General features: G+C 45.2%; 3 protein-coding genes across 4 annotated transcripts; 1 reads left to right on the top strand and 2 right to left on the bottom strand.

Moving 5' to 3' along the window:
* Positions 1-3,543: 3,543 nt before the first annotated feature.
* On the top strand, positions 3,544-14,942 carry GHRH (growth hormone releasing hormone). The gene is made up of 6 exons (XM_040438620.1): positions 3,544-3,641; positions 5,643-5,723; positions 10,959-11,078; positions 11,172-11,276; positions 11,349-11,432; positions 14,767-14,942. Coding segments are annotated over exons 1-6 (435 nt in total). The 5' UTR covers positions 3,544-3,639; the 3' UTR covers positions 14,810-14,942.
* A 5,273-nt stretch (positions 14,943-20,215) lies between these two features.
* On the bottom strand, positions 20,216-57,083 carry RPN2 (ribophorin II). Of its 2 annotated transcripts, XM_040435044.1 has the most exons (18): positions 56,929-57,083; positions 49,753-49,946; positions 48,276-48,371; positions 47,748-47,923; positions 32,390-32,465; positions 31,707-31,841; positions 31,451-31,627; positions 29,379-29,497; positions 28,556-28,661; positions 27,969-28,060; positions 27,778-27,892; positions 26,257-26,451; positions 26,085-26,171; positions 25,494-25,589; positions 24,731-24,806; positions 24,521-24,650; positions 24,140-24,209; positions 20,216-20,667 (listed from the first exon to the last, which is right to left on the bottom strand). In XM_040435044.1, the coding sequence occupies exons 1-17, from the start codon at positions 56,936-56,938 to the stop codon at positions 24,158-24,160; spliced, it is 1,932 nt and encodes a 643-aa protein (XP_040290978.1). In that variant the 5' UTR covers positions 56,939-57,083; the 3' UTR covers positions 20,216-20,667; positions 24,140-24,157. The 2 variants fall into 2 exon arrangements, with proteins under 2 accessions (XP_040290978.1, XP_040290979.1); XM_040435045.1 differs by lacking the exon at positions 24,140-24,209 and having other exon boundaries at positions 20,628-20,667.
* A 12,028-nt stretch (positions 57,084-69,111) lies between these two features.
* Positions 69,112-69,615, bottom strand: LOC121005722 (splicing factor 3A subunit 2-like). Its single transcript, XM_040438489.1, has one exon. It carries the CDS (start codon positions 69,613-69,615, stop codon positions 69,112-69,114), a length of 504 nt encoding a protein of 167 aa, XP_040294423.1.
* Positions 69,616-72,089: the final 2,474 nt, after the last annotated feature.

The raw sequence follows: 72,089 nt of genomic DNA, 5'->3' as shown, positions 1-72,089 counted from the left end.
TATTAAAGGAACATCATAATTCGGCACTTGCTGGGCACCCGGGTAGTAAAGCAACCTTGGAACTATTGTCTCGTCGTTTTTGGTGGCCAAGGTTGCGTCAGGATGTATTGGATTTTGTGTCTTCTTGTTCTACCTGTGCGCGCGCAAAAGTTTCACATACACGTCCTGCAGGGTCTCTATTACCACTCGTCATTCCCAATAGACCGTGGACACATCTGTCAATGGATTTTATCACTGACTTACCTTTGTCTGCGGGTAAAACAGTTATTTTGGTAGTAGTGGACAGGTTTAGCAAAATGGTACACTTCATTGCGTTACCCGCACTACCTAATGCTAAGACTCTTGCTCAGGTATTCGTCAGTGAAATCGTGAAGCTTCACGGGGTCCCCTCCGATGTTGTTTCGGATCGGGGTACCCAGTTTATTTCTAAATTTTGGAAAGCTTTTTGTTCTCGTTTGGGGGTACACTTGTCCTTTTCCTCTGCTTTCCATCCTCAGTCGAATGGACAGACTGAGCGTACCAACCAAAACCTTGAGACATATCTAAGATGTTTTGTGTCTGAAAACCAAGAGTTGTGGTCATCATTTTTACCGTTAGCTGAGTTTGCCATAAATAATCGTCGTCAGGAATCCACTGGCAAGTCACCATTTCTTGGTGCATATGGTTTTCATCCCCAATTCTGTACTTTCAAAGAGGGGGGGTCTTCTGGGGTTCCCGAAGAGGAACGGTTTTCGTCATCTCTTTCATCGGTATGGCAGAAGGTGCAAGCTAACTTGAAAAATATGGGAGGTAAATACAAATGCATGGCTGATAAGAGACGGTCGCCAGGTCCGGACCTAGGAGTGAATGACTATGTGTGGTTGTCTACTAGGAATATTAAATTGAAGGTTCCCTCTTGGAAACTGGGTCCTAGGTTTATTGGCCCTTACAAAATTGTAGCCATCATCAACCCCGTGGCTTTTCGCCTGGAGTTACCTCAGACTTTTAAAATTCATAATGTTTTTCATAAGTCGTTACTCAAAAAATATGTTCCACCTCTAGAACCATCACCGCTGCCACCCCCTCCTGTTGTCGTGGATGGTAACCTAGAATTTCAGATATCCAAAATTGTTAATTCTCGTCGGGTCCGCCGCTCTCTTCAATATCTGGTGCATTGGAGAGGTTACGGTCCCGAGGAAAGAATGTGGGTTCCTGCGTCTGAGGTAAACGCCGACAGGTTAGTTCGGGTTTTTCATGCCTCTCATCCTGGGAGACCTGGTCCTGAGTGTCCGGAGGCCCCTCGTAGAGAGGGGGGTACTGTCACGAGGGTGTCGAGGACCACGCCTGACTCCGTTATACCCGGGGTCAGGAAGTCGCAGCGGTTGGCTGCACGCTCTATTTAAGATAGGGCTGTTTTCCTTATGGTAGCTTTCTGGGTTTGCTTAGCAAACCCTTTTGGCTCACTCAGGGATCCGTAGCTCCTTCTCCTCAGCTGTTCCTTGTCCAGCACTCCCAGACCTCCTTATATTTCTCTCTCACACTTCTCTGGTTGCCAGAGATAGAGCTTCCTGCCTGGACATCTATTCTGACCTTCTGGAGCTGTGTTGCTGCGTTCGCTGGTAGTTGGTCCAGTACGCTACCCTCCAGATCCCTGTTGGACCTTTTTGGTTTATTGTGGTCGCCCACCTGGGTGTATGTGTTTGTATGTTTTGTCTGTCCTCTCCCTGGTGTTTCCCTCTTAGTGATAGTGGTGTGGACTAGCGATCCCACCGGCCTGTTCACTATCCAGGGCTCATATTAGGGAAAGCCAGGGTTTAGGCACGCGATCGCCGCACGGGTGAGGAACCCGTCTAGGGACGTCAGGGCAGTCAGGTGCCAGCCGCAAGGTGAGTTAGGGGTCACCACCTTTCCCTCTCCCTTGGGCAGGGCTTTCCCTGTTTTCCTCCCTGTGCGTGTCGTCGGTCGTTACAATTTCTCAATAAAAAGAAATTTATTTAAAAAAAAGCCCCACAGAACCTTCAGTAGTAATGATATGCCACAGTTCCCCCAGTAGTGATAAAGCTCCTCAAAGTGCCCCCAGTAGCAATAAGTACTCTCCATAAGGCCCCCTGTAGAGGACCCAGATGTGCTGTAGCCTTCATTTCATCAAGACCAACAGTATTTTGTCTGGTTGCATAAATGATGCAAACTACATACAAGTGTTACAGCACGGGCTCAACCCGCCTCCCACTACCATCCTACGGGTGGGCCTGGCCGCCCGTTCAACCCTGTCCTTCCATAGGCTGAAGCCTCTTTGCTGGCAAAGTCGCTACTCCTCTGCCCATAGGACACATATGCTCTCTCTGGCTCTTTCAGGGCCAGTGTGTTCCCTAATGTTCACCAGCAAGTTGCTGGCACACCTGAGGTAATTCAGGCACCTTTCTCACTGGAAGGGTGCCTGAACAACAGGTTCCTTAGTTCCTGCTCAGGTGGTTCATTCAACTGTTGTCTGCCAGTGTAACGTCCACTGCCTTTTTACCCATATTGACTCATCGCTGCCCTAACTGACCCGTGACTGTTACTGTATTGCCTCTTTGTAGCGTAACCAGACCTGTGTTTGTTTACCGGTATTGATACTACGCTGCCTGCCCTGACCCCGGACTCATTCCCTTATTCCTAGTACTCCATCAGCCCTGACCTTGGCCTTTCTCTGACTACTATTCTGCCTCACCCTTTGGTACCCCGCATAGGTGTCTCTGACTCCCATGGGTAAATTGTTACCCATCTAGAGACTACTCCAGGAGGTAACAGCCTGGTGGTTCCCCTGCAGAGAAGTCCAGATCCCTGTATAGGGGTTAAAAGGTGAATACCAGGGTACTGCCAGGATAACACCTTTACGATTAGTCCTAAGCCAAATCTGTTGGTTAACACAGTGATCCTAAACCCACTGTCCATAACAACAAACGTTTTATCACTTGTCGATCGTAGGGAATGTATACACAGGGCAGTGGATGGAAATAAATGTTCGTATTCATATGTACGATCTTCCAGGTGATTATCGCCCCATGTAAAAGGCAATTTTTCTGTTGACTGACTATTTTTTAATAGATGGTGATGATGTATGCATTGTATGACACCAACTTTTTCTATGGCATTATACAATAGCTGAAGCATTCAAAAATGAATGTGTTGCATTTACTGTAATGCTGGGTATGTCTTCGCATCACTCTGCCGTGGAGAAATGTGAGTGCTCAGACTGTATAGTCATTGTACTTAGAGTCTTTTACAATGACAACTCTATACGTACTTTATAGAAGAAAGTAAAAGGAGTATTTTTTTTTACCCTGATGGTGAATGTAGCGTATGAGATAATGATGATGAGATTCTGTTGGTGGGTATTGATCACAAAGAGCTGTTTCATCACCTTTCACTGTCACATCTCATGTGACCGAGGTTTGTGCAAGTGGATAATAACTCTATAGACGTCACCCCCCCTCTGTGTTTGATCTCCCTCTTCCAAGCACCCCATTCTCCTCCTACCGGGGGGACTCCAGGTATATAAGAATGTGGTTTTAACTTGGATACATTCAAGCACATCTGCTGCCACATATTTCTGGTGCAGTGAATAACTAAGCAGCCTAAGTACCCGGAGAAGAAGAGAGAAAATCACCGCGACTGAGAATGTAAGTAACTAGAACACTTCAGATGTATCTGTCACTTATACGAAATCCTAATTCTTGCATGATTGTGCCTTTTGGGGAACACGACAAATAGAATTGTGGAATCTGATTTAGAGTAATATTTGTAGCTACGTCCTTGGCATAGAAAACCTCACCTGGTCTCTGATAATGTAGATTATATTATGACAATCCATGATTTTTCTCAGATATAAAATGTATGGGACGAATGGGGAATGTCTGAATGTAGAAGGCTTGGTTCAACTGTGAATATCTGAACTGTAATGGAAAATTAGGCATTACAAATTAGTACTTTTTTTTTGTATTAACTGTACTAATAAAGCACAACTAATACTAAAGAGAAGCATCAGTGAGTCAGAACCATATAGCTTATGGTCCTGTAAGACATTCAAATATTCTTAATGTTCTGTTTGGCTTTAAAAACAAATCTGTCTACAATTACCACCTACAAATCAGATCACCATTTAAAGGGAACCTATCAAATTGGACTGCTGGCAGCATGTTATAGAGGAGCTGAGCAGATTTGTGAGATCATTTTCAGTATAACTTGTATTTTATTCATTAAATTTCCTGTTCTTTGTATGCTTAGGAGTCCAGTGGGCGGTCCTAATCAGTGATTGACAGCTATCACTCAATGCACATTCATACAAGGAAAGCTGTCAATCATAGAGTGACTCCACCCACTGGACTCCTAAGCACAGAATAAGAAGAGATGTTCTGTTCTCACAAAAAATTATATCACACTGCTTAGCTCCTCCGGTTCTATAACATGATGCTGGCCGATTGAATGGTCTTTTCAAGGTGACAGGTTCCCTTTAAGTGGGGCAGGGTGCATTCACATCACCGTTTAGCTTTCCGTTCAGAAGAAGAGGATCCTGTAAAAAAAAAACGGATCCTGTTGCATCAGTTGTCACCTGTTTGAGCCATTTCAGTCTGAGATCCGTTTTTTTAGACTGGAAAAAGTCCTGCATGCAGTATTTTTTATTTCTGTTTTTTTACAGGATCCTGTTTTTTTTTTTTTTCTCTCTCTCTCTTCTTCTGATGGATCAGAAGAACGGAAAGCTAAACGGTGACGTGAATGCACCCTTATATGTCACTGAGAGATATCAGATTATATCAAGGGTGAGGATTTATTAACTTATTGTAAAATGGATGGCTCTGTGCTGCTTTTCTGAACTCCATGCCTTAAAGATGTAAAATTAGAGATTTCCATATTTCCAGAACTGTTGCCTAAAGTTCCCTAGAGGTCTAATGAAGCTGTATAGCTCCCAAAGACATTGCGACCACATATGTACCTGTTGAGTTACACCTAAATAGAGGTTGTCCCAACTGGGCATTTATGGCATATTGATGGGACTTGCCATAAATGTCCGACAGGTACAAGTCCCACCTTCAAGAACCGTGAATGGAGAGCAATCCGTGCGTGGCTGACTTTGGAAGTCCCATAGTAGTGAATGGAGAAGATGCCACACAAGCACAGCATGCTCTGCCTTCACAGCGAAGCCCCGTTCTTGAACTTGGAGTGGGTCCCTTTCAGACATTTATGGCCTATCCTATCTATTTGACATACATGTCCACATAGGACTGACCCTTTTCGAGGAGCACATTATATTGCTATTAATGCCTGAAGGATGCACTTTTGTAAACTAATGATTTCAGGTTTCTTCTAGGCATACCATGCAGAGGGAACGAGCGAATGCACAAGGCATTAAATGCAGGTTTCCGTGTAGAGCTCGCATTCGTGGTTACAGATGAAATCTTTATGAATAATGGCAACGGAGGGGTTAACAACAGTGGTATTCGTAAGACCTCCATCAAGTTCTGCTGGCTACAGAACCTCGCTTTAGCTCTCGTTCCAAGAACACGCGTCTTGTTGATATCGCTCACAGAATATTAGTCACTATAGATAGGAGCTTTTGCAATTATTTCGTAATTATTCCAACAATCTCTTTGAGAATCTCCCACACATCTGCTTTTGTTTCTCAGGGTGATGCACAGATTCCTGTATCTTGTGTTGCTGCAATTTGGGTTGTATGTTCACTGCTATTTGATGCATCCAAACTACAGGTAGGTAATTACCTGTCACTGGGTAGTAATATCACCGGCGTGACTTTCTCTAAATGGATATTCTTCCTTCTCAATCCTAAACGTGAATTAAAGCTGGCTTAGATGCTTCATTGTCCATGGTGTGGTAGGATCAAACCCTACGCATCTGCTTAACTGCTCATTTGGTGCCAGGAGGCATACTCTGGGCATTAAGAGAGATTACATATTGGCCCAAATCAGAGTAATAGGCTTAAAAATTCTATTTGATGCCCTCCTGCCTTATCTAAATATCCTGACCAAGGTACACCCTCTGTGCCACCCAGGACACATACCTCGTCATCCCCGTATCAGTTCACTACCTGGTACGCAAAGAGCATTTCCTTCTGAAATAAAATGGTCTGAAAACCGACAATGGCGACATTACAGTGAGAACTTACTAAGCGGTAGAGCAATATATGTATATACTGTTCTCTCCCCACCCTTAGGGCTCATGCACACAACTGTGTGCTGCCAGGCAGACAAACAGCCGGTCCGCAATATACGGGCCATGGACGTTTTTGCACCGCATCATGGCTGCGGACCCATTCACTTGAATGGTTCTGCAATCCGGAGGCACGGAACCCAACAGAAGCACCACGGAGTGCTCCTGTGGGGTTTCTCTCTGTGCTTCCACAACGCAAAAAAAGTAGTGCATGCACGGACGGATCACGGACCCATTCAAGTCGGGCAACGGCCGTGTTAGACAAAATTTTTAAAATTTTGCAGGTTATGGGTACTAGATTTCTGGAGGTGGGATGTCAATCCAGGGATTTACTCTGCTAGATTTGGATTCGGGAAGGATTATTATTTTTTTCTGTTAATATTGGGAAATTCTGGAGTTTTTTTTTGCCTTCCTCTAGATCAAAATTGTAGGATTATAGCAGAGGCGTAAGTAGAATTTATAGGGCCCCATAGCAATATAAGATGGGCTGCCATCTTGTGTCAGGAAATTAAAACAGCAGCATGGCAGCAAAATTTAAAGGGGTTGTCTCATCTGAGACATTGATTGCATACTGCTAGGATATGTCACCAATGCCAGAGGGGTGCAGGTCTATTTATAGAATGGTACCCTGGAAGTGAGCAGGGAGAAGCCACACATGCGCAGCCACCCTCCATTCATTTCTATGGGAATACCGAAAATAGCGGAGAGCGGTGCGCCCTCTTTCACTTTTGGGGGCCCATTTAGGAGATAAGTACGGGTTCCAGAGGTGGGACCCGCACCTATTTACAGAATGAGACCCCCCCAAGTGAATGGAGAGCAGCAGCACATGCGCGGCCACCCTCCATTCATTTCTGTGGGACTGATGAAAGTAGCCAAGAGCAGTGCGCTGTCCTTCACTGTCGGGGGCCCACTCTGGAGATAAGTGCGGGTTCCAGAAGTGGGACTTGCACCTATCTGACCTCGGTGGCATATCCTAGCGATATGCCACCAATGTCTCAGATGATGCAACTTCTTTAATGGTTTTTCTGGAAGTGGGATGGTATATTTATCTGGACAGGGTATATGACTATCTATCTGGATACTGTATGGCTAATTATTTGGGGGTTATATGGCAATATTCATCTGTCAGCATTTCATATTGCCCTTCTTCGAGTGCAGAGTGTCCAGGTCCCTAGCTGACCCACTCACTAGCTACAAAGTGCTAGAGGGGACATTTGTGCTCTATGGACTGGTTGTCACCTCTGGAATTTTAGCCTCTGTAACATTGTTCTTTGAGGACACGGCCCTTGATTATTAGCATTAGTATCTGCGATAGTGATTTGTATTCTTGGAAGGATAGTCCTTACCCTAGGCACTGTCCTGCCAGAAACTCTGATTAGGTGGTTATCCATGTGCAGTAATGTTTTAAAGTGTTTTTTATATTTGTATAAGGTGAACAGACCCCCTGCTGGGACATTTTTCTTGTTTCTATCATTTATGATGATAATTACCACCAGGATAACCTAGTCATGAACCACCAGCCTCAAAAAAATCATGAACACATCTATCTTTTTTTCCTAGACACAGGAAAAAAGTCGCCTATTTTTACGGACTGTCCAGAAATTTCTGGACGGTTGGCAACCTTGCTGCATACTGTCATTAGAGAGCAGATGAGTTATCTAGATGGCCATTGCTCTAAGGCTACTTTCACACCTGCGTTCAGGTGTCCGCTCGTGAGCTCCGTTTGAAGGGGCTCACAAGCGGCCCTGAACGCAGCCGTCCGGCCCTAATGCATTCTCAGTTGAGGCGGATCCGTCCAGACTTATAATGGAAGTCAATGGGGACGGATCCGCTTGAAGATGACACCATATGGCTCAATCTTCAAGCGGATCCGTCCCCCATTGACTTTCAATGTAAAGTCTGGACGGATCCGCTCAGGCTACTTTCAGACTTAGAAAATTTTCTAAGTTATAATGCAGACGGATCCGTTCTGAACGGATGCAAACGTCTGCATTATAGGAGCGGATCCGTCTGATGAAACATCAGACGGACCCGCTCCGAACGCTAGTGTGAAAGTAGCCTAAGTCAAGTTTAAAGTAATTAATTGTTTGACTAATACCATATGTTTACTTTATTTGCTTTTTTCTTGCTTATTTTATTTATTTTTTTGCAAAAAGTAAGGCTCTGTTCACCCGTTATGTGAATATGTGTGGCATATGCACTAGGAAATCTCCCGGCACATATGTCAAATGTATTGATAGGGCACTATGTTAAAAGGGTGTCTTCCAGTCCGTAGGTATTGAACAGACAGCAGGTATATAAAACATAGTAGGGGCTCATTCAGACGACCGTAGTGTTTCGCGGACCACAAATTGCTGATCCGCAAAACATGGACACCGGCCTGTGTGCGTTCCGCAATTTGCAGACCACACATGGCCGCCACTGTGATAGGAATTGCCTATTCTTGTCCACAATTGCGGACAAGAGTAGGACATGCTTTATCTTTTTTGTGGGGCGGAACGGAACTATTTTATTATATTATAACCATTTATTATAACTTTTTTAGCAACATAAAACAATGCTGCTAAAAAAAAAGAGCAAAGGATAGAGATATTGGACCATCTACCCCGTGAATTGCATCAGAATGACAATTATGTCAGGAGCGACAGGTTAAAGGTGGAATTAACTCTCTGAATTTTGCCTTTGATGGCTCTGTGAGCTAAGTGCATCCTCACCACGCAAGTCACAGTGTCCTCTCCTGGTCCATCTGTTCTGGCCATTGTTCCTTTCATCATCTGCACTGATCTGCAGAAAGGGCAATCAAATATTATTATGTGAAACTATGGACTGTCCCCATCATTGAATCCAACAGCATATGCTTCAATCATATGAAATATAGATGTGCCTCACCCAGGGCAATGAGTGTATCAGCAGTACTCTGACATGGTATTCCACTTGGTTCGGACATTAATATATATATATTTTGCATTTTCAGTACTTAATTCTTTTTTTTTTTTTTTACCATCATATGGATCCAGGAATTGTATTACTCTGTATACCTTTAAATCCGTGACCACTATCCGAGTCTCTGTATTTTTACATAAATTCAATTCATTTAATAGAGAATGGTGTAAATAGCAAATTTCTAAATCACTTTATCTGCCTGCATCCACCTGGAAAACACTGTAAAGTCATGGCCACTAGGGGTCTCACTTCCATCTAATTTGTCAGACAAGATCCGGAGCCTGATAAAAGAATTGCTTCTACACTGCTTTTGAAGATTATAGGGGCGTCCTATGTGTCTGTAAGGCCCCTTTCACACGAGCGAGTTTTCCGCGCAGGTGCAATGCGTGATGCGAACGTATTGCGCCCGCACTGAATCCGGACCCATTCATTTCAATGGGTCTGTGTACATGAGCATTGGTTTTCACGCATCACTTCTGCGTTGCGTGAAAATCACAGCATGTTCTATATTCTGCGTTTGTCACACAACTCTGGCCCCATAGAAGTGAGTGGGGCTGCGTGAAAATCGCATCCGCAAGCAAGTGTGGATGCGATGCGTTTTTCATGGATGGTTGCTAAGAGATGTTGTTTGTATACTTTCAGTTTTTTATCACGCGGGTGCAAAACGCATTAAATCTCACCCGCGCAATAAAAACTGAACAACTGAACGCGATCGCATGCAAAACTGAATGAACTTGCTTGCGAAATCGCGCATTTTTCACTGAACGCATTCGCAACGCATCCGGACCTAATCCGCTCACGCTCGTCTGCAAGGGGCCTAAGTCTGATTTCCCCCTCCTTAATCTGCTCTGTGAGATCTGGAGCTGAAATCAAAGATAATGGGAAGTAAGAGAAAGGACGTCAATGCACTAACTATTGAGAGATTCTCCACAGAAGGGCGATGCCCCCTGCTTGTGAGAGAAATGCATCTAGCTGTTCCGCTGAAGAGGGGAATAATTAGGGCTAATTAGGGCTCGTTCACACGACCGTGCCATTTTTTGCGGTCCGCAAATTGCGGATCCGCAAAAAACGGTTGCCACCTGTGTGCCTTCCGAAATTTGCGGAACTGAACAGGAGGCCCATTATAAAAATGCCTATTCTTGTCCGCAAAATGGACAAGAATAGGACAGGACTCATAATTTTTTGCGGGGCCACGGAATGGAGCAACGGATGCGGACAGCACACAGAGTGCTGTCCGCATCTTTTGCGGACCCATTGAAATTAATGGTTCCATATACGGACCGTATGCGGAACGCAGACAACGGTCTGTATACGGAACGCAAAATACGTTCATGTGAACGAGCCCTTAGGCTGAGAATATATGAGATATTTCTAATTGGGATAAATTATTGATATTTTTATTGATATATGGTTTGACAACCATTTGGGGAACGTGTTGCTTTGGTGTTCATACTCTGACATGTTAGGAATCAGGACCCCCGTCAGGTGTCCTTTTATCTCCACTATAAAGAATACTGTGGTACTACTGAGCAAATGTGTCACGTAATAAACAGAACATTGCTAGGGGCAGTTATACGTGGACGCTCAGGTTTTCTATAACTTCCATTGCAAAATGCTTAGGGTGGAAGTAGAGGTGTGTCCTAGCTTCTGTATTCACCCGTGTATATTGGGATGGAAACATACAACTCCCATCATGTCCATAGTGGCTGTTTAGAGTACAAGCTTGGTATTATAATTTATCCAAATGCCCCCCACCCCCTTAATGAAGGTTTCTACTGACATAACCTTAGTATTCACAATTACACAATACACCTTTTATGTCCGCTCTGCAGTTATGACCAGACGTCGAAACCCAGCAGAAATGTAAATCTTCCAGTGCTGGAGAGACGCCCCATACAAGACTGGTCACTCGACGAGGCCCAGGGATTTGTTCGAGGTCTTTCAGAGAACAGGTGAATTAAACCATACAGTATAAGGGATGGGGGCACCATATCTCGCCTGTATCATTCATGCATCATGTTTACAGTTTGGCGTCTTTCCTGTAGGATGGAGAGACACGTAGATGCCATATTCACCAACACTTACAGAAAATTCCTGGGACAAATTTCAGCGAGGCGATACCTGCAAAACATGATGGGGAAGCGACTAGGGTAAGTGGAATAGGAGGCTGCGGATTAACTGTTCAATGGCAAGAGTTTCTAAGACCTTCTCTCCCCATACAGACGAGATGACTTCCTTTACCCAAGTAATGGTCAGCTCGGTGAGAGGCCTCTGAGAGACACACTTGAATCACTGCTGATGAACCTGTAAGTACATACTACAATATCATATTCATTAGGACCTGTCACTTCCTCACTGAAGTGGAACTAGCTGCAACCACATCATAGCTGACTCCTTTGAATTGTTAGGTGGAAGGTCTCCATTGCTCAATGCCAATGGCACTTCACCTCAGTCATTGAGGGCTGGGGACCACCCACCTGACATGCACCCAGTTGTACTTCTTTGAGGACACTATTGGTCCTCTCTAAAAGAAAAAAACTGATTTATCGATTAACTAGGAAACAGTAACTTAAATGGGGTTTTATGGTTCTTTGCACATACAAAGTAAAAGTGGGCGATCGCACATAGACAGGACCATAGATGAAGGCACAAAGGTCCTACAAGTAGGCCGCATACCTTTATGTGTCACGCTGAGGGCACAACAACCTAGCAGGCGGTAAATATGGTTAAAGAGTGCAGCTCACGATGTGCACAACTGTAAGCCGTCGACAGTAGGAGTAGAAAGGGACTTCAGCAAAACCTCCAGATTCAGGGGATATGAAACTTCAATACTTTATTGGTACATAAGCTACACATTTCAGGGCCGTATTGGTCGCTTTGCCATGCGGACCCCAGTAAGCATCAGAACAGGAGTAGCGGATGTTGGGAGTAGATATTCTGCCAACAGAGTTAAGGGGCCCCCTTGATACTGATGCTAATCTGTGCTGCTGGGGGAAGGGGGGAGTGCTGGACAGAATCCGTCTCCTCCTCCTTCTGGTAGCTGTTAATATAGTCACTTCTTACTACCCCTGCATAGGTCTTTTATTATTATTATTATTATTTTATGCACTTGTATAGCACTACTATATTTCGCAGCGCTTTACAGACATTAGCATCCCACTGTCCCCAATGGGGCTCACAATCTAAGGTCAAACACGGGGAGAACATACAAACTCCATGCAGATGTTGCCCTTGGTCGGATTTGAACCTAGGACCCCAGCGCTACCCTTTTCAGCTATAATGCTAAGCTACAATATAGACTCAGCCACTTTCCTAAGGGTCCATTCACACATCCGCAATTCTGTTCCGCATTTTGCAGAACTGAATTGTGGACCCATTTATTTCTATGGGGCCACACTATGTGCTGTCCGGATCCGCACTTCCATTCCCGGAAAAAAATAGAACCTGTCCTATTCTTTCCTGCAATTATTATGTGCTGGCGAAGTGCAGTCTGCAAAATGCGGAATGCACATTGCCGGTGTCACATACGGATGTGTGAATGGACCCTAACAAACAGGGCAGAAAGCCATTTCTGTTAGGGTGCCTTCACACACTGCGGATTTGGTTGCAGAATTTTCCATGACTGAAAATCAGTTTCATTCACTTGAATGGGGCTTGCAGAAATCTATGTGCTTGCCGACCCATTCAAATGAATGGAACCGATTTTTTAGTAGCGTACAATTCAGCAACAATATCCACACCGTGTGAATGCATCCTTAGCTTGCTCTGCAATGAACTATGCAAAACCTGGTTGTGGAGAGAGTGGCTGACCATGCCTGACCAGCAGCACGTAGCTCAGGAGATGGACATGCATGTTCTTATATATTTTGACCAGCAGGTGGTGCGATGCTATGTGAATATCACAGTTCTTCAATGCATTATCGCATTATTTTTTTTAAAGCATGTAAATGGCAAATATTGTTTATTTTATATGATCCACACAATAAATAGGTTTACAGTCATATGCTAGAATTCTTCTGTGGATAATATATAAATAGTATCTTTCCCTTACGTCCTAACCAGCAGCACAAGTGGGGGAGTTATCCCCTGTGAAACTGGTAGGACAGGTGGAATTTTTATTGATTAAAATTGCTACCAAGACAATTAAACAATTAACCCACCCCCTATAAGGCTACGTCTATATGACGACAATAAGTCGCGCGACAGATAGGGCACAACTACACTGCAACATTTGTAGCGCAACATTTTGTTGCACTAATGTCGCGCGACAATTTTTATAATGGCAGTCTATGGTGTCGCACTGCAACATGCAAATGCTGCGACTGCGACGCAACAGTCGCAGAAAAATCCATCTCGAATGGATTTTCTGCGACTGTTGCGTTGCAGTCGCAGCATGTTGCAGTGCGACACCATACACTGCCATTATAAAAATTGTCGCGCGACAAATGTCGTCGTGTAGACGTAGCCTAAAGGGACGCCCGCCCTTAAACCAGTGCTTTTAAAAAATAAAAAAAATGTATATCTGTCCTGTGGATTGAGGACAGGTTCAGGTGCTGCCTGTTACCTTTTTGATTAATTTGCTGGCAAGTTCTTGGTCCTTGTGGCCGTTTTTTTTCCCTAGGTTCTGCTGGGTTGTGGCCTCTGCCGCAGTTATATTATAGGGGTCTGTTGGCACCTCTATATCGCGGCGATATCCCCCTGCATGAGCCCTCTCCGCCCTCACAGGGCGTCACCTGAGATCGGGTGAGTAAGCCCCCAGCAACCCACGTTGGAGTGGAGGCTCGGCCTGTATTCGGCCTCGGTCCCGGCTGCCGCGCATGCGCGCCATACCCGAATGTGAGTCAGATGACGACTTCCGGGTCAGCGGCGCACGTATATTTGGCGCCTATTTTAGCTGCGCTTCGGCCCCTGGTGTGCCTAATTTGTATTTTTGCCCCACATTTACACATATAATCAGGAGGGGGGGGGGGCCTTCTGTTATTTTTATAAATAAATAAAGTAGTGACAGTGGGTCACTTCTGGCGGGGGGAGCTACACTAGGAGGAAGGTCTGCTAGCTATAAAAGCTCAGCAGACGCCAGACTCTCCCTCTCTGCCTGCAGTGACTCTATTCTAAACTACTTTCCAAGTTGTTTTTTCAGATGGCGTCTCCCAATGGTGCTGTACACAGCAATTTTATGAAGCATTACCGCCTAGATTCTAGGCGCTCTGAGGGAGTGGCATTTGGACGTACCATTCTCAGTGCCGCCCTCTCATAAAAAAAAAAAAAGGGAGGGACCCTCCCATTTTGTCTGACTCTCCTTGCTAGGTCCCCACTGCTGTGTGCTGCTGGTTAGGACGTAAGGGAAGCGTTCATTTTAACGTAAATGTGTTTTCCCTTATTCCTAACAGCAGCACACAGATTTCCCACCCTATTTTTGTTTGTTTACTTGCTGATAAAGCACTGGTTTAAAGGCGGGCGTCCCTTTATAGGGGGTGGGTTAATTGTTTAATTGTCTTGGTAGCAATTTTAATCAATAAAAATTCCACCTGTCCTACCAGTTTCACAGGGTATAACTCCCCCACTCGTGCTGCTGTTAGGACTAAGGGAAAACAAATTTACGTTAAAATTAACGCATCACACATATTATCATATCAACAGAAAAAACTCTGAATCGAGGTCCCATCAGCCTCAGCCATTATAGTGGTCCGTGCAGATTGTATTTTCAACGTAAGGCTCCTTTAAGAAGATACGTTGGTCATTACCGTGGTGGAATCCAATATAATGCTTGTCTGAAGCAAGTGTTACGTTTCCTGTGCAGCTCTCACCCTTCACTTTTTTCCACTGGGGTTTGTTTCACGTGTAAAATAATTTCTTTGTTAAATAAAAATAAAAACTTTATGAAGACGTCTTTTTTTCCTTTTATGGTTAAAATGAAATATGTAATTAGCTGAAATCATGTCTTTAAAGGAACACTAGGTAAAATGACAGAGGTCCGAAGGATGTCCTGCATCTCTCCTGCGAGGCCTGTACTCAGCGTAAAGCCTCATTCACACATCAGTGTTTTGGTCAGTGTTTGTGAGCCAAAACCAGGATTGGAGCCTCCACAGAGATAAAGTATAAGGGAAAGATCTGCACCTGTTCTGTGTTTAGAGCCGCACCTGGTTTTGGCCCAGAATGACTGATGGAAAACACTGACGTGTGAATGAGGCATAACACAATAACACATCGTATTTGTGTTCTCAGGAATATCCCTTTAAAGGGGTTGACCGGTTTCAAGAGAAAGTTGGACTACTCTGGTGACTGACCTGTAATAAATAAGACAGATTGGCTGCAGTGGTGACGTCATGTCAACAAACTGTGACTTCTGCAGCCAATCACTGGCCTCAGTGGTGCACTGAACAGGCCAGTGATTGGCTGTAGCATGGTCACATGTTGTCAATACAAAGTGAAAACAGAATGTTCAAAATCTTTGCTAATTAGGATGAATGTACTTTTTAATGCACATACAGATTAATGTAATGGAACATAGAGCCAGTGACATAAGTTATATGATCCCATAGTAATGATGGATCTGCGACTACAAACAGGAGGCTCCTGAATAGTTTTATGTATTTTAACTGTATTAGGCTGTTGTCCCTTTGCCCTAATTTACATAAACATGATTTATGTCTGTGTGCCGAGTCTATGGACACCTATGACATGGAAAATTATTTTTACATGTTAATGGTTACCTTGAGTGAAAAAGTTGCAGTCTGACTTTTCATGTGTCCGCCCATAATGGATGTATTACGCCCTATATGACTCCACCCTGCAGACTGACTTGCATGTGCTTTCCCTAACAGCAACAGCCTGTGTAAGGCTACTTTCACAATCCGTCATGGATCTGCAAAAACGGATCCGTTACAAGAATACAACCGCATGCATCCGTCAACGGATCTGTTTGTATTATCTGTAACATAGCCAAGACGGATCCGTCATGAATTCCATTGAAAGTCAATGTGAGACGGATCTGTTTTCTATTGTGTCAAAGAAAACGGATCTGTCCCCATTGACTACACTTGACGAAACTGAGCCAAACGGTCAGGACGGATCCGTTTGTATTATCTTTAACATAGCCAAAACGGATCAGTCTTGAACACCATTGAAAGTCAATGGAGGACTGATCCGTTTTCTATTGTGCCAGTGAAAACGGATCCGTCCTGGCACACAATGTAAGTCAACGGGGACGGATCCGTTTTCACTGGCACAATAGAAAACGGATCAGTCCTCCATTGACTTTCAATGGTGTTCAAGACTGATCCGTTTTGGCTATGTTAAAGATAATACAAACGGATCCGTCCTGACCGTTTGGCTCAGTTTCGTCAAGTGGACAGCAAAACGCTGCAAGCAGGGTTTTGGTGTCCACCTCCAGAGCAGAATGGAGACTGAACGGAGGCAAACTGCTGCATTCTGAGCAAACATCTGGAGCACCGGAGGTTGCTGATTCCTGATCTAATGTATTGGTCAGGTCCAGCAGCAACACCAGCTAAGTACATACTCTGCAGAAGCAAAAATGGTAGGAAACTGGAGATTTACAATCTGTGTAAAGGTGTCAAGTATGGGATCATACCTGATCCTTCATAAAAAAAACAAAAAGCAAACTGCCAATGACGAACTACCAAATTATTTGTCTTGCACAGAACACGCTGGCTTGTAGTATAATAGACTAGCAGTTTTCTTAAGAATTTCAGTTCTGTCCAGAAGGGAGTATATACAGTAGTTGTCAATGCTGCTTTTTGTATATACACTCACCTAAAGAATTATTAGGAACACCATACTAATACGGTGTTGGACCCCCTTTTGCCTTCAGAACTGCCTTAATTCTACGTGGAATTGATTCAACAAGGTGCTGATAGCATTCTTTAGAAATGTTGGCCCATATTGATAGGATAGCATCTTGCAGTTGATGGAGATTTGAGGGATGCACATCCAGGGCACGAAGCTCCCGTTCCACCACATCCCAAAGATGCTCTATTGGGTTGAGATCTGGTGACTGTGGGGGCCATTTTAGTACAGTGAACTCATTGTCATGTTCAAGAAACCAATTTGAAATAATTCGAGCTTTGTGACATGGTGCATTATCCTGCTGGAAGTAGCCATCAGAGGATGGGTACATGGTGGTCATGAAGGGATGGACATGGTCAGAAACAATGCTCAGGTAGCCCGTGGCATTTAAACGATGCCCAATTGACACTAAGAGGCCTAAAGTGTGCCCAGAAAACTTACCCCACACCATTACACCACCACCACCAGCCTGAACAGTGGTAACAAGGCATGATGGATACATGTTCTCATTCTGTTTACGCCAAATTCGGACTCTACCATTTGAATGTCTCAACAGAAATCGAGACTCATCAGACCAGGCAACATTTTTCCAGTCTTCAACAGTCCAATTTTGGTGAGCTCGTGCAAATTGTAGCCTCTTTTTCCTATTTGTAGTGTCGATGAGTGGTACCTGGTGGGTTCTTCTGCTGTTGTAGCCCATCCGCCTCAAGGTTGTGCGTGTTGTGGCTTCACAAATGCTTTGCTGCATACCTCGGTTGTAACAAGTGGTTATTTCAGTCAACGTTGCTCTTCTATCAGCTTGAATCAGTCGGCCCATTCTCCTCTGACCTCTAGCATCCACAAGGCATTTTTGCCCATAGGACTGCCGCATACTGGATGTTTTTCCCTTTTCACACCGTTCTTTGTAAACCCTAGAAATGGTTGTGCGTGAAAATCCCAGTAACTGAGCAGATTGTGAAATACTCAGACCGGCCCGTCTGGCACCAACAACCATGCCACGCTCAAAATTGCTTAAATCACCTTTCTTTCCCATTCTGACATTCAGTTTGGAGTTCAGGAGATTGTCTTGACCAGGACCACACCCCTAAATGCATTGAAGCATCTGCCATGTGATTGGTTGACTAGATAATTGCATTAATGAGAAATAGAACAGGTGTTCCTAATAATTCTTTAGGTGAGTGTATGTATCCCCCAACCAGTGGCTTCTTGCCACAATGGACTGAGTGCTCATGGGTCAAACCCTAAGCCATAAAGCCTATTAGGACATTTCCCCTGCCCTGTCCACATGCAGTTGACCGCCAGGGGTTACAGTAATTTTAGGCGAGAATCAGGCCGTTTTGGAGCCAAACACAGGAGTGGATCCAAAAGTAAGGAAGAGCAGCATCAAAAATGGCATTTGTGATTCCAGTTCTGTCAACAGCTCTACCTAAAACTAAAAGACCCCTTTCTCTGGCACTTGCCTCCTTTTATTAGGGTTAGAGATCAGCGAGCAGTGTAAATTCTCCCGGACTGCATTTTGCCAATTTTTCTATTTTTGAGCCATATTCACTACATATCAGGTTATAGAGGCCGAACAAAAAACACGCATGGCAGATTCAGATCTATAATATAAGACTTTACAGGCAACCAGTTCTCCATGATTCTTTCAACGAGTCAGGGATAACAGGCATTTGGTACCATATCCGGCAAAGCAGAAGCAAATTTGGCACAAGCACAATATTAGGAAATATATTTGCGGAACTTGAATAGCTCTATATGTGAGTTTCCCCTGAAGACGCCGAATCGCTCGGCGAAACATGTAGGGAAGCAGGCTTCAGATTTTAGGCAGGAAGGCTATGTAGGGATTTGCAATTGATGTATGTGAGCACTCAGTGTGCGGCTTAAACCCTTTGGGGGTGACATTAGTTGAAGAAGTGAATCACATCTCAGTATTAAAGACTGTATCCCGTTCATAACCTACTCCTGATAGTTTTAATCGTTTGATCCCAAGATTTACATGTTTATTTTAGTAATTATAATAAAGATTAGTTTTAATGTACTGACTGTGAGGTTGCAACAACACGCTAAGGTCCTAGAGACCACCTGATTATTATTTTTCTCTTCTTAATGAATAGCGTGGCAACCTCCTGTGGGATCCATTTGTTTGTTAATAGTAGCTATAATTCCAACAGAACAGCCAACATTTGTGATTCATTCCTTCTGTAAATCATCTTGCATTCTTTAATGTTTCATTCATAAATGTGCCATGACGTTTAGTCCACCTTCAAGATATCAGGCAATCCCGGATTCATCTAATTTTAACTTACAATGAATTCTAGTATCCTAGATTTTCTACATTAAGGGGTTGTGTCACGTCAGCAAATAGCATTTATCACTTAGAGAAAGTTGCTACAAGTCACTTACTAATGTATTGTGATTGTCCATATTGCCTCCTTTGCTGGCTGGATTCTTTTTTTCCATCACATTATACACTTCTTGTTTCCATGGTTACGACCACCCTGTAATCCATCAGCGGTGGTCGTGATTGCACACTATAGAAAAAAGCACCAGCCTTTGCGAGTTCCCACAGTCCAGGCCGCCAAAGAGGCTCGTATTTTTTCCTATAGTGTGCAAGCACGGCCACCACTGATGGATTACAGGGTGGTCATAACCATGGAAACCAGCAGTGTATAATGTGATGAAAAATGAATCCAGACAGCAAAGGAGACAATATGGACAATTACAATACATTAGTAAGTGCCTTGTATTAACTTTCTCTACATGATAAATGCAACTTGCTGAAGTGACAACCCCTTTAAAGGGGTATTCCCATCTTGTAGTTTCCATTGCAAGATGGGACCCCAGTCCCAGGTGGCCAGACTTATGGAAATAGCCAAGCATAAGCGAGCCACTTGGGGCTGGCATTTAGTTCCATCTAAACCCTTTTAAGACAGCGAACATGTTCAACACTAATTCTTGTTACAAGCATTCAAAGCACACGTCTGAGATAATAGCTCCCAGCCCTTAATAATATTCTAGAAAATGTGTAGTTACTGTAATTTTAGACAATTCTCACAGTTCAGCACCATCTCTGCTCCCAGTTCTGAATTGGCATTGTGACAGCTGAAGACAACGTAAGTAAGAATGGATGATTATTAATCTAAAATCAGACTTTCATGAATATGTCAAGAAAAAAAAAAAAAAAAAAAAAAAAAAAAAAAAATCGCTGAAGAATTTTCACTAATTATTTCTTAAAGGATCCATATGTCTTTTTATTTTTTTAAGAAAATACACAACACCCAGGACCCATTCACCTTCCATTTATTATCAACAGGGAAAGAAAATTTCAGAAGTCCCTTTTTATCTTCTCCCAATTTCATTCTTCACACTGCCCCCCTCCCAAATAACATGGTGCCAATCCCCAGGCAGCCCAACTTGGCTGTCTGTAGATGTGTGAAGATGCCCGGGCAACTGACTTGCCACCCGCTGGTTCACAGCCTGCTTCTGGCACAATGATGTCAGCGTACACAATGTCTGGAATGGATTTCACAGTGGTTTCAAGGAAGAGGGGACAAGGGCAGCGGAGGGACTGTAACAATCAGTGCAGCGGAAACATTTGGGGCACATTAAAATAAAAAAAATATAATAAAATAAAAAATAATGGACTGCAATTTTGAACGTGTACAAATGAACTGACGCTGGCATCATGAGGTTTCTTTTTTTATTTCAAATCTGTTCTTACTTCATTTTTCTACCCTGTAGAAAAAAAAGAGAATAAATGTTACATATCAATATCTGGTCACATTTCCTGATTGTCAGCCATAAATAGGAGAAACGTGTCACGCCCAGCAAGACATAGCTACTCACAACAGACAACCTATGATCCTCATCAGAAGTCCACACCTTTCTGCTTTATGAGAAAAGTCTGAGATTCAAGAGTCCAAAGGAAACAGGTTGCCTAATTGGGAGCTCCTGGTTGTCAAGCTCATTATTTCTCCTTACATTACAGATGGAATCTGAAACAAATCCTGGCCCCGTATGGCTACTAGAAATGAGCGAGAGCGAATTTTAAATTTTGAAATTCGTTTGTTTGGTGGTAAAAGCAGAATTGCGTTATGGATTCCGTTACCATGGACCATAAGGCAATTCTATGACGGAATTCCGTCATAATAGAAATCTATGGCCTGCATAACGGAAACGGGACGGATCCGTTATGCAGCCTATAGACTTCTATTATGACGGAATGAATAATGGAATGCCTCTAAAGGCATTCCGTCATAGCATTGCGCTATGGTCCGTGGTAATGGAATTCATAACGCAATTCTGCTTTTACCACCAAACGAAGAGTGAATTAATTTCATAACATGAAATTAGCTCATCTCTAATGGCTACATTTACAACACAATATGCAGTCGCCTAGCAATCCAACATTCTCCAATCCACTACAACCAAACTGGAAGTGGAACACTGGAAGGAGATGACCACTGTCGACAGGTCATAACTGTTTTATTGTGGGCACCACGTCTGGCTGGATTTATGCCAGTTCTTGCTGTTTTGATTGCTGCATACACGGCGCTCAAGGAGCTTCTTGTAAAAACTGTTTGGCAAGCAGTAATAGCGCTTCCTGCTCCAGTCCCGGGGACCACGTGAACACAGGGTGCTAAGGAGGCTGTAGGCATCTCAGGAGGCTGCCCCTGTAACTGGGGCAGATATGTCAATTCTAGTTACAGGAGAAATTGGAAATAATCGGAGAGAGGCAAAGTGTGCAAAATAAAAGAAATTATGAATAAAATGAATGAAAAAAAATAAAAACATTTTTTAAACAGCCCCACCTGAGACAACACAATGGGAAAGAGACACAACAAAGTATTTTTAGGGCAATTTGTGCTATTAAAAAGAATGGAAAAAAAGACTTATTTAGTAACATAAAATGACAATAAATTTGACGCAAAAAAAAACGAACAAGAAACTTTATAGATTTCAAACTTGCATATTAGAAAAAAATTAAAGGGTGCTCAGTCATAAACAGGGAAGAATGATCTGTTCTTGAACTAGTTAAATCTGTTTGAAGAACTTCCTATGGATTCACATGAACAGTAACAGAAAATGAATCCTGTGCTGGAAACGCAGGCAGCGTACATGTTAGGAGGAGAGGTTAGTAGGGTTGCCTTTAGTGAAGCAAAGGACACGCAGTCCACTCATTGCCTGTGAGAAGATTAAAGTCGCACACAAATACAGCGAACCTCTTAAAAGGTTTCTGTCACCAGAATTAACCCTATTAAACTAGCTGACATGTCAGCTAAACCTAACTAATCTATTCCTACTTTTAACTATGCCCTCGTTACTCCAGAAATACAATTTTCGCCCTATAAGATGCACCTAGGTTTTTGAGGAGGGAAATAAGAAAAAAAATATTTTGAACAAAAAGGTGTGCTTTTGGTGGGGTTTGAACTAATGGTGGTCTGTGGGTGACACTGTTATGGGGGGGGATCTGTGGGTGACACTGTTATGGGGGGGGGAATCTGTGGGTGACACTGTTATGGGGGGGAATCTGTGGGTGACACTTATGGGGGGGGGGAATCTGTGGGTGACACTGTTATGGGGGGGGGGGGGGGGGAATCTGTGGGTGACACATATGTGTCATCCACAGATCCCCTCCATAACAGTGTCCCTGTAGTGTGAATGACCCCCAATACAGGGGGTGGGGGGGGGGGGTCGCGCGGCGGGTGTATCAGCTGAGAGGGAGGAGGGGCTGGGGGCCGGCATCTGCTTTTATAATGACAGCGGGGCCCGTGCAGTGACTATATTCTACTACACGGGCCCCGCTCACTGTATATACCGTAATCTTATCTATAATTGTGGCATTGTTAATAGTAATCAGCGCCTGTATTACTTACAACAAGCGCTCGGTAGCAGAGAGGAGGGAGGAGGCAGGCCGGGTGCTGGCAGCGTGAGTCACTACGTCATGCGCCCACGCCGCCTGCTTCATTCATAAAGTGGGCGGCGCAGGCGCGTGACGTAGTGACTCATGCTGCCAGCGCCCGTTCTCCCGGCCTGCCTCCTCCCTGCTACCGAGCGCTCTTTGTAAGTAATACAGGCGCTGATTACTATTAACAATGCCACAATTATAGATAAGATTACGGTATATACAGTGAGCGGGGCCCGTGTAGTAGAATACAGTCACTGCACGGGCCCCGCTGTCATTATAAAAGCAGATGCCGGCCCCCAGCCCCTCCTCCCTCTCAGCTGATACACCCGCCGCGCGGCATCGCGGTGCGGCGTATCATTGACAGTTTGGCAAAATGCAGCATTCGCCCCATAAGACGCACTGCTATTTTCCCCCCACTTTTGGTGGGGGGGGGGGGTGAAGAGCGTCTTATAGGGCTAAAAATACGGTATAACTTTTATAATATGCTAATTAGCCTCTAGGTGCAAAGGAAGGGGGGGTTGCTCCTGCTCCCAGAGGCTCCGTTCTCCCACCTCTGGCCACGCCCTGCTACACTAGATTGACAGGGCCAGGCAGCGTTGGTCTCCTACTGCCGGCCCTGTCTGCTGTGTAAATCTCGCGCCTGCGCCATTCTGTTCAGTATTCGGTGCAGGGAGTGAAGGGCGCTCGCCGGCAGCTGGCTTCCTAGGGTTGTTTCGGGTATCAAACTTAAAACTTTTAGCCCAGTATCGATACGATACCGGGATTTGTCTTTTATCGATACTAGACTGTGCTATTGCACAGCCTAGTATCAGAATATGGATTGCGCTGTTCTCAGCAGCACAGGGAAGAAGGAAGCAGTCTCTCCCCTCCCCCTGTGCTGCCACTGCCATTAATGAGACGAGAGAGGGGAGGGGCTGTGGAGGTGAACGCCGCCTGGCCCTGTCAATCTAGTGTAGCAGGGCATGGCCAGAGGTGGGAGAATAGGGTCTCTAGGAGCAGGGACAACGCCCCCCCCCCCCTTCCTGCTCCTAGAGGCTAATTAGCATATTATAAAAGTTATATTTCTGGAGTAACGGGGGCATAGATAAAAGTAGGAATAGACTAGTTAGGTTCAGCTGACATTAGCACATTGCGAATGTCAGCTAGTTTAATTGGGGTAAAATCTGGTGACAGAAACCCTTTAAGTGCGGAAATGCATCACATGGCAGCAAATGGGTAGTCAGAAATGTGTAGACACATGAAGCATGGTTGGCATGCATGCTGGACAGATGGTAACATGATTTGGTAAGGCAGCCTTACTTCATGGGAGGCCCCAGATTACCGAAGTGTTCTATACTTTGCCAACCTACTGCTTTGTTCAGCTGCAGTCCTGAGAGGAAGGAGAAAGAAGCAGTGGAAGAGAAGGTAAAAGCCTAGGAGTTATAGAGACAGCTCTGAGTACATACAAGATTACAGCAGAGAAATCAGATCATAAAAGGCACAAATTATTTGGATCGAAAATACTGCCCTACAGATATGAGAATTGGAGAATAAGTGCTAAGCGCAAGACTACAGGCACCTGAGAGCAACAGGAAAACGCTCTCACATCTTCCAGCAAATGCAGACCGTTTAATTTTGATTTGGGCAATCTGTATCCGACATTTGGTCCGCCAGAGAAGAGAAGAAAAATGATTACTTTACCTCTTGACTGCTTTCTGAGCAAGCATGCGGTTTCCAGCAAGGAACGTGACGATTCCCAGTATGGCCAAGTATTTTAGAGTCTGGAACATGTTCAGCTGAGTCCAATAAACATACATCAGGCCCAGCATAGCTAGAAGATAAAAAGGACAAGGAAATTATACACCGCACAGCAGTTACCTAAAGCCTCCAGAAGAGCATGTAGAAACATACCTGCATGTCCAAGATGGAAGACCAGTGTGCTCGGAGAGAAGCTGAAGTTGGAGATATTCACACCAATCTTTACCCACTGGGGCAAAAAAAAAAAAAAAAGTGCGTTAAATATCATCTGTTACAAAGATATTAAAGGGCATCTGTCAGCAGATATGTACCTATGACACTGTCTGACCTGTTACATCTGCGCTTGGCAGCTGAAGACATCAGTGTTGGCCCCATGTTGATATGTGCTCACATTGCTGAGAAAAATTATAATTTTAATATATGCAAATGAGCCTCTAGGAGCAATGGGGGCATTGCCATTACACCTAGAGGCTCAGCTCTCTCTGCAACTGCAGAGCCCTCTGCACTTTGATTGGCAGGGCAAAGCGATGATGTTTTCACTGCCTGGCCTCGTCAAAGTGGAGAAGGCACAGCAGTTGCAGAGAGAGCAGAGCCTCTAGGAGTAACAGCAACACCCCCGTTGCTCCTACAGTCTAATTTGCATATAACAAAACATCATTTTTCTCAGCAATGCGGGCATTGCTGACCAACACAGATGCCTTCAGCTGCCAAATACACATGTAACAGGTCAGCCAGTGTCATAGGTACAAATCTGCTGACAGGTGACCTTTAACATTAATGAACTTCAAGTGGTAAATCTAGCATGCACATACAAAAAAAAAAAAGTTGCAAACGCCAGTTTCTTTATTGTTTATGGTGTATGGAAGTAAAGTGCTCAGATGTCGTGGAAATAAAAAAATAAAATAAAGTAACTTACCAGGATAAAGAGCAGGAGCAGTGGTGCCAGGACCAGGGCAGTGAAAGTGTTTGAAACAACAGTAGGTGGCCTCTTCTCAGGCTCCCGGAATAAGTGCTGCACATACAGACATTAGATAAGTCACTCTACACATACTAGCACTGGAAGAGGATTTATTAAACTGTACAGTAGATAGAGGACACTAGAACGTTTTCTTCTTTGTGGACTACAGCCATTTTGCTTTGGTAATGCAAGCTATACTTCTGCTACTCTGTGAACACCCATTCACTCCAAGTAGCTGTGAAAATATGGCTTCTTCCTTGTAAATCAGCGCTACATGCATCTGGTATGACCGTTCAGCTCCACTAAGGTGAACTGGGCTACACAGGTGTAGCGTTGTTTGCGGGGGGAACAGCCATGCTTTGAGATCAGGATAAGTTAAAATTACTTTTCTTGTTTTCTAATATTCAGTGTCAGTTTCTCCACAATAACAATCATGGTGACACATTTATTTTGAATGATATGTGCAGAAAAAGTAATAGATGCAGACATGTTCTTCAATGACCTACCCCCATTTGACCACAACTTACAACATGCCATGGATCCTCGTACCTGAATGTCTTGTTTGGGGGTGAACAAGGTCTTGCTCTGGAAAGGGGTTGGGGTGTCCTCTTCAGGAAATTTGATGACCACATCAGCCTAGACCAAAATTTAAGATTAATTCATTTCAGACAAGAGCTCTGGTGTTTCCCCAGTCGGACATGTAACTATGCCTATTGCATACCATGTTCCACAGGATGGGATTCTCCAGAGTAGCATCTCCTACAATCAAGTACAGCGTGTAAGTCCCAGAGGCAGAGTCAAACTCAGACTTCCTTTCAGATGGATCAAGCTCAAATCTGTATGTGCCCTTGGTGTCTGGCTCGGCGACAAACACTACTTCTTGGCCAGTCTTCTGGTTATGCAGGCGAACAAATGTCTGGGGAACAAGCAGAAACTTAACTAAGCATATGCCAAGGTTACTTGTAGGGTTGTCCGGTTACAGAATGGATTTATAGCACTGATATGTTAGAGCGGACACGGCAGCTATCCTGAAATGTCTGTTTTCAGAAAATACTTAAATTCCCCAATTCTTCTCTACTAACTCTGCGTTATGACTTTCCTGTATTACTCCTCCTAACAATGTATGAATAAGCTGAACCAATTTGATAGTTTGTCCACATAATAGTGAAAGTATTGACACAGACGACAGGTCCTCTTTAACAAAGAGCATTGATCTATCAGCGTCACTTAAAAGGGTTGTCCCACCACATGTCAAATTCATCATGGCGGCACGTGATAACTCTTCGGTGATTTTTTTTTTTTTATTAAGAGCATGTAAATGGCAAAAAATGTTTCATTTCTTAGGATCTATCAGATGAATACATGTAATGGTGGACAAACTCTCTCGAATGAACATAAAAAATAAATAAATTGGAATTGTTAGCGTATGTTTACACAACAGATTTGGAAAACCCAGTGTGGAATTCACACTATTTTTCAGTGCATTTTTTGTACGTTTTTTTTAAGCATTTTTTTTTAATGCAATTTTATTTTTCACCAATGGGTGTTTACGTCAATACAAAACTGCGTTTTCAGGTTGTGGTTTTTGTCAGCGGATCCGCACCAAAAACCCCATGGTCATGTATGGAGCTGTTTTTTATGCGCCCCATTCATTTCAATGGAAGATTCTGCACGGATTTCACCCCAAGATAGGACGTGCTGCTGCTATTTCCCACGTGGAGTGCTGTTTCCCATTGAAATGAATGGGAGGCCGTTAGAAGAAATTTTGTTTTGGAGCTGACCAGGGTGGAAATGCTCCAAAATCCGCACCAAAATACTCTGTGTAAACTCACCCTATGTGTATCAATGACCCTGTATCTCTTGTTCAAAATGAAAACTACATTTTGGATACAAGCCTTTTGATCTGAAATTACATTACGACTTCCACCTCCAGCAAAGTCAAGATGTGTAATGAAATATTGAAGGGGGTATTCAGGATCTGGTTTTCTCCAGAAGCGGCACCACACTGGCCCATAAGCTGTGCCCGACATTGCAATTCAGCTCCCTTCTCTTGAATAGGGGATGAGGAGCAATACTACACAATGCCCATGCGTAGTCGTGGTGTTGTTTCTGGAGAATTCTGGATATTAACCAATAATGCTAGAAAAAAATAAAAATAAATGTATGCCTTCAATTTATTAGTAAAAAGATGCAGATGGCAACCCAAGACAAACCAGTTCTGCTGAATTTCTAGGAAACGGACCTGATGAGGTGTCAGGCTGGCTCCTGTGTTCACATCGGTAAGCTGGAAAGACAGGGCAAAATTTTGGTGGCTGTCAGAGGTGAATGGTCCTTTGGCTTTAGAAGGGAATGCCACCCTAGAGGAAAGAAGTCCTTTTAGCCATTTCCAGTTTCTCCCACATTAAGAACAGAGTCAATTGGTGCCATAATTACCTGGCAGTTTTGGGAGAGATACTCTGGTCTTTATCCACAATGGAGAGATCTACATTGCTGATTCCAACTTCTGTGGACACCTTCACCTTAATCTGTAAATCAAACAGCCAGCAATCCAATTTACTTTCCTATAATACAGTTCACACGTAGAAAAATGTTATTCTCTGAAACAGTTTTCATGGTGAAATATGATGAGACGAGTAAGGGCCAATCACAATCCTTATTAACCATTTCCTCTCATCAGAGCCATAGAGAAAATAGCCACATTTTAAAAGAGACGAGGCACCCTCTCGGATGAATGAGGGCACAATGTCCTGCAGCCTTACACAATTTCATTCAAGAGTCTCTTGCTTATCTCAAGGGGTTCTGAAATCGGGCAAAGTAAAGATTCAGAGCCATCATTTCCTGCTCACGCCTTTCATATGAAGACATGCTAAGTGGATAATTAAGGTAATTAGACCCGAGCATTAGGAATGAAGGGGCCATGGAAAAGCTCTACATCACATTATGCAGCACATTCGCTAGACGAGTTGACACTATTCATTATAGGTCTCTGTGTCAGACGAGAGATTTCAGGTCATACACACCTCCACCTGGTTTGCCAGGAAACGGCCGTCACCCTCCACACTCACTGAGAAGTCATAGTAGCCGCTTGCAGGCTTGGACTCCATAAAATTCAGTTCAAAGGCGTCCCTGAAGGAAGAACACAAGTTACAGCATGAATTATGTTGTCAGGAACGTGAATATATTTTGCATTTGATGTTTCTGACCTGTGCACAGCAGCTGAATTAAACATTTCCTTTATGGGAACATAACATAAAATAACCTATACCTGGCTATTACTGTAGATTCATGTCTTGCCCCCAATAACCAATAGGACAGATTGGAGAACGCTGCAAATATGGAACACCCCCAGTTATAAAAACATACCCTCCTGTCAGTACAGTAATCTCTAGGCCCCTTTACATGGGCCAGTGATTGGGGACATTATCTGCAAGGTGTTCCTAGAAATGCTCATTCCTGATTCCCAGTCACCCAATTTACGAGCAAATGCTTGTTCTTCGGTCACCTAAATCATTGCTTCTGTGCAGCAGATCGAGCTATCTAAACAGCAATCTGCTACCCAAAAGCAATGATTCTCTATGGGGACACATCAGGGATCACTCGTCCACACACAGAGGAGATGACTGACTGCTGCATGTAAATGCAGCTCTCACCTTCTCCGATGAGCAGACAATTAACGGTTCATTCCCAATAATCACTTGCTATGTTGGCCCCTGTATATAAATGTCTGACTACCCCTTTATGACAATCTTACTGCACATCCTGTAAATAGCTACAGTGGGAAAGAAAATTGATAATAAACGTTGCAACTTTCTGAAGTTGCGTCTAAGATAATGAATTACTTACCCGGATGGAGTAAACGCAGCGTTCTCCAGAACTGTGGCCTTGGTGCTACTGGACTTGGCTTGAGTCAGTTTCACTTTGGCATCTGACAGTTGCTGGGAGAGAACGTTGGTAACCAGAAGCTGTGCAAAAGAAAAAAAGAAAACTATTACAACAGTCTACAGAATAGATTCTGAAATGTATGTACACTCACTGTGTTTTATTACTTCAATGCATCTCAACTAAAAGGTGAAGAACTTTGCTAATAGTATTCCTACTGCAACAATGCAATCCTATCTGACTCCATAGCGTAGTGTAAGGAGTCCCTGCATCTGCGGGATCAGACTACGAAGGCTCTGCTTGCAGGATCCACTGTGACACAGATCTGTATGGGAGTTGTATGCACACAGTGGAACATAATGAGGCTAATTTCACACGAGCAAGTTTTCCATCCGGATGCGATGCGTGTAGCAAACTGATAGCATCCAGACCGAATCCCTGTCCCATTAATCTCAAATGTTTTTCACGCATCATCTTTGCATTCAGGAAAAAAAATAAAAATAATTTGCAGCATGTTTTATATTGTGCATTTTTCACGCTGCCCTGGCCCCACAGAAATTAATCGGGCTAGCGTTAAAAATTTAATAGTTGCTAGATATGTTGAAGGTTATTCTTCAAGCATGAAAAACGTATCAAAAACTGACTACATCTACGTGGAAAGAAACTGAAACACTGAACGCAATCACAGACAAAACTGACTGAACTTGCCTGCAAAACCATTAAAGGGCTTCTGTCACCCCACTAAACTCATTTTTTTTGTGTACTTATAATCCCTATCCTGCGATATATCTATACATTATGTTATTAACGTCACCGAAAGAGAAGAAGTCATCGGCGCAGGCGCACTGAGGGAGTGCTGAGGAGGCGAGCCTCCTTATCTCAGAGCGATTGCGCCGAATCAACCCAGGCGCGCGATTTTTGAAATGCCGACAGGGCCAGTCGGAGGAGGAGATCGCGGCTGGCCCTGTCAATCAACAGGAGGAGGGGCGGTTTTTTGCGGCTGCTACCAGCAAGTAGACGCCCTACTTGCTGGTAGACAGGTAATTAGCATATTATAAAAGTACGTTTTTTGACATATCTACTGAACGAAAATGATTAATAACATAATGTATAGATATATCGCAGGATAGGGATCATAAGTACACAAAAAATTAAATTAAAATATGAGTTTAGTGGGGTGACAGCAGCCCTTTAACAGATCCTGACAATCCATAACGCTTGTGTGAGAGAAGACTTGGGGTACAGCCCTACAGAAAGGTTGGCAGCACGCAGCCAAACTATGCCCCCCCACAGCAACCAATGGTCGCAGGAGCTTGCAGCAAACTCGTGTGACCACTGCTTGCCGCAGGTGGGCATGGCATGGCAACTTGTGGACAGCTGTCCTGATGGCTACATAGAAATCAGTTTCATTCATTTTAGGCTACATGCACACGACCCTTGTTTTGGTCTGCATCCGAGCCACAGATTTTGTGGCTTGGATGCGGACCTATTCACTTCAATGGAGCCGCAAAAGATGTGCTGTCCGCATCCGTTTCTCCGTTCTATGGTCGGCAAAAAAATATAACCTGTCCTATTGTTGTCCGTTTTTTTTTATATTAATGGCTGTCCGTGTCGTTCCACAAATTGCAGAATGCACACAGATGCCATCTGTGTTTTGCGGATCCGCAATTTGCAGACCGCAAAACACACAATGGTCGTGTGCATGTAGCCTTAGATTGTGACATGCGTTGGAACAATAAAGGGGCTGTTATGGTGGCCATAGCTTTCAAGTTCTATAATGGGTTCCATGGACTTTTGAGGAGTTTCAGGCTTTTTTTTTTAACCAGGTAAACAATGCAATTCTGTCCATCAGGGCAATGGAAACTTGAGGAAACCACAATACCAGGGTGAATAAAGACAAGCACCGATCTCAGAAATGCCTGCATATTGTAATGAATCATCCATAATGACGATTAGTAAATCAAAGGCCGCAAACCACTTTTAAAGAAAGCAATCTATAGCATCACAAACTCCATCATGTCAATAATAATACGCACTCTCAGGAGGGGCTGTTTGTGAGACACTGCCGCAGGTCCATCAGGCACAACGATGAGTGGAAGGTGGTAGCGATTGTGGGACAGGGCAGAAGCTGCAAAGGCCACGCTGAAGGCTTCCGAGAGGAAATCAAAGCTCTTCCTGCTGAAGATGGCATTTACTAGCTGCACAATCTGGTCCTGAGGAACAGAAAAAGTCACTGCTAAGAAGCCTGGACCAGAAATAATAAAAAGGATGATCTTTTACAACTTTTCTTACCTCTTTCAAGGCAGGCTCCACACCAACGTGATCCGACAAACTGTATGTAGCAGCCACAAACAGAGCAGTAACTTCTAGACCTTCCTCGAACTGCAGGTACTGACCACCCAGGTCATCCAGGCGGGCCACCAGGTCCTATAGGTGGAATTCCCCACAATTTACTACTGAATGATTCAAAATGTATTATATGTTCAGGAAAATAAAGCCTATTCACTGCATAATAGGGAGCTAAGCAGTGGTCTAATGAGGTCCATAGCGCCCCGATGTGTAGATCAATGGCACGGCTTATGTGCGTAATGTGGACTGCCAGCCTCTAGTCGTCCACATTACACTTCAGAATGATCAGATCAGCCAGCGTATGTCAAGCTACGGCCCATAGCACTTTACATCACTAGCCTACAGAAAACAATGGCAAACGTCACGGATGATTTTATACTTTTTTTTTTTTTGTATAGGTAAATAAAACAGTGACTGCACCTTAAGAATCTGCATGGGCAATGCAAGTCTGAGGCAAAATAAGAAAGCCCAATAAAATGTTAATATTAGAAACAGAAGATAAAAGGAATTCACTAGAAATGTATAAAAGGTTCTATTTTCCCCAAAAAATTATTTCCCACGGGCCAAACTTGACAAAATAAGTAAATAGTGCTGAACACATTCCTCTGTGAAGTGAATGCCATTACCTCGATTTCCTCCACAATCCCTCGCAGGTCAGCTTGCTGGGACAGCATAGAAGCGGTCAAGAGAGCCTCAATCGTTCTGCAGAGAAAGACAGAGAAGTGAGGAACACTGGGCTAACGGGGGTTTCTAAAATCTAGTGTGTCTCATTCTTGACTCAGCTGCAGGAGACGTGGAAGGAACATCTTCAGGGGTTAAGACATGAACACAGAAACCCGCCATCTTCACCCTGACAGACAAGGTGCCCCCTTCCTCTTAGGCAAGTCATATGCAGCTCTCAGGGACTCTTGTACCTTCAGTCTACACAACCCCATGACTAGAGTCCAGGATTCCCGGCACAGTCAAGGAAAGCAAGACGGCACACCTCTGCGTAGGTACAATATGCCCAAAAAGTGGGGTCAGCAATAAAATGCTGGGGTGTCACCTGCAGCGCTACACAAGGTTATAACTAAGGTTGGAGCTGAAGGTGTGAACAGAACAAGGGATCGGGTAGGACATAAACCAGTATGCTTTCTTAGAGCTTCTGACTGGAGGCTAGCCATTACTGTGGCTTCCAAAGTTTAGTCAGCTACCCCTATACCATGCTGTCCTACTGTGGGGACAGTCTGCAGTGAACACTACCGCCCCCATCACTAAATCTGGGCAATCTCAGCCTGTGTGCCTAGACTTAAAGGGGTTCTGCACTTTCATTTAACTGATGATCTATCCTCTGGATAGATCATCAGCTTCTGATCGGTGGGGGTCCAACACCCAGGACCCCCGCCGATCAGCTGTTTGAGAAGGCAGCGACGCTCCAGCAGCGCCGCGGCCTTCTCACTGTTTACCGCTGGCCCACTGACGTCACGACTAGTATCAACTAGCGTGGGTGGGGCTAAGCTCTGTTCACTTGATTGGAGCTTAGCCGCGCCCACGCTAGTTGATACTAGTCGTGACGTCAGTGGGCCGGCGGTAAACAGTGAGAAGGCCGCAGCGCTGCTGGAGTGCCGCTGCCTTCTCAAACAGCTGATTGGCGGGGGTCTCGGGTGTCGGACCCCGGCCGATCAGAAGCTGATGATCTATCCAGAGGATAGATCATCAGTTAAATGAAAGTGCAGAACCCCTTTAAGGGGCCTTTACACTGCCGGGAAATCAGGCAGATAGCTAACAAGCGTTTATAGGAACGCTCGATAGCGATGATCTGCCAGTGTAAATAAGGAATGCTTGTTCCTTGGGTAACTGGATCTTTCATATGTTCACCGAAATTATCTTTTGCTGACAGCAGATCATGCCGTCTAAACATAACTCTGCTGCCGGCAAACAATAATTCTGTATGGTGATGGCATTAAAGATCACTCCAACTCATACTGTGGAGGAGATCGCTGCATGTAAACGTGGTCTCCTTCACTGACAAGCGCTTGCACACTTCCTTCCCGAGAATCGTCTGCTCAGGTGAGCAGTGTAGAGGGGTCTATTGTCTGGACAGGATATCATGGGTGCATGTGTGGTCAATGGGGAAGAGGGAAATAACCCGATACCAGATATCTCTGGTAGCAGCTTAACTCCCATGTGAACATACGATTGGGCATGTTAAAATCTACAGGCCCCTCAATTAACTAAATGATTGTTGGGGACAATCGCCTGCTCGTTAGTGGAGGAAACCACATTAACATACAGCGATCTCCTCCACAGTAGGGGAGGAGTGATCGCTTATGCCATCACTCTTCCCCATACAGAATCATTTTTTGACAGCAGCAGAGGCTGTTTGGACGCCCCGATCTGCTGCCGGCAAAAGATAATTTAGGTGACCGCATGCAAGAGCCAATTACACGACGTGCGTTCATTAGGTAATCGGCAGCACCTTTACACCGGCAGACCATCAATAATGAGCGTTCCTACGTGTGCACGTAGGCAATGTTCCTGTAGTGTAAAGGCCCCTAATATGCAAAATCCATCATTCCCCAGAGATCTGCCGCTGGTGGGGAAAGAGTCTGAGCACTCTCATACACAGATGTCATCTACACTGTAAATAATGGTAGACAAAAAGCTCACCCCTCTGACAATTCTGGAATGGGTGCTCTAGTCTCGATTGATTCACTCAAATCAAACCAAGGGGGATATAAATAATGTAGTTTGAGACTGATATTTATTCCATACGGGGGAGTGCCAATCGTAACAGTATTATCTGAGTGGTTCACAATATTTAATATAGCACATAAGATACAATCTTAATATATCACATAAAATACAAACATATACTGAGACTCAATAGTTAATACTTCGTAATTGCTGCAGCAAAAAAAAAAAAAATTGTTAAAATGATCCCTAAAAAAATCTAAAAGTCCAATAAAAAATTCAAAAGAGAAGGGAACCATAAATCCTATGTGGGAAATAGCAAAAATGTCCTGCCCAGACCGAAGGTTATGATGTGATTTGTCCAATCAATATATTTCCTGTGTCTGTGTTAGTCTCCTTTAACCTTATATTGTGCTTATTTTCTTTATAAATAATGTAGCAAAACAATCGTTCAATACATCGTTCTCCAATATTCGGAAATGTCCGATTTAAACACAAACAGCATCTGGTTTTTACTCACGGTAACTTTCGTAATTCCCGCGATCCAAATGTTCGGCGTCCAACTTAGCTCGTGCGCCACTGCTGCCTCTCGATCGTTATACACAAATCTCGAATCTGGTCATGTGACCAAGGTATGTAATCGCGAGAGGTGGACTTGTGCTGACCGTTTAAGGTAGCTGATCTTCCGAACCTTTTCTTTCTGTGTTGGAGTGCTCCAATTTTTATATGTGTCCGGATATTAGCGCACGGGCTTCCAGTGGGAATATCTTGTTGGGGATGTACTTGGTAGCACCAAACGCGTTTCGGGGATCTCTGAGGAAGGGGAAAAAGAGATCTTCGAAACGCGTTTGGTGCTACCAAGTACATCCCCAACAAGATATTCCCACTGGAAGCCTGTGCGCTAATATCTGGACACATAAAAATTGGAGCACTCCAACACAGAAAGAAAAGGTTCGGAAGATCAGCTACCTAAACCGGTCAGCACAAGTCCACCTCTCGCGATTACATACCTTGGTCACATGACCAGATTCGAGATTTGTGTATAACGATCGAGAGGCAGCAGTGGCGCACGAGCTAAGTGGGCCGCCAAACATTTGGATCGCGGGAAATACAAAAGTTACCGTGAGTAAAAACCGAACATTTGGATCGCGGGAAATACGAAAGTTACTGTGAGTAAAAACCAGATGATGTTTGTGTTTAAATCTGACATTTTCCGAATATTGGAGAACGATGTATTGAACGATTGTTTTGCTACATTTTTTATAAAGAAAATAAGCACAATATAAGGTTAAAGGAGACTAACACAGACACAGGAAATATATTGATTGGACAAATCATCATAACCTTCGGTCTGGGCGGGACATTTTTGCTATTTCCCACCTAGGATTTATGGTTCCCTTCTCTTTTGAATTTTTTATTGGACTTTTAGATTTTTTTTTTTTGGTATTTTTAGGGATCATTTTAACTATTTTTTTTTGCAGCAGCAATTACGAAGTATTAACTATTGAGTCTCAGTATATGTTTGTATTTTATGTGATATATTAAATATTAAGATTGTATCTTATGTGCTATATTAAATATTGTGAACCACTCAGATAATACTGTTACGATTGATATTTATTCCATACGGGGGAGTGCCAGTCTCAAACTACATTATTTACGTCATCTACAATGTGTATGGGGACCTTTAACATGCACTCTGTTGTATAGGACTGATTTAGAAGCCCATAAAGCAGTAAAGATACAGAGACGTGTGTGGGATAGACGCAGCGATTACTCTTCCTTCCTCCGCTACAAATGCATTTTTACGTATATTAGACTCCAACATTACAAAACATCTATTTACTAGAAGAAGTAGGCAGCTCATAATATGGGAAGGATCCCACCCAAAAGGTAACTCTTCCCGCTCTATGACAGCCTCATTTCCATGACAAATGTACTGGGTCTCCCATGGGTAGTGCAGGGGCAGAAGAGATCAGAAGCATTAGCTTACAAAGGAAGAGAATGACAGACATTCTGATCCACGGACTAAAAAGAAACCGCTCTGGCGGTGACAGTACTCCGCTGTCACCGGGGACTTTATCAGGAGGTGCATTTAAAACTCTTGTAAATTGCTTTTTTCACTCTTGTTCAGAATTAAGCCCGTTGTTAGCACTGCCATTTATATGGAGATTAGCAGTTTACATTATACTCCTGAATCACGCTTTAATACCGAGTGACTCAATTCTCTCACAGCTTTAATGAGGTGTTCTCCAGGGATAAGGCTAGGACCATGTAGTCCACCGATGGAACCAACTGCTCAGGACTGACCAGGAGGAGTCTGACATTGGCTTTGTCCGCCCGTGTGTACGCTGTGCTAACCAGGACATCTACTGGGACTCTGCAGTAAAGAGAAGAAACCCGCGGTTCAATAGAACAAAGCGGAGCCTCATTAACCAGCGTAAGCCCTTAGGGTCCCTTCAGACGTCCCGAAGTGTTTTGCGGACTTCACATGGCCGGCCCTATGATAGAAAGGTCTATTCTTGTCAGCGGACATGCATCTTTTTTGCGGGGCCGCAGAACGGAGCTACAGATGCAGATAGCACACGGTGTGCGGTCCACATCTTTTGCAGCCTGGGGTGTGGACATTTTTTATTTTTTTTTAACTTGTCAAAGGACTAAAGCGGGGGCTCGATCTACTTGTCCTGATACAAAAAATTATTTTAAATCAAAACCATATTTCAGTACACCGCTACGTTTCCTTATGCAGGGAGGTGGCTGGCTTGCGTTCCAGTCTTTGTGGTGTGAAATGGCTCTAAGTTTAGTCCTCGTTCACACTAGATGATTCTGTCCAGAATGCACTACATCGCGGCCGGCTCACTATGTTGTGAGGCAGGACGGAGCGTGACGATCCATTGAAGTCAATGGCACCGTAGCCGATCGGATGCACGGGATCGCAAGGCACGATTATGCCTGAGGTCCGGTCACAATGCTGCATTTTGTTTGGACTGGACTGCAGGCATAATGTGCCTTGCGATCCTGTGCAGCCGTTGGGCATGGTTATGGTGCCAATCACTTCAACAGACCACTACGCCCCCTCCTGCCCCACAATCTAGTTAGCCGGCCGCAATGCGGTGCAGTGCATTCTGGACAGAATCAGGCCGGAACGCACTGCCTGGTGTGAACGAGGCCTTAATCTGATCACAGCAATTAGTTTAGTGCACACTCTTGGTCTTGGCACATTACTACCCGTACCTCTGGGTGGTTTAGGCAAATTAGCTGCTGATGTGGCATCCTCTGAGGGATGCTGGCAGAGTGGAGCGTTCCATCAATGCCCCTGGCTCTGTAACAGCTCTGTCACTGCTCCTCCCCCCGAGCCGTGACAGAACCTTTCATTGCTCCACCCCTCCAGCTCTGTCATTTCTTCTTCCTCACGCTGTCACTACACCACGCCCCCCCTCCCCCTGCTCTATCACCGCGGCTGCGTCACTGCCGCTCGACGCCCCCAGCTCGTCGCCGATCCACTGCTCCGGTAAACAAAGCCATCTCAGCCCTGCTACTGGCCCGCAGCAGGGCTAAGCTACTGATTGAACTACCTGCCCGGCGCCCGAAACGGCATGCCCCGGGCTATACGATTTCCACACCCCTGGCAGCCCCACTGAAATAAATGGAACTGATGAGGAGCCAGAAATAAGGACGTGTAAATGGACCCTAAACAACCAATTGCGTCTATGAACACAGCGGATTATGGTCCTATCAGCTGGGTTACTAAAATGGCAGTAATTTTTGGGCAGTTTCTTTTCATGGCGCTAGGGCTGTTTTTAATGCCTTTTTGGATGATTTTTTCCCTTTTCTTAAAGGGGTTCTCACTAATAATGTAAAAAAGAAAAAAAGAAAATAAATTATAATTGTATATATATATATATATAATCTCTTCCTAACAAACCTATAACCAGCCCTGTACCTCACATGGATCCAGAGATCTGCCCATTTATTGCTGCAATTACTCTGCTAGATTTCTTTCAAGCTGGAAGCTCAGGGGGCGTACATTTTCTCAGAGGGCATGTCCTTTATGCTGCAGCTGGTGACAGCTGAAGGAAGGAACTGAGCATGTATGTCAACCTCAGCAAGCTGGACAGAGAATTTAGAAAAAGGGGCAAACAGCAGGTGGCGCTACACAGATAGAGTTCAGTGAAAGTTTTGAAGAGCATCTGTCAGCAGATTTGTACCTATGACACTGGCTGACCTGTTACATGTGCACTTGGCAGCTGAAGACATCTGTGTTGGTCCTATGTTCATATGTGCCCGCATTGCTGAGAAACATGATGTTTTAATATATGCAAATGAGCCTCTTGGAGCAATGGGGGCGTTGTCATTACACCTAGAGGCTCTGCTCTCTCTGCAACTGCCACGCCAAATGCACTTTAATTAACCGGGTCAGGTGTGATGACAGTTTCACTGTCTGGCATGGTCAAAGTGCAGAGGATGCAACAGTTGCAGAGAGAGCAGAGCCTCTAGGTGTAATGACAACGACCCGGTTGCTCCTAGAGGCTCATTTGCATATATTAAAACATCATGTGGCCACTGGGCTTTTTCTTCCTTTATACACATGGCGGCAGGGGCACGTTTTCCAACTACACAGCCTGACAGCTTCCACCAGACTGGAAGATCGGGACAACTATCAAGTATTCACCACTACACATCAGCATCATGGACTATCCTCTAGAAGCACTACTTATAACTTAGAGGACAGCAGATGTGGTAGAACCCCGCTTCTAGTCATTGGTTCTTAGGTGCAGTCAGAGTAAGCACAGGAATTCTTCTTTTATGTATATACTACCAGAAGGACCCGGCTTCGCTCAGGTATAGTTAATCCATTTCATTTAATGTCTGTGTGTGTCGTTAAAAGATAGACAGTATCCACTATAACAGTGATATCTACAGCACCCCGCCCCCTTAACAGTGACCTACACAGCACTCCACCCCTTAACACTGACCCTCCACAGTGCCCCCTCTCCTTAAAATAGGACCTACACAGCAGCCCACCCCCTTAACTTTGAGCTTTACAGCAGCCTGCCCCTTTAACAGCGAGTTCCACAGCACCCTACCCCCTTGACAGTGACCTCCTCAGGGGCCCGCCCCCTTAACAGTGACCTCTACAGCACCCGCCCCTTAACATTGACCAAAGGTTACAGTTCCCTTAACTGACCTTCACCATTCCCGGCCCCCTTTACAGAGACCTCCACAGCGCTCTCCCCTTTTAAAAAAAAAAATCTGATTGTTTGTTCTCTTTAATGCTTTAAAATCTCTCAATAAAAACAATTCTCTCCCCCCCCCCCCCCGTCCCAAATGTCCTACATCTGAGGAAAAGATCTCCAAAAGTCCCTTCAAAGAAAAATCCGATCATGAAAAGTAGTAATAACTCCAATCCGCTGTTAACCCGTTACATAATCCACATTTTTGCAGTACATAAAACAAATCTACCTTTTGGTTCATATAATATCATATTACGAGGTAAAGTAATGAGTCGTATGTAGCACATCAGTCCCTGAAAAGCTCAAACCTTATCCCACCCATATCCACCGCGCCTCTCCTGCTCCCAGGGAGCACCTGTACCATATTTCCAGAGGGACAACACCCAAAAGCACTTGTAAGACCGGGGCAATCTGGTCACCAACTGGCATTCAAATCAGTGTTAATCTACAATACTGTAATGTTGCAACCACCTGCCCCAAATCTTCTCAAACTTCTTGGTTATTTCTCTTTTGGTATACAAATCTTTCCATTTGGAACAGAGTGTGAAGCTTATGGACGAGTTCCTTAACCTTAGGAGGATCAAGATCCACCCAATGATACGCTATCACCTTTCTTGCCTGATACAATATGCGAATAATCGCTAATTTTTGTTCAGCAGGTACTTGTATCATCTCAACACATCCAAGTACACACAACCTGCCGTTGGTTTCAATTTGTGTCGCAAACACTTTTTGTAGTGCATCTGTTATTCTCCCCCAATACCTCCTCAGCCTAGGGCAGTTCCACATAAGAAGAAGTCTATCATTCAGTTTATGTTGTGCTTCCCGCCATTGAGCCCTATGCACTTCCGTGGGCTGCAGGACATATTGAGTTTCAGCCTCAACCGTTCGGCGTTCTAAAGTTTTAACCGTCATTCGGGACTCATTTCGCTTTTTATTAACCTCAGCAATAAGTACTCCCCGAAGCCATGAAAGGCTTTCATGGTATCCCAAACAATCAATCAATCGGGAAGCTCCTGGAAGATTAAGGGTAAAGAACTCTTTCAGCGTATCCCCAATATTTGAGACTGTGGGTAAGACTGACAGCCAAAATGGATTGAATTTCCATAATGGCCTACAGCTGGTCACAGAGGGAAGGAAATTGGCGGATATTAATATAGGCGAGTGATCCGATATCACAAATACGGCAGCCCATCGCTTTGTTCCCAAGAGCTAAGTCTATTCTTGACAGTGTTTCATATGTGCTAGAACAGCAAGAATACTGCCGTACAAACGGATTACGCAGCCTCCAAAAATGTATTAATGACGCTTCTTCTAGAAGTCTCCCAAACGGTGTAAGCAGCCTCTCCGATTGCACCAGGGAAGCGGACATTCTGTTCCAGTCAGTACATATCACATTAATAAAGTCCCCCAGTATCATTGCTGGGGTATCTGGATAATCTGACAGAAAGGCCATCAACTTCTTAATTACAAACGGGGAATATGGCGGTGGTATGTATATCCCACATATAATACATTGTACATTAAAAGGTTTGCCATAAAGGAAGACGTAGCATCCATTCGTATCAATCCTCTTATCTATGCAGCTAAAATTCAGCTGTCTGTGAATCAATATACTTACTCCCCTTGCATATGAGTAGTAAGTAAAGTGATAACATTGACTCGCCCATCTAGGGGTAAGCAAATGGGATTGTTCTGGAAGGAGGTGCGTCTCTTGTAGGCAGCAGACTGTAGGGTGGTACACTTTAACACTCTCCATTACAGCCTTCCTTTTAATGGCATCTTTAACCCCTCTAATGTTCCAGCTCAGAAAATTCACTGGGTTAGCCATACTTAAGTACACTGCTCAAAAAAAATAAAGGGAACACTTAAACAACACAATGTAACTCCAAGTCAATCACACTTCTGTGAAATCAAACTGTCCACTTAGGAAGCAACACTGAGTGACAATCAATTTCACATGCTGTTGTGCAAATGGGATAGACAACAGGTGGAAATTATAGGCAATTAGCAAGACACCCCCAATAAAGGAGTGGTTCTGCAGCTGGTGACCACAGACCACTTCTCAGTTCCTATGCTTCCTGGCTGATGTTTTGGTCACTTTTGAATGCTGGCGGTGCTTTCACTCTAGTGGTAGCATGAGACGGAGTCTACAACCTACACAAGTGGCTCAGGTAGTGCAGCTTATCCAGGATGGCACATCAATGCGAGCTGTGGCAAGAAGGTTTGCTGTGTCTGTCAGCGTAGTGTCCAGAGCATGGAGGCGCTACCAGGAGACAGGCCAGTACATCAGGAGACGTGGAGGAGGCCGTAGGAGGGCAACAACCCAGCAGCAGGACCGCTACCTCCGCCTTTGTGCAAGGAGGAACAGGAGGAGCACTGCCAGAGCCCTGCAAAATGACCAACAGCAGGCCACAAATGTGCATGTGTCTGCTCAAACGGTCAGAAACAGACTCCATAAGGGTGATATGAGGGCCCGACGTCCACAGGTGAGGGTTGTGCTTACAGCCCAACACCGTGCAGGACGTTTGGCATTTGCCAGAGAACACCAAGATTGGCAAATTCGCCACTGGCGCCCTGTGCTCTTCACAGATGAAAGCAGGTTCACACTGAGCACATGTGACAGAGTCTGGAGACGCCGTGGAGAACGTTCTGCTGCCTGCAACATCCTCCAGCATGACCGGTTTGGCATTGGGTGTGGGGTGGCATTTCTTTGGAGGGCCGCACAGCCCTCCATGTGCTCGCCAGAGGTAGCCTGACCGCCATTAGGTACAGAGATGAGATCCTCAGACCCCTTGTAAGACCATATGCTGGTGCGGTTGGCCCTGGGTTCCTCCTAATGCAAGACAATGCTAGACCTCATGTGGCTGGAGTGTGCCAGCAGTTCCTGCAAGACGAAGGCATTGATGCTATGAACTGGCCCGCCCGTTCCCCAGACCTGAATCCAATTGAGCACATCTGGGACATCATTTCTCGCTCTATCCACCAACGTCACGTTGCACCACAGACTGTCCAGGAGTTGGCAGATGCTTTAGTCCAGGTCTGGGAGGAGATCCCTCAGGAGACCGTCCGCCACCTCATCAGGAGCATGCACAGGCGTTGTAGGGAGGTCATACAGGCACGTGGAGGCCACACACACTACTGAGCCTCATTTTGACTTGTTTTAAGGACATTACATCAAAGTTGGATCAGCCTGTAGTGTGTTTTTCCACTTTAATTTTGAGTGTGACTCCAAATCCAGACCTCCATGGGTTGAAAAATTTGATTTCCATTTTTTAATTTTTGTGTGATTTTGTTGTCAACACATTCAACTATGTAAAGAACAAAGTATTTCAGAAGAATATTTAATTAACTCAGATCTAGGTGTTATTTTTGTGTTCCCTTTATTTTTTTGAGCAGTGTATATGGAACCTCATCTTTATCGGATACTTTAACTTACAGCTTAGAAGCAGTATTGCCTCTTGGAGCATATCTATGGACCTGGGACCACATTTCCCCAACTTCCTACCTCCCTTCCCTAACCTGAATAACACCCTCCCCATTATCCAAATAACACTGGAAGTCACTCTTGCTGACAGATCCCACCAATACACCTTAATATTAAGGTCCGTGGGCAGTTAGTATATCTATCAGCAGAGCGGGCTCCCTAAACCCATAATATTTGGCGGAATTGAACGCTTCTGTATTTCGCCAAATCCAAATACAAACTGTTAACCAGCAGAAATATACAAAATGGATAACATCCTGCACTAACCTCAGTTATGAGTAAAATACACAATACTAGCTGCGTATATCAGCCCTATGCATTACACAGTTATCTTGGCTCCTGACATTAACACAGAGCGGGCAGGAGGTTAACTATATCCAGCTATAACCATCAATGCATTGCCACATATACTGAATTCACCATCCAGAGTGTACAATGTCACTTTGCTAAGTAGACCTCTTATTCGCCCTGGTTCTTTTCCGCACGAAGTTGTCTTTCATGTCGGTCCAGCCATTTGGATGCCTCCTTCAGGTCTTCAAAGAAGCTTGTGGATCCAAGAGCCGCTATTCTGAGCTTGGCCGGATATAACAGAGTATGATGCTCCAAGTCCCCTCAGACGCCGTTTTACATCCAGGAACCTAGCACGCCTCTCCTGGATCTCCATGGAGAAATCAGGGAAAAACGACACCCTGTGTCAGTCAATAGAAAGGTCAGGCAGACCTCTTGCCTTGCGCAGAATAGAATCTTGATTCCTATAGTGTAGCACTTTCATAAGGACCGGTCTTGGTGGCGCCCCTGGTGGTAAAGGCCAGGTAGGAACCCTGTGCGCACGTTCGATGGCAAATAAAGGAGTTAAAGAACAGTTTGGAGGGAGAACGTATTGAGCCAGTTTTCAAAAAACTCAGTGGGGTTAGAGCCTTCCACTTTCTCAGGCACTCCAACTAGCCTCACATTGTTTCGTCTCAAACGGTTCTCTAGATCGTCCTGTTTAGCAGAGATTGCATCAAGCCTGCGAGAATGATCCGCAGAGTCTCTCTTGAGAGGGTGCACCACATCCTCCATGTCCCCCATACGATCTTCTAGGGACGTAGTACGGTCTGCAAGTTTTCTCCGATCGTGCCTGACAATAGAGATATCCTCTTTAATGGCTCCCATCTGCATAGTCAGGATGTTAAGCGACTTGCCGCACTTAGAAATGGCTTGGAGAACGTCCTTTATAGTCGGCTCCTCCATGTCTGAGTCCTCCGGGATATCTGGGTCTCCAGCCCCATCTTGTTGCTGAATGGCGGCAAATCTATTAGGGTGCTGCTTCAGGCCCATCACCTCTCCAGGCCCTTCCCCATCCGAGTCCCTTCCTGCTCCAGTCAGGGAGGACTCACTGTTATTGCCGGAGGTACATCTCTCTCTGAGGAGCTCCGGAGTATGTGAAAACTGACTTAGTCTCTCAGCTACCTCCTGCTGCAAATCGCTCACACGATCTCGGCACTTCGGCGTGGCAGTCCCAGCGCCATCTAGCAGAGACTTGCCGGCTCCTTTCCCGTCCCTCCGTTTGAACATGGCAGCAGATTTCAAGCGCCTGCGGGTGACAGAGTAGCCTCTGAATCGTCTGTTGGTGGTTAGTCCAAATTATTTGGGGATTTAGGCTGTTTTTAGCGGATAATTGACCGAGGCAGTGCAGGAGCTCCGGAGATCACGTCCGCTCACATGTCTGGCAAGCCACGCCCCCCTCGCCCTCCACTTTAACAGTGATCTCCACAGTGGCCGCCCCTTTATTAGTGACCTCCACAGTACCCAGTCTCGTTAAAGGGGTTGTCTGAGTTATTTTTCATGTTCTTTGTATGTTTCTAACTAGGCAAATGTAACAGCTTTACCATGCACTTACTGCATCTGTAGTTGCTGCTTTCTCAGATTTCACTGAGGGTCACATGACCTGTGAATGGATGTCAGTTTCTCCCCGTGTTCTAATGATGTTTTGTGCACAAGCCTGAGAGATCAGATGTGCGTCTGTACAGAAGAGGTCACTGTGCTGGCCACGCGCCCCTGCACTGCCGTCTGCTCTCTCCCTGAATTCTTAACCCCTTCAGCTGCACAGACTTAGGGCTGAAGGCTTTACCGAGTAGCTGCAGGCAGTGAGGAGGCAAATGCTGGGCACAGGAGCTGACAGAGGAGTTCTGCAGAGCATTGCACAAGAACATGTAGTGACCGCTACAGCATCCCACTCATTAACACGGACCTCCATAGCGGACCGTCCCCTTAACCATGACCTCCACCGTACCCTGCCCCCTTAACAAAAACCTCCACAGTGGCCACCCCTTTAACAGTGACCTCCACAGCAGCTGCCCCTTTAATAGTGACCTCCACAGTACCCCATCTCCTTAACAGTGATTTCCACAACACCCTGCCCCCTTAACAGTGGCCTCTACAGCAATCTGCCCTTAACACTGACCTCCATAGCGGACCGCCCCCTTAAATGTGACCTCCATAGCAGCCTGCCCCTAGAGTAGCCAGAAATCCGGTTTCAGGTGGGACAGTCCGGCTTTTTAGTCTCCCTGTCCTCCGTCTGGCACAGGGCCTGGACAGACACAGGGAAGTCATTTTGAAGAGCTCACTCTCAGACAGCAGCACTATTAGATTTTAGTTATGTAATAAATGCTACACGCAGCCTCCACCTATTTTGCAGTTTTCCACTGTCACAGATCTGCAGCTTTGCCATGCAGGGTGGCAAAGCCGCACATACAGACTGTCTGATAATCAGCAGGTATCGGCCTCGCATTAATAAAACATTCATGGCCTCTTCTATATACACAACCAGATAACCAATGGTTAATGTCTTAATGTATAATGGGTGACCCAAGGGAATCATTACAATCTTTAACAAGTGATGGGTGACCTTAATAAAACTTAGCTTTTAATAAATACTCGATATAAAATAAGCCCATAAAGTATACAACTAAATAAAAAAAAATTTAAAAAAAAAAAATAGTACAAAACGCATGTATGCATAAATTGTGCCCGCATACAAAACAAAAGAATAAAGGAATGAGAGGGGGATAGAAAAATGTCTTGAGGAGGAAAGGTTAGTGGGACACAGGTACTAGGTCTCTTCCCCTATGTGACAATATAGCTTCCTCCAATTTCCACCTCTCTGCATGCCCCTGATTGTCCCTGCGTAAAGGCAATGACTGCCCACTGCGTCAGGGAAATGAAGAATCAGGGGTACTCATGCCAGCTCCACAAAACGTCCCGACGCGTTTCAATGGCCAACTGCCAAATCATCAGGGGACTGATACAACATCATTGGCAACAGAGGGCCCAATAGCCACAATGCATTAACAAATTCTTAAATCAACAGGTTAGAGGTCCAAAATCAGCGATGATCAGTCGCTGTATTGTAAGATACTTATCTCAACATGAAGCAGTCGAGGACAAAATCCTAGCACCTCAACATGCAGCTACGGTGCGGGGAGCGCATGAGCACAACAGCCGCGCCTCCTCCATCAAAGAGCTGACTGTACAGCTGGGATCCCGCAGCCGGGACAGGGGTGCCGGACCACCACCAATCTGATTTTGATGACCTATGGCTGACCTCCCAGCAACCACCAGTCCTTCAGTGGGGTTCCAATTATTTTTTTACTGCCCCATTTACTTGAATGGGCAAGTCTTGTGTGAAAAACCCAAAACACGCAGCACCTCTTTTTTTTTGGCAAAGTGCATCCATGTGTGTGGGAATAAACAGCCCAAGTTCATAAACATATTGGGGGGTCATTTACTATAACCCTCTTCTCCAGTTTTTGGTGTAAAAAAGTCGTAAGACCTTATCTAGTGACTTGTCAGGTGCCCGCAACGCTTTTACACTGTCCTCACCACTGGTCAGTGGTGGGGGTGGAGCAGAGGTAGAGCCATCAACCCCACCAAATTCACCAACATTTATGCCTGGACTGCTGGAGGATGTGCCAAATTTATGGGGAGGCCTGTGCCTCCGGCAGCTCAGGGGCATAAAACGCCAGTCTTTGATGAATGACCCCCCTCACTGACTTTATGAGGCAGTTCTCACTGTGCATGTGAAAAACTCTTGTGTGTATGAACCCTTAACCTCTCATATTAAGCATTAGGCAGAGTTAAGCATCATGCAGACGTCAGTGGAACACAGTCCGTGAGATACCGGACTGGCATTGCAGGAGCGCACAGCGTCATTGGTTGCTATGACGCCGTCCGCTCCTGCAATGCCAGTCCTGTATCTCACGGACCGTGTTCCACGGACGTCTGCATGAGGCTTTAGGATGGGAAGCTTCATACATGTTCACATCTGCGATGGAGGTGCTGTTAGGGGACTTCACTGCATATTTCATCGAAAATATGGAACCAAAAAGCGCAGAATGCGGCACTATTTTGTACGGTAAAATGCTGGGGTTTCTAACAGAAACCAGACGGACCCCATTATAGTCAGTGAGGTTTGTTTCATTCATAGGACAGCTCTAAGCACCTCCATTACTTTTGGCTATACTGCTCCTATTACGCAGCACAACAACGTAAAAAACTCAGGTGTGAACCCAGCCTTTACTTCTAACAATCTTTATTAGAGGTACTTACGCCAGGACATTCTCTTCTTTACTGAGTCTCGTGGTCAGGGCACCGACCACTTCTTGTGAGGCCAGAGGGAGGCCAAAGCCATTGAGTGCCCCTACTGCATGGTATATCTGGGTGACAGAGGAATCCTCACTGACGGCACCAAGCAGCAGGTCTCTGGTCTCATTGGAGATAGGCACCTAGGGAGACAGGAGAATGTAGCAGTCACCAAGAGCCGGATGTTACTACGAGAATAAGGCTCGGTTCACAGCTCGTTTATGGCTACATCAGTATTACTGAATAGGAAAGCAAAGAGTTCTATGGTTTCCTATGCAGATCAATACGGTTAAAACACATGTAATGCAAAAATATAATACAAGTCGATGGCCAATATAAACCACTCCATGCCTATAAAATGGCATCAGTCAGAGGCTGGCATCAGAGGTAAACAGCACATCAAGGAATACCTCCAACATTTATCTCCAAAATACCCAAAAACAAGACGTGAAAAGAACCCAAGCATTATAGTCCACTCCACCTCCACAGACCTACCTCACAGTTGGACAGGGCCTGACTGGATTGAGCAGCATAGAACAGAGAATCCACATTACTGGTATCAACATTAGAGCGAATGAAATTGCAGGCCGCCTGCGGGAGAAGAGAAATACTGATCAAGTAATACGGCAACCACTTGGCTATTCATATAACGTGGGTGTACTACGCCAGGGGCTAAAAAACATCAGAATATCTCCTTATGAAGAAAAACACTGCATTAGAGATCATGTACACGACCGTATGTATTTTGCGCTCTGAAAAAAAAAAGAAAAAAAAGATCCGCGTTACATCAATTTTTTGTGCGGATCCATTGTAACAACGCCTGTCCTTGTCCCCAAAAGAATTGGACTAGTTTGTACTGTAAAAAAAACATTTCCCGAATACGGGTTCGGTTCCAAGATAACACTTGGAGCCGAATCAGAGTTTGGGAAATGGTGTTTTACACTACAAATTAACTTATGAAGTTATTACCCGAAGCAATAACTTTGGCTCATCGGAGCCAATACATTCTAATACTGTACGGAGCTCCTAGTAATTTTTTGCCCGCTTCTCACTACATTGTATGAAACTGTAAATGGTGCCATTAGAAAGTACAACTTGTCCCACAAAAAACAAGCCCTCAAATGGCTATGTGAATGGAAAAATGTTAAAAAAAAATATGGCTTTAGGAAAGCTGGGATTAAAAAAAACACAAAAAAATAAATAAAAAGGGACAATTTCCTGGTCATTAAGGGGTTAAAATTAAAAGATGTGCTGAGTTCAGGAAAGCAAGACAGAGATAACTGGTTAAATGGGAAAGTCCCATCACAACAACTTATCCTCTATCCAAAAGATAGGGAAAGTGATTGCTGGGGTGGGTCCTGCTGGTCATGAGAATGGGACCCATGTTCCTCGAGTTTAAATGGAGCAGTGGACACGCCTACCAGTTTTGTGACTGGCAGGGGCCCCTGTAGCCAGACTTCGCCTTTAAAGGGGTTGTCTCACTGCAGCAAGTGGCATTTATCATGTAGATAAAGTTAATACAAGGCACTTACTAATGTATTGTAATTATTCATATTGCCTCCTTTCGCTGGCTGGATTCATTTTTCCATCACATTATACACTGCTCGTATCTGTGATTACAACCATCCTGCAATCCATCAGTGGTTGTGCTTGCAAACTAGGTGCTGGCCGGGACCATGGGAGTACGCTTAGGCCGGTGCAAGCATGGCCACCGCTGCTGGACTACAGGGTGGTTGTAACCATGGAAACAAGCAGTGTATAATGTGATGGAAAAATGAATACAATATGGACAATCACAATACATTAGTAAGTGCCTTGTATTAACTTTCTCTACATGATAAATGTGTTTGCTGCAGTGATAAAACCCCTTTAACTCCCTGTATTTCTAAAACATAGAAACAGAAAGTCAGGTAAAGACAAGTCCCTTCTAAAGTTTCCCATGTTTGACAAGCTCCTCATCCCAAAGCCTCACCTTTTCATCTGCTACACTGGCCCCGAGATGATTGAAGCCTGCGATGTAGTAATAGGCATTCTCCAGGTCTGATAATGGGTGTTCCAAAGAATCTTTAAGTCTCTCTACATCGTCCTGGCTCAGATAATGGCTGGGGGTCAAAGCATGTACGATGGCAAAGAGAGCGAGGACTAATAGGACCGCCGACTGTGGAACTGCAAGGAATGAAAGGGACATTCATTAAGACTGTGACATAATACTAACAGTAAACCATGCGGTGTATGGCACAAAGTGAAATAAGCATCCTGCTTAGAGAGGACCTTTCACTACAATAAAAAATTTAAACTAAGCATACAGACACGGAGAGCGGCGCCCAGGGATCTCTCTGCACTTACTATTATCCCTGGGCGCCGCTCCGTTCTCCCAGTATAGGCTCCGGTATCTTCGATGGGTGGAGCCTGCCGGTGTCTCCTTCTCCCAGGCTGGAGTGCTGGCCAATTGCAGCGCTCAGCTCATAGCCTTTTTTCTCCCAGGCTATGAGCTGAGCGATGCTATTGGCCAGCGCTACAGCATGGGAGAATGAGACGCCGGCAGGCTCCACCCATCGAAGATACCGGAGCCTATACCGGGAGAAGGGAGCGGCGCCCAGGGATAATAGTAAGTGCAGGGAGATCCCTGGGCGCCGCTCTCCGTGTCTGTATGCTTAGTTTAGATTTTTTATTGTAGTGAAAGGTCCTCTTTAAGAATGTGCCAAACCGTGCGACCTATGATGAATTTGGTATACATTATTCAATCACAGACTAAAAAAAAACTGGCCCAAAATTATCCTCCTGATATATTAGCCACTATGGTTCTATTAAGCCTGGTCTGGGGCAGGGCTTAATAGGAACTTTACAATGGTAGGCCTAGGAGCCTTCACAAGTCTCCTTGCTGCCATACTATACAACCAGCTCCAAATATCTTGACACAGAGGGGCTGTCCAGTCGTCAGAGAAAGTCCCCATCCCACTAAATGACCTGTCACATGCTGTGGTTACAATTGGCCATGGCAGCCGAGCTGCTATATATCTGTGATTGGAGTCGTCTCCGATCACAGGCACTGCCTGCCATGTCTACTGTATAACACAGCTGTCATCAACTCTCAACGTCTGCCACACAATACTGGGAGATGTCTGGAAGAGGTTCTCTGGATCCATAATATCATCTGCCCAGAGTACCTCACACTACATATTTTTACACCATGTACCCGTTTTTCATGCCGGCACTTCCCTTCCCCCCATTCCCAGCACCCTGGCAGGATGTTTACATGCAGAACTTCCGGTTTTTATCAGCTTCCTGCTGGGTTTTCGAACTAATCCCAGCATTAATTTTGCTCCGTACTGTTTCTCGCGGCTTTATCCACTTGCCACACAGCTCCCTCTGCATATTCACGCCCCCCTCTCCACATTAGTTAGGTGGAGACAGACGTCAAAACTATACGTGACTGACGTCTGAGCAGACTTACAGAAGGAGATAAGTGGTACCACTAGCAGTAAAGGAGACTACCCTAAGAGCTGATGAAGGTGTACCCGGGAAAAGTAGCATTTACTTAGTATCAAATGATCTGATATTTAAAAGGGGTTGTCCATGATAAACCACTTACTCAAGAAACGAGGACCCTTAAAAACGGATACTTTATTCCTAATATAGATAAAAGAATAACCTAGCAATGAGATGGATGTTGAGTCCCTTTACAGTAGAGAAAGGACTCGAGGCGGCTGCACAATACCTAGGCACCAGGGGTGCACACTGCAGAGCACACAACCAATTTCAGTGCTCCAGACAAAAAAAAATGACCAGGAGCCATTGGCTCCTAAACTAAAAAATTTAGGAGCCAAATTACATTTTTTAGTCGCCAAATTTAAAATGCATATCATTTTAAAAAAAAGGACTTTGAGAAGATGAGACGCAGGTGCACTACATATAGGAGAAAACAGCACCACATGCCTCTCACATCCAGGGACATTTTCTGGGGAACAAGGTGACTAAAAATGGCGAATTGCGTGGTTTAGAGTTTTTTTTTTTCTGTTACGGCCTTCACCGAGCGGGAATATTTTTAAATATTTTAATAGCTCACACTTTTTGGGACGTGGCGATATGTAATATGTTCTTTGTTTGTAAATTTTATATGTAAAACTGGGAAGGGGGCCATTTAAACTTTTAGTATTTTTTTAGTTTTTTTTTTACTTTTTATTTGACAACCATTTCTCCCATTAGGGACTAGAACCTGGATCTTTTCATCCCTTGTCCTATTCACCCTGATAGATCTCTATCAGGGTGAATAGGACCTCACACTCTCCCTGCTGCCCTGTGCATAGTACACACAGCAGCAGGGAGCTGAACATGGCAGCCAGGGCTTCAGTAGCTTCCTGGCTGCCATGGTAACTATCTGAGCCCCAGCAGTGTAATCTGCCACTGCCACCAATGAAGGGGATGGGACCCTGTGGCCACCATATAACAATGGGAGGGAGACGGGGACGACTTGTGGCCAGTGATAATGGGGGGGGGGGGGGGGGGGAGAGGCTTTGGGAGAGCGCACTAGAGGACCTTTCATGGGTCCAAAGAATCTGAACGTATCAGCAGGCTGCATAGAGCGGCGCCCAGGGATCTAAGTGCACTTACTATTATTCCTGGGCGCCGCTCCGTTCGTCCGCTGTGGCCCCCGGTATTTTCAGCATTCAGAGGAAGGAGGAGGAGACGCCAGTGTGTCTCCGTCTCCATGACAGCAGCGCTGTCCAATCACAGCGCAGAGCTCAAAGCCAGGGAGAAAAAACCTCCCTGGCTCTGAGTTCTGCGCTGTGATTGGACAGCGCTGCTGTCAGGGAGAAGGACAGACACTGGCGTCTCCTCCTCCTTCCTCTGAATGCTGAAAAGACCGGGGGCCACAGCGGACGAACGGAGCGGCGCCCAGGAATAATAGTAAGTGCACTTAGATCCCTGGGCGCCGCTCTATGCAGCCTGCTGATAAGTTCAGATTCTTTGGACCCACGAAAGGTCCTCTTTGACTCCATACAATTGTCTGCAGCGGTATCGCAGACCGGGCACCCGGCCTCAATAACAGGGCATGCGATCTGGGGCACCTGAGCGGTTAATGGCCGCGGATCGCATGCCCTGTTATTGAGGCCGGGTGCCGGGTCTGTGATACCGCTGCAGAGTCGCAGACACTTATGTTTTACATTCATTTCATTGGCGGCGCAGTGGCGACAGCTCCTCCCCTCCTCCTCCCTGCTATCTCCCCATTGGTGGTAGTGGCGGCAGCGTCACAGTGGAGAGGGAGGGACTCCTTCCTTCTCCACTGTGCAGTGTGCTACTGAACTTAGGCTGCGCAGGATCGCGGCGGTACAGTCGCAAATGGCGACAAGACTAAAAAGTCTTGTCGCCATCTGCAAATTTTAAGGCGCATTGGCGACAGTTTTGGTCGCCATCTGGAGCCCTGAATTTCTTGTCACACTCTTCGAATACATCCTCACGCACAATTTTTTTTATTTTTAACATGCGGTTCTACCACCAGCTCAGGAGGACGGCGATGGGTAGCCCTTGTGCGCCCACATATGCCAATATCTACCTGGGCTGGTGGGAGGATAACATTGCGTTCCCTGACCACGACGCATGGTGGAGTGAGAAAGTAGTCTTCTGGACGCGATACATAGATGATGTATTCATACTGTGGAACGGCAAAAAAGACGCGTTTATCAGCTTTGTTGACACCCTTAATGTCAATACGATTGGCCTCAGGTTCACCTATGAGACACAGAAAGTATCACCTTTCTGGACGTGAAGGTCCCCAAGGTGGGGGACAGATTCACCACCACGATCTTTAGGAAGCCTACAGCCACTAATGCCATTTTACATTGGAACAGCCATCATCCCCCTCCTCTTAAGGGGGGTATTCCAAGAGGCCAATAGCTTAGGATCCGTAGAAATTGCTCTAACACGGAGGAATTCTACGCCAGACTCCGAGAGAGGGGCTATCCTAGAGGCACTCGCAGGCAAAAGAAAGAACAGACCTCCTGGTGCCCAAACAATCGCCTGTGGGGGGTGAGACATTAATCCGCCTTATCTTCACTTTTGACTCTGCTCATGATGAGGTAAAAACCATCCTCCTGTGGATGGACCTGGACCTCACTCATGCTATTTCTCCTCACCTGAGTGTCCCCTACCGTAGGGGAAGTAGCTTAAGAGACCGGCTGGTACACAGTCACTATGTGGCCCCGTCGGGACCAGGCACATGGTTAGAGCGCCGGCCGCTGCGGCACCTGTAAGGCGTGCGAGTTCATCTGTGTGGCCGCGACAAATGAGACATTCCCTATCCGTGATTTAATTAATTGCAGGAGCAAAGGGCTGGTATACATCTGCCAGTGCCCATGCCCCAAGGATTATGTCGGTAAAGCCTCTTTCACACGACCGTATGGCTTTTTCAGTGTTTTGTGGTTCGTTTTTCACGGATCCATTGTTTCGTTTTTTGTTTCTGTTGGGTTTCTGTTTTGTTTTTCCGTTCGGCATATACAGTAATTACATAGAAAAAATTGGGCTCAGCATAACATTTTCAATATATGGTTCCACAAAAAAACGGAATGGATACGAAGACATACAAATACATTTCCGTATGTGTTCCTTTTTTTTGCTGACCCATTGACTTGAATGAAGCCACGGAACGTGATTTGCGGGCAATAATAGAACATGTTCTATCTTTCAACGGAGCGGAAAAACATAATGCATACGGAGTACATTCCGTTTTTTTATTTATTTGCGGAACCGTTGAAATGAATGATTCCGTATACGGAACGCAAAAAACAGCCCGTAAACAGAAAAAAAAAAAGGTAGTGTGAAAGAGGCCTAGGACATATAGGGAACTCAGAAGAAGAGTATGTGAGCGTGTGAACGATATACGCAAAAAGAATACCACACCAGCTGCCATGTCATTGATCGGCATGCTGGGGATCCCCGGGTTCTCACGTTTTCTGTTCTGGGGAGACTGGGACAGAAAGATCCCGAATGTGATCTACATCTATAGATCCATTCACCCATGGGTGTGAATGAAAGACTGACCTTTACTGGTGTCCTTTAGGGGTCTTCCTTTCTCATCACCTACGTCTCCGCCTCAGTAGAACAAAAGTACACTCCTTGACATGGATGCGGGAAGCCTCCTATTTGTTTTTGTGGCTTCTTTGTCGCCACTTGTGTCCTTTTATTGGTTCGTCATTATCTTTGGTTGAACCACTCTTGCCTTTAGTAGGACAAGGTTCATTTATTATTGGTAGGTTACTCTTATCTACATTAGAAATAAAGCATCCGTTTTTTGAGTACATGGTTTACATTTCTGGGCCACCACGTCATCCTCTCGATATCACTACACACTCCCCATGGGTTGTCCATGATGACACGACGTTCTGTATGTCGTAAACGAACGGCGTATATTAGCAATGAAGCATCAGAGCAGCGCTGTAACCAGGAAAGGCTGACTGATGACAGACCCCCTTCACGGAGGACCCGTCCCCTCTCCTGACATTTTAGTAACTGGTAGCCTTCCCCGTGTAATAATTCTGGAGCATCTATTCTTAGGCTAGGGCTACAGGATGAAATTTGTCGCAGTAATGTCTTGCGGCATTTTTTTGTAATGATAGTCTATGGCAGTGATGGCTAACCTCCGACACTCCAGCTGTAGAAACTACAACTCCCAGCATGCTCCATTCATTTCTATGGAGTGCTGAGAACAGCCAAGCAGATGTACATCTTGGGAGTTGCAGTTTTACCACAGATGGAGTGCTGGAGGTTAGCCATCATTGCCGTAGACTGTCACGTTTAGTTGTATCCTTATAACTGTGTTCCTCTATTATTCCTTCTAGAAATGAATGAATTGTCAGCACTCTGCAATGAAGATCCAACTGGGTGTTACCAGTTAGGGTGTGTCCCTGCACAGTCTGACAATGGCAGCCCTGACTGGATGTCAAACTGTGCACAGACTGCGCCCCCTGCCCCCAACAGGTAACACCCATCTGGATCATTGCAAACTGCTGGCCATTCATTCATACCTGCCAGCTTTGGCACTTCAGCTGCTGTGAAACTACAACTCGCTGCGCTGTTCTTGTAACTCCCATACAAGTGAAAGGAGGATTCTGGGAGTTGTAGTCTCCAAACCGCTGGAATCCCAGAGGTTGCTGATCCCTTTTCTAGCAGGAATAATAAAGGAACAGCACAACTTAGAGCAATAAGAATAAATTCTTACTACATGGAGAATGCAGTAGTTCCTAGAACAGACACGTCAGGAGAGGCAACAGGTCCGCTTAAAGGGGATGTCCTAGTGTTTACAACTAAAGGCCCAACCCTAGGATCTGACTGGTTTGGGTCCAACCAGCGACGCCATGTTCATCAGTCATACGGCCTACACACAACTCATTCCCAAGTCAAGTGAATGTGCTGAGCTGTAACGCCAAGCACAGCCGCTATCCAATGGCTCAGTAGGCTGCAGCGCTCACCGCGGAGTTCTGATCCGCAGGGGTCTTGGCTGTCGGAGACCCACCAATCAGATATTGATGACCTATCCTGAGGACAGGTCATCAATATCAGAATCTTGGAAAGCCCTTTTAACTCAGACTACCGCTTTAATTACTTTCGCACCAAAGAAAAATTGTTCTCTGCTGATCCAGCGATGCTGTACATCCACAGGAGCGCCTCGCCAATCACTCACCTCCGCCCGATGCTGGCATGCACCGCATGGCAGGAAAAAAAAAACAAAAAACAGGCTGAATATTTCATTCGGGCAGACACCCCCTTTAAGGCAATAACATGATCAAAATTAGTCATCAAAATAGCTTTCAAAATAGGAATGTGTTTGATGATCTTGTATTCATTCCCCATGGCTGCCATGTCTCTGGTCAGAGTCCGTCTGAGAGCATGTACACAGGCCTGACACATAGATGACGGGTGCAGCTCAGGTAGGTGCACACACTGGGGCCGCTAGTCCCCGCACACTCAGGTAGGTGCACACACTGGGGCCGCTAGTCCCCGCACACTCAGGTAGGTGCACACACTGGGGCCGCTAGTCCCCGCACACTCAGGTAAGTGCACACACTGGGGCCGCTAGTCCCCGCACACTCAGGTAAGTGCCCGTCCTCCGACCACATAATTCATTGCCTGCCAGCCGGCCTGCACTACTCACCCGCTGCCATGTTGCTCGCTCCCGCCCCTCACAGCGTCACCCGCACCGACCGCTCGCTCTTTCCGGCGCTGGCGACACAGACACGTAGACTGGGAACTATGGGGGGGTGCAACCAAATCCAGACAGGAAAATCCCCAGACTGTAAACGCCGCCCGTCCGCCTAGCTATGGAATATCTTGCACAATGCACGTATATTATATCACGTTACTTATTGTCAGGAGGCCGCCTCAGAAGGGTTTACGGCATAGGAATAAACTAAAGAACGCGCGCCCCCTTTTCCGGGTCTGTAAATGGTTTCTTCCAAATAAGACGGGGAAGCGACGCGCATGTGTCTGTGATTCATTGGCTGAGTCTCCTGTCAATAGGAGTGGGGGCGGGGCTTCCTGTGAGTGCCTTCGTCGTCGTCGTCTACATATAGACCCTTTCCTTGCCGGTTTGCGGCCGTGATTGGCACCTGGTGCGGCCAATGAGTTCAGTGTAGTGACAGGTCACGTGGTGCCAGGTAGCTAACAGGAAGTGGTCGGAGGTGGTTGCTGACTTTTGGTCATCATATCTGAGAAGTGCAGGGTGGCACTGGTCAGCGTGCTTACTCCCTGAACTTAGTCTTCCTTGTGTTTTCAGGCTATTGCCCCCTGTTATCAGCCACTCCAGGGAGGTCACAGACTGGAAGTCCTGAGAAATCTTGAAGACATTGCTGTGACTTGTGGTGACTCCAGTGTTTCCCTATGGGAAAGATATTTACAAGTCACCTTATAAAAAGCACCTCAGAAACTAACATGGCCGCATAGCTTCCAATCCATTCTAGAAAGTCGACTCATCTCATTACCTGTGAGACAGAAATGACCGGGCCCCACAGCAAATTTTTTAATCTTTAATCCCTCCACTCGAGTCCCCCCCCCCCCCCCGTTCCTGCGGCTAATCAAGATCTCTTTTGGCTGCCGCTCCATATATATATAATGTCATTGTATAATACCGTTGAGGGGGCCCTGACAATAAAATCTTAGAGTCCTCCTCTTGGGCTGGCCCCAAAGCCGCCACTTCCTCTATAGCTACGCCACCTTCTTTCAGGGGCCTGCTGATTGACGTGGTCGGGTGTCTCATCTGGCCCTAACAACCTGGCGAGCTCGTCACTGCTCTGAATAGCGGCAGGTGAACAGGCTCTGCTTCCGCTACTGGAGTAGGGATTGTGCATGTGCTGTTACATCTATCAGTAGCAGCGCATGAACAGTCTCTGCTCCCAAAGCAGAGCCTCTGGAGCTGTGCTGCTATTCAGAGCAGTGCCCCAGACACCTCCAGTCTTCTTGGGTATGATGCCACAGGGTTTGCACACCTGAACTTGGGGATTTTCCGCTATTATTCTCTGTAGGTTGGATGAGGACTGTTGGTGGACAGCCATTTTTCAGGTCTCTCCAGAGATGTTCAATTGTGTTTAACCCTTTCGCTATCAGCGGCGTATGTACGGCGTTGGAGCGATGGGTAAACATGGCGCCCGCTCACCCGTGTAGCAGGCACTGTGGCCAGCTGGTCTCCTTTGTTTCAAACAGCAGAGACCCGTGGCTAATGGCCACGACCGACAATAATGCTGATCGCTGTCATTAAAGCCTTTAGATGCCGTGATCACAGCATCGAAAAAGTTAAAAAACCTGGAAGCTCGAGCCTCTGGGCTTCTTACCGGCATCCTCTGTAGCCCATGAGGATGCCGGTAATTGGTTTCAATACGATGGGTCTCCCTGGGTATTGGAGCTGCAATTCTTATTTTGGCCAACAGGTGGCATGCCAACATAAGAAATGAACAATTCTAGTACCATTATGGATCTATATGAAACATAATGGTACAGAATAAAAAAAACAGTCTTGTAGCCTCAAACACGAGCTACAAAACCATAAAAAAAGTCAAAAAATATAAATTTTAAATATAAAAATTTAAATCATCCCCCTTTCTGTAGAATAAAAAAACATACATAAATAACAAAAAATATAAACATCAAAGGTGTCACAACATTCGAAAACGCCGTACTATAAAAATATTTTTCCAATACGGTGAATAGCATAATGGAAAAAAAGAGTCAAAATGGCCAATTTGCAATTTTTTCATCGCTTCTCTTACCCAAAAAAATGTAATAAAATGTGATCAAAAAGTCACACACATTCCAAAATGGTATCAATAAAAACTACAGATCATCCCGCATAAAATGAGCCCCCACAAAACTCAGTAGATATACCGGTAACTATTAAAAAGTTATGGGGTAATTTTTTTTTTTTAAGTTTTAATTTATTTTTAAACTTTTTAGACATAAAAAACTTATACATATGTGGTTGTAATGGTACTGACCCAGAGAATGAAGGGTATGGGTCAGTTTTGCCGCAAAGGGAACACCGTAGGGACAAAACTTGTAAAATGGTGGAGGAATTGCGTTTTTTTTTTTCCAATTCCACCTCATTTGGAATGTTTTCCCGCATCCACTTACATTGTATGCCATATTAAATGGTGGCATTAGAAAGTACAACTTGTCCTGCAAAAAATAAGCCCTCATATGGATATATGAACGGAAAAATAAAAGTTATGGCTTAAGGATGAAAATTAAAACGAAAAGACCTCCGGTATCCAGGGGGTGAACTCAGGGCTCTGGCTAGGCCACTCAAGGACATTCACAGAGTTGTCCCTAAGCCACTTCTGTGTTGTCTTGGCTGTTTGTTTTGGATCATTGTCTTGTTGGAGGGTGAACCTTCAGCCGAGTCTGAGGACCACAGCATTCTGGATCAGGTTTTCAAGAGGAATATCTTTGCTCTATTCAACTTTTCCCTACACCCTGACCAGTCTCCATGTCCCAGACACTGAAAAATACCTCCACACCATGATGCTGCCACCACCACGCTTCACTATAGGGATGGTATTTAGGCAGGTGATGGACAGTGCCTGGTTTCCTCCAGACATGACGCTTAGAATTGAGACCAAAAAGTCCAATCTCAGATTCATCAGACCAGAGAATCTTGTTTCTCACTGTCTGAGAGTTTTTTATTGGTGATTTTTTGTAAACTTTGTTGGGGGGGGGGGACTATCATGTGTCTTTTATTGAAGAGAGGCTTCTTTCTGGCCACAATGCCATAAAGCCCAGATTGGTGGAGTGCTGCAATGATGGTTGACCTGCTGGAAGTTTCTCCCATCTGCACACAGGATCTTTGGAGCTCAGTTGGAGTGACCATTGGGTTCTTGGTCAACTCTCTTACCAAGCCTGTCCACCAATGACCTTGTTTTTCTCTTTATAAGATACACTTTATCCCCAAAAAGTAGGGGAAAATGGCAGTGTGTGTCATGGAGGGAATACTAGTGAGTGCTTCTATTATGGAAGCATTCACTGGTATGCAGTTGGCACAGAGAGCAATGAGTGTAGCGCTGCCTGTACTCACCACTCCCTGGTCTTCTCCGGGCCCGCACCGCACTGTCTTGACTGCATACAGCGCACTATGACCTAGCGCTGTGCAATGTTAGGTCGCAGAGCAGCGTGGACTCGGAGAAGACCAGGTAGCGGTGAGTACTGCTGGATGTGCAGATTGGTGGTGCTATCTAGAGCATTAGAGGTACGTTCATTTATTTCGTTTTGGTCTGGTATGGGCATCTAATCTGAGGTCAGATATGGGGGTCTGATATTGTGGTCTGATATGGAGATATGATATGAGGTCTGATATGGGGGTCTGATCCGAAGTCTGATATTGTGGTCTGATCTGAGGTCTAATATGGGTATCTGATATGGGAGTCTGATATGGGGGTCTGAACCGGAGTCTGATATTGTGGTCTGATCTGAGGTCTGATCTGGGGATATGATCTGAGGTCTGATGAAAAATATTTTAAAATTTTCCTACTGTGAAACCTAGGTACTTCTTAATCTGGTGCATCTTTTAAAGTGAAAAATATGGTATTTAGTTTGGTGGGACGGCCAGCTCTAGGAAGAGTCCTGATTGTTTCAAACCTCTTCTTTTTAAGAATTATGGAGGGCACTGTGCTTTTGGGAACTTTTAGTGCAGCAGATAATTATTTTGTATCCTTCTTCAGATCTGTGCCTCCACACAATCCTGTCTCTGAGCTCTATAGGCAGTTCTTTCCTCCTCATGGCCTCTTTTTTGCTGTGATACGCATTGTTAGCTCTGAGACCTTATATAGACAAGGATGCGTCTTTCCAAATCATGTCCAATCAACTGAATTTACCAGTCAAGGTGTAGAGACATCTCAAAGATAGGTGCATCTCAATAAATTAGAATATCATCGGAAAGTTAATTTATTTCAGTAATTCAATTAAAAAAGCGAAGCTCATATATTCTATAAATTCATTACACACAGTGATCTGTTTCAAGCGTTTATTTCTTTTAATGTTAATGATTATGTCTTATAGCTAATGAAAACCCAAAAGTCAGTACCTCAAAAAATTAGAATATTGTGAAAAAGTTCAATATTGTAGGCTCATGGTGTCATACTCTAATCAGCTAATCAACACAGAACACCTGCAAAGGTTTCCTAAGTCTTTAAATGGTCCCTCAGTCTTGTTTGGTAGGGTACACAATCATGGGGAAGACTGCTGACTTGACAGTTGTCCTGAAGACAATGAGCGTATGCCACAAAAAGGTCATTACTAAAGAAGCTGGCTGTTCACAGAGTGCTGTGTCCAAGCATATTAATGGAAAGTTAAGTGGAAGAAAAATGTGTGGTAGAAAAGCAACAGGAATAATCACAGCCGTGAAAGGATTGTCAAGAAAAGGCCATTCAAGAGCCACCACACACAGAAGTTTCCATGGGCTACAACTGCCGCATTCCTTATGTCAAGCCACTCATACCCAGAGACATCAGAAGTATCTTACCTGGGCTAAGGAGAAAAAGGACTGGACTAAATGGTCCAAAGTCCTGTTTTCAGATGAAAGTAAATTTTGCATCTCATTTGGAAATCAAGGTGGAAGAGTGGAGGGACACACAATCCAAGTAGCTTGAGGTCCAGTGTAAAGTTTCCACAGTCAGTGATGGTTTGGGGAGCCATGTCATCTGGTGTTGGTCCACTATGTTATATCAAGTCCAAAGTCAGCGCAACCGTCTACCAGGAAATTTTAGAGCACTTCATGCTTCCCTCTGCTGACAAGCTTTATGGACATGTTGATTTCATTTTCCAGCTATCACGGGACGCCGAGGCGCTCGCTTTCCTCAGCACCGTCGGCGACCCGTTTCTGTGCAGGAGCGAGGATGCGCACAGCGCCATCGTCTCTTAGGTGACAGTGGGCGGGACGGATCGGCCGCGCACGTCTCCTCCGCGTGGCCGGTGTCCTCAGTTCCCCCAGCAACCAGAGGAGGTCTGAGCACCGAGCTGGGCACTCGGTGCTCCGCTGTAATCCCTAGTGTGGGTCATGTGGCACTGGCCATGTCACATGACCCCAGCTAGCCAGTATTTAACAGGCAGAATGCTGGCCAAAGGTTGCCTGTTAATTAGGTTCTTGGCAATTTTTGGTTTCCTGTATACTTACCTGATCCTGTGTTCCCTGACGATCCTCTGCCTGCTCCTCCTGTACTGCGCAACTCTCCTGGTATTCTGACCCCGGCTTCCACCTGACGATTCTTTGCGGACTCCTGTTGTACTTCATTACTCTTCTGGTATTTGACCCCGGCTTCTCCTGACTATTCTCTGCTTATCCCTTTGTACTGCGTTGCTCTCTTGGTATTTACCCGGTCCGTTCACGATCCGTTATTTGTCTTGTCTGTCCTCCCTGCACGTATCCTAAGTTAGGGACTGCCGTCGAGTTGTCCCCTGTCATCAGGACTTGCGAGGCAAGGAGGCAGGGCCAGGGGTGAGGGTGGAGCACAGTGGTCACTGTGTGTAGTGTACATGACCGTTACACCAGCAGGACTTGGCACTTGAGAATCTATGGGATATTTGTCAAGAGCAAGATGAGAGACACCAGACCCAATAATGCAGACGAGCTGAAGGCCACTATCAAAGCAACCTAAGCTTCCATAACACCTTAGCAGGCTGATTGTCTCCATGCTACACCTCATTGATGCTGTCATTCATACAAAAGAAACCCCAACCAAGTTTTGAGTGTATATACTGTACACACTTTTCAGTAGGCCAACAATTCTTTAACCACCTCAGCTCCCCTAGCTTAAACCCCCTTAATGACCAGACCACTTTTTACAATTCTGCACTACACTACTTTCACGGTTTATTGCTCGGTCATACAACTTACCACCCAAATGAATTTTACTTCCTTTTCTTCTCACTAATAGAGCTTTTATTTGGTGGTATTTCATTGCTGCTGACATTTTTACTTTTTTTGTTATTAATTGAAATTGACCGAAATTTTTGCAAAAAAATGAAATTTTTCACTTTCTGTTGTAAACATTTTCAAACAAAACTACATTTCTATATACATTTTTCTCTAAATTTATTGTTCTACATGTCTTTGATAAAAAAAAAATGCAATAAGTGTGTATTTATTGGTTTGCGCAAAAGTTATAGCGTTTACAAACTATGGTACAAAAATGTGAATTTCCGCATTTTGAAGCAGCTCTGACTTTCTGAGCACCTGTCATGTTTCCTGAGGTTCTACAATGCCCAGACAGTAGAAACACCCCACAAATGACCCCATTTTGGAAAGTAGACACCCTAAGGTATTCGCTGATGGGCATAGTGAGTTCATAGAATTTTTTATTTTTTTTGGCACAAGTTAGCGGAAATTGATTTATTTATTTTTTTCTCACAAAGTCTCTCTTTCCGCTAACTTGTGACAAAAAGTTCAATCTTTCATGGACTCAATATGCCCCTCAGCGAATACCTTGGGGTGTCTACTTTCCGAAATGGGGTCATTTGTAGGGTGTGTTTACTGTTCTGGCATTTTGGGTGGGGCTAAATTGTGAGCAACCATGTAAAGCCTAAAGATACTCTTTGAATTTGGGCCCCATTGCGCAAAAAAGTGTCACACATGTGGTATCGCCGTACTCAGGAGAAGTAGGGCAATGTGTTTTGGGGTGTCTTTTTACATATACCCATGCTGGGTGAGAGAAATATCTCTGTAAACTGACAACTTTGTATACATTTTTTTTAAAAGTTGGCATTTGCAGAGATATTTCTCACAAACAGTATGGGTATATGTAAAAATACACCCCAAAACACATTGCCCTACTTCTCCTGAGTATGGCGATACCACATGTGTGTCACTTTTTTGCAGCCTAGGTGCGCAAAGGGGCCCAAATTCCAAAAAGTATCTTTACGATTTCACAGGGCATTTTTTACGCATTTGGATTCCAAACTACTTCTCACGCTTTAGGGCCCCTAAAATACCAGGGCAGTATAAATACCCCACAAGTGACCCCATTTTGGAAAGAAGACACCCCAAGGTATTCCGTGAGGGGCATGGCGAGTTCCTAGAATATTTTTTTTTTGACACAAGTTAGCGGAAAATTATTATTATTATTTTTTTCTCTTACAAAGTCTCATATTCCACTAACTTGTACATGATCTCACCATGCCCCTCACGAAATACCTTGGGGTGTCTTCTTTCCAAAATGGGGTCACATGTGGGGTATTTATACTGCCCTGGCATTTTAGGGGCCCTAAAGTGTGAGAAGAAGTCTGGAATATAAATGTCAAAAAAATTTTACGCATTTGGATTCCGTGAGGGGTATGGTGAGTTCATGTGAGATTTTATTTTTTGTCACAAGTTAGTGGAATATGAGACTTTGTAAGAAAAAAAAAATCTATTTCCGCTAACTTGTGGCAAAAAAAAAAAAATCTTCTATGAACTCGCCATGCCCCTCAAAAGTGGTTTTACGGTGTTTTTGCAGTGATCAGAAAAAAAACATTTCTGTCACTGCGGTGGGGCGGACTGAACGCAAGTGTGCGCACAAGATCAGGCCTGATCGGGCGAACACTGCGTTTTTTGTAGAGCCTATAGAACATGTCCTATTCTTGTCCACAATTGCGGACAAGAAAAGGCATTTTCTATATAGTTCTGGCAATGTGCGGATCCGCAAAATGTGGAAAGCACATTGCCGGTGTCCGTGTTTTGCGGATCCGCAAAACACATACGGACCTCTGAATGGAGCCTTACAGGGGGGTGATCAATGACAGGGGGGTGATCAGGGAGTCTATATGGGGTGATCAGGGGTTAATAAGGGGTTAATAAGTGACAGGGGGGGGGTGTAGTGTAGTGTGGTGATTGGTGCTGCTTACAGAGCTGCCTGTGTCCTCTGGTGGTCGATCCAAGCAAAAGGGACCACCAGAGGACCAGGTAGCAGGTATATTAGACGCTGTTAACAAAACAGCGTCTGATATACCTTTCAGGGGTTAAAAAAATCGCATCTACAGCCTGCCAGCGAATGATCGCCGCTGGCAGGCTGTAGATCCACTCGTTTACCTCCCGATCCCGTGTACGCTCCTGTGTGCGCGCGTTCACAGGAAATCTCATGTCTCGCGAGATGACGCGCCGATGCGTCAAGGAGGAACAAACCGCCCGCCCGCAGGACGCATCCGTGCGTTAGGCGGTCGGGAAGCGGTTAATAAACATCATTTTTTATTAGTCTTATACAATATTGTAATTTTCTGAGATACTTACTTTTGGGTTTTTATTAGAAATAAAAGCATCAACATTAAAAGAAGTAAACGCTTGAATTAGATCACTCTGTGTGTAATGAATCTACAGAATATATGAGTTTAACTTTTTGAATTGAATTCCTGAAATAAATTAACTTTTCAATCATATTCTAATTCATTAAGATGCACCTGTAGATCCATGCAAAATTTTAATAAATTTGCAAAAATGTCAAACATTCTGTTTTCACTTTCTCAATATGGAGTATTGAGTGCAGACTGATGGGGGGGAAAACCTTATTTTTTTCATTTAGCACAAGGCTGCAACTTAAAAAAATATTTAAAAAAAACTGAAAGGGTCTGAAGACTTTCCGAATGCACTCCAGCTGGCATATCCTGCACCGCTGCTCTGGTTCTCTCTTTTGCACTCTATTTACCTGGCTGCTGCGGTGATGTCATCTCGACAACCCATAACCTTTGCAGCCAATCCCTGGTCTCTTCATGAGGCCTGAGATTGGCAGCAGTGGTCACGTGTTGTAGAGATGACATCACCGCTGCAGCCAGGTAACTAGAGTCCAGCAGGGAGACCCTGAGCGGGAGCATGGGATCTGCCAGGTAAGTACTTATCAGTTCTTTATTTCATGCTGATCCCCAGTTTTGCAAAGCTAATACACTATAGAGAAGCTCAACCAGCAAACTACTGGAACTCAGCCTACCAGTTACCAGCTGTCCGTAATCACACAAATGAATACTCTTATGAACGGCTGGCTCACAGTACTTTTGCATACAAATACCATTTATTATCACCACAATTATAGTAACACATTTATTGTAAAATAAACATCATATCATTCCATGTATGTCATCAATCATTATTCATTCCAGCAACAGTAAACATATAGAAATGCGGAGCTCATGCATATGATTAAAGCTGTACTTGGAGTACTCCAATAATATACTATGGCTTCTAATGGTAATATATTACCACAGCGGTAAAAATTTATCTATAACTATTAGTCTCCCCGGCAAAGTTAATTCTTTTGTATGGCTTTTTCCCTCTGTGGGCTATGTTATCACCATGGGTGTAACTTCCATAGCGGCAGACCATGCGACTGCTATGGGGCCCAGGGCAAGAGGGGACCAGTCTTAGTTGGGATTATCTCCTCTTCAACTGGAGGTGAAAACTCGGCCAGGACTCTACGCTCTAAAGGAACAACTTTTAGCAAATAAGGCAGTGGAATAATGGCCCAAGGGTCATTAAAAAAGGTTTAGGCAGAACCCCTCTGTCCTGTGTGTGTGTGTGGGGTGGGGGGGGGGGCTGGTAATTTGCACGAGCTCACCAAAATTGGACTGTTGAAGACTGGAAAAATGTTGCCTGGTCTGATGAGTCTCGATTTCTGGTGAGACATTCAAATGGTAGAGTCCGAATTTGGCGTAAACAGAATGAGAACATGTATCCATCATGCCTTGTTACCACTGTGCAGGCTGGTGGAGGTGGTGTAATGGTGTGGGGGATGTTTTCTGGGCACACTTTAGGCCCCTTAGTGCCAATTGGGCATCGTTTAAATGCCACGGGCTACCTGAGCATTGTTTCTGACCATGTCCATCCCTTCATGACCACCATGTACCCATCCTCTGATGGCTACTTCCAGCAGGATAATGCACCATGTCACAAAGCTCCAATCATTTCAAATTGGTTTCTTGAACATGACAATGAGTTCACTGTACTAAAATGGCCCCCACAGTCACCAGATCTCAACCCAATAGAGCATCTTTGGGATGTGGTGGAACGGGAGCTTCGTGCCCTGGTTGTGCATCCTTCAAATCTCCATCAACTGCAAGATGCTATCCTATCAATATGGGCCAACATTTCTAAAGAATGCTATCAGCACCTTGTGGAATCAATGCCACGTAGAATTAAGGCAGTTCTGAAGGCAAAAGGGGGTCCAACACCGTATTAGTATGGTGTTCCTAATAATTCTTTAGGTGAGTGTAGATACATTTTTACCGCTGTGGTAATATATTACCGTTAGAAGCCATAGTATATTATTGGAGTACTCCAAGTACAGGTTTAATCATATGCATGAGCTCCGCATTTTTATATGTTTACTGTTGCTGGAATGAATAATGATTGATGACATACATGGAATGATATGATGTTTATTTTACAATAAATGTGTTACTGTAATTGTGGTGATAATAAATGGTATTTGTATGCAAAAGTACTGTGAGCCAGTCGTTTATTAGATGATCCCCAGTTTTGTCCGGTTCCCTCCTGAAACTGGTTAACCCCTTTAGGGGAAAACTATTTAAAGGGATTGTTTCATAATATTGATGAGCTATCCTCAGTGGTGGTGTAATTATAGGTGTTAGGCTACTTTCACACTAGTGTTGTTTGAATCTGGCGTTCAATTCAACGGAACTGCCCGCCGGATCCGGAAAAACGTGTGAAAACTGATTACATTTGAATCCTGATCAGGATTTTGATCACAATGAAAAAATGCATTGGAAAAAACGGATCTGCCATTTATGGACTTTAACTTTTTTTTAAAATTTTTCGGGTTTAACATGCAAAAGCCGGATCCGTTTTGACGGAACACACGGCGCCGGATCCGGCGTTAATGCAAGTCAATGGGAAAAAGGCCGGATCCGGCGTTCAGTCAAAGTGTTCCGGATTTTTGGCCGGAGGTAAAAATACAACGTGCTACGGTTTTCTGAAAAAGCCTGATTAGTCAAAAAGACTGAACTAAAGACATCCTGAACGGATTTCTCTCCATTCAGAATGCATTAGGATAAAACTGATCAGTTCTTTTCCGGATTTGAGCCCCCAGGACGGAACTCAGCGCCGGAAAAGAAAACCGCTTGTGTGAAAGTAGCCTAAGGGTACTTTCACACTAGCGTTTTTCTTTTCCGGCATAGAGTTCCGTTCTAGGGGCTCTATACCGGAAAAGAACTGATCAGTTTTATCCCCATGCATTCTGAATGGAGAGCAATCCGTTCAGGATGCATCAGGATGTCTTCAGTTCAGTCTTTTTGACTGATCAGTTCGGAGATAATACCACAGCATGCTACGGTTTTATCTCCGGCCAAAAAACGGAACACTTGCCTGAATGCCGGCATTTTGTTCCGAATGTATTAGTGCCGGATCCGGCATTTAAAATACCGCAATTCTGAATCCGTCCTTCCAGTCTGCACATGATGACACCGGAAAGACGGATCTGGCATTTCAATGCATTTGTAAGACGGATCAGGATCCTGATCAGTCTTACAAATGCTATCAGTTGGCATACGTTTTGACGGATCCGGCAGGCAGTTCCGGCGACGGAACTGCTTGCCGGATCACTCTGCCTCAAGTGTGAAAGTGCCCTAAGTACAGTGCACCGATGCTACAATGTAGATAGCATGCTGGTAAACATTGAAGAGGATGCAGCACTCATGATCACTTTGAACAGGTGGGGGTGCTGGGAGTCGGACCCCTGCGATCTGATATTGACCTATCAATTACAGTTGAATCCAGGAGTCAGGAAAGAGCGTCAAATCATTACTTACCATGGCTGGTGGCTGTGAGGAGGGCTTCGGTGGCGTCCTGGGGCTGGTCGTGAGGAGGGCTCTGGTGGCGTCATGGGGCTGGTGGTCGTGAGAAGGGCTCTGGTGGCGTCCTGGGGCTGATGGCTGTGAGGAGGGCTCTGGTGGCTTCCTGGGGCTGGTGATCGTGAGGAGGGCTCTGGTGGCGTCCTGGCTCTGGTGTCGGTGAGGAGGGCTCTGGTGGCGTCCTGGCTCTGGTGTCGGTGAGGAGGGCTCTGGTGGCGTCCTGGGGCTGGTGGTCGTGAGGAGGGCTCTGGTGGCGTCCTGGCTCTGGTGTCGGTGAGGAGGGCTCTGGTGGCGTCCTGGCTCTGGTGTTGGTGAGGAGGGCTTTGGTGGCGTCCTGGCTCTGGTGTCGGTGAGGAGGGCTCTGGTGGCGTCCTGGGGCTGGTGGTCGTGAGGAGGGCTCTGGTGGCGTCCTGGCTCTGGTGTCGGTGAGGAGGGCTCTGGTGGCGTCCTGGGGCTGATGGCTGTGAGGAGGGCTCTGGTGACGTCCTGCGGATGATGGCTGTGAGGAGGGCTCAGGTGGCGTCCTGGGCATCAGCCCTCCGGGAAATTTTCTTGTAAGGTCTATGGCCACTCTGCCCCTGGTGGCGGTCACTGGTGGAACTTTCCATGTCCTCTCTTTCTGTGGATGTTGACTGATGGTGAGACAACAGATTCATCGTGTTTTGGCTGATGAGTGTAGTGTCCCACTAGGTAGGGGTGGGCACTACACAAGGGTCAATTGGGTCACGTGTTACTCCTACTCCTAAGGGACAGTGATATTATATTTAACCATGTACTTTAATGTATTTTCTATGTGTTTTTACATGTATTGTTCCCCTGTGACATGCATAGCAGGCCTATGAGGGTGTAGTTAGGCATCCTAGACACTAGAGGGAGATAGGGAGCCCCTAGTATAAATGTTCAGGCCCAGACAGGGAGGAGTGAGTCTGTAGTCAGGAGTCTGTGAAGACAGAAGTGAGAGGGCATCTTAGCCAGAGATATGCTGAGGGCCTCCTCCTGACATGCAGCTAGATAGTCCAGGCTTCTAGTTGCCACCAGGAGGCTATTGAAGGACCATAGCCTGCCTGAAGTATTATTGAGCCTATGATAGCACAAGAAGAAGTCATCCCAGTAGAAGAGATGTGCCTCCTGGGAGAAACCTGCAGTACCCCCAAGCCAAGCAAGGCCAGTGTAACCAGCTAAGACAAGTAAGCTGATGGGCAGAGGAGTCATTAACTTAATGCAAGGATAAATGCGGGAGGAAGATTATTTGCCAAGGATAAAAGCCAGCATTTAGGCATCCGGGCCTTGGGATAGAAACCAGACAGGAGTTCTAAAGAACAGTGTACACTATTTCTGAGGAGAAGGTACAACCGGATTCTGAGTGTGTTGTTGATTACCCTCTGAGTATCTTGCACAGAATTATACCTGCCAGTATTTGTAATAAGCCTGCTTGTGAAGCACTTGATATAAGGGACTGCATTACCATCTTGTTGTACAAAGTTGGACTGTTATAAGTAAAGCAACGTTTGGTTCACTATACCACCTGTGTACCTCACTTATTGCTACTGAAAACCGGTGTGCCACCGTTACAGGCACTGGCATCACGATTCTTAAAGGGACCTTGCCTCAGGCACTCAAAACACCTGCAACATCCAAGGCACCTCATCCACCATCAGGCCAGGTCTCTACATACAGAGTGTGCCCCAGAGGAACTTTGTGTCAGCCTCTCCTTCACTGTCGCATGCCTGCCCAGGGTTCTCCTATGAACAGTGAGTAACCTTCGATTGCCCATAACCGTGACCTCACAATCGCAATACCCTGCAGGTCTGGCGTGCTGCATAAATTGGCGTCACGAACAGGATACGATCATTCCTGCGCCATTGTTGGAATACAAAAACTTTGTGCCGTTAGCTACCTAAAAAGTGACCAAGCCCTACTTGTTTATTTGAAATTGCTGGGCCAAAAAACTCTGATAATTGCGGTGTGAAGAACTGTATATTGCATGGACTGTTTTTCTGCTTGTTTAGTCACCGCTTGCTGTCAGTGAATAGACAGCGTTTTTGCTTAAAGATGGCGGCTTAACCTGACTGGATTTATTTGCTGCGTCATCTTTGTACATTGTCTGGCGGGAAAAATTGGCGCCTTCTGCTGCAAAGTGCGGGAAAGGCTGTATGTCCGCGCCACTGCCCTGTCTAGAAATTAACATGTCTGCTATATTGGACTCCGCCTCCCCTATGCTGGAGTACCTGGGGGGCGGCCTCCCGGAGCAATGGGAGGATCTGTCTACAATTATTGGTGCTGCCCTGTCGCTCTCCAGAGAAGGATCGAGCATGTTGGCGAGTGAGGACTGCTTTGAATTGCTGTCAGCACCTATGGAACTTAACATGGATTCTACTACTAAAGAGCAAGAAGACGCTCCACCGGCCTATTCTCCGGGACCGGAGAGACCCACCTGCCCGCCACCGAGGATGCAGCCTGAGCCCTACTACGGCTCATGGAAGGACTTTCACCGGCCCTCGATGCAGTGGTCGGCACTTATGGCAAAAAAACGGGAGGCCGCGATAAAAAAGACGACCAGAACCAAGATCTATTTTGAGGAGCTGGCAAAGACCGTATATGAGCGCCACACCGACAACCAACCCCGCCTGGAAAGGAGAATGGGGTTGGTAGTGGCCTTCGATAAAGACAGAGGCTTCGGCTTCATTAAAGATTATACTACCGGCAGGGATCTCTATGTCAATCGAAGATCCGTAAAGCGGAGCTACCTCCCAGAGAATATGCACAACCTCCGCGAGGGAGAGGAGGTGGAATTTACTCCTGCTGAAGGCCTGCGAGGCCCCTACGCCACTGCTGTGACCCGTCCTAAAAAGAAGTCTGAGAACTGGGAAGAAGACGATGACTATCCTGGCTGCGAGCGCTCTCCAGAACTGGCCCACAATACTTTTACAGGAGCGAGGCTCCTTCATTGGCCCAAGTGTCTTCCTTCTGGCAACCAACTGTGGTGGAAAAGTGGGTGAGCCTGTA

Source organism: Bufo bufo, chromosome 6 (assembly GCF_905171765.1).
Source record: "Bufo bufo chromosome 6, aBufBuf1.1, whole genome shotgun sequence".
In the NCBI taxonomy this organism is placed as follows: Eukaryota; Metazoa; Chordata; class Amphibia; order Anura; family Bufonidae; genus Bufo; species Bufo bufo.
The sequence above is the reverse complement of the archived record's forward strand: the minus strand, read 5'-3'. Positions and strand labels throughout refer to the sequence as shown.

Coding starts and splice junctions, on each gene's coding strand:
- GHRH (XM_040438620.1), top strand. Junction 11,277..11,348: donor ATGATGGGGAAGCGACTAGG/GTAAGTGGAATA, acceptor CTCCCCATACAG/ACGAGATGACTTCCTTTACC. Junction 11,433..14,766: donor GAATCACTGCTGATGAACCT/GTAAGTACATAC, acceptor TCATATCAACAG/AAAAAACTCTGAATCGAGGT.
- RPN2 (XM_040435044.1), bottom strand. Junction 26,452..27,777: donor CCAGCCTGACACCTCATCAG/GTCCGTTTCCTA, acceptor CTTGTTCCCCAG/ACATTTGTTCGCCTGCATAA. Junction 24,210..24,520: donor GCTCAGAAAGCAGTCAAGAG/GTAAAGTAATCA, acceptor CCTTCCTCTCAG/GACTGCAGCTGAACAAAGCA.
- LOC121005722 (XM_040438489.1), bottom strand. CDS start 69,615: ATGCCCAGGACGCCACCTGAGCCCTCCTCACAGCCATCATCCGCAGGA.